The 72,089-nt window shown below is 41.5% G+C and overlaps 3 protein-coding genes across 3 annotated transcripts in view; 1 reads left to right on the top strand and 2 right to left on the bottom strand.

Moving 5' to 3' along the window:
• The first annotated feature begins 22,199 nt into the window (after positions 1 to 22,199).
• TMEM14A (transmembrane protein 14A) lies at positions 22,200 to 35,547 on the top strand. Its single transcript, XM_047102312.1, has 5 exons — positions 22,200 to 22,281; positions 26,292 to 26,383; positions 30,774 to 30,875; positions 33,301 to 33,388; positions 35,349 to 35,547. The coding sequence occupies exons 2-5, from the start codon at positions 26,314 to 26,316 to the stop codon at positions 35,386 to 35,388; spliced, it is 300 nt and encodes a 99-aa protein (XP_046958268.1). The 5' UTR covers positions 22,200 to 22,281; positions 26,292 to 26,313; the 3' UTR covers positions 35,389 to 35,547.
• A 3,800-nt stretch (positions 35,548 to 39,347) lies between these two features.
• On the bottom strand, positions 39,348 to 53,554 carry LOC124529381 (glutathione S-transferase-like). The gene is given in 6 exon segments (XM_047103278.1): positions 39,348 to 39,563; positions 42,255 to 42,396; positions 45,488 to 45,610; positions 46,396 to 46,408; positions 48,077 to 48,128; positions 53,468 to 53,554. Coding segments are annotated over 6 exon segments (567 nt in total). The 3' UTR covers positions 39,348 to 39,413.
• A 16,593-nt stretch (positions 53,555 to 70,147) lies between these two features.
• LOC124528729 (glutathione S-transferase A2) overlaps positions 70,148 to 72,089 on the bottom strand; it is a 6,742-nt gene continuing 4,800 nt past the window's right edge. Inside the window, exons 5-6 of the mRNA XM_047102507.1 lie at positions 71,309 to 71,440; positions 70,148 to 70,448 (exon numbers count right to left, since the gene is read on the bottom strand). Of these exons, the coding sequence (XP_046958463.1) occupies positions 70,323 to 70,448; positions 71,309 to 71,440 (258 nt within the window). The 3' untranslated portion in view covers positions 70,148 to 70,322. The remainder of the gene's footprint in view (positions 70,449 to 71,308; positions 71,441 to 72,089) is intronic.

Raw genomic sequence — 72,089 nt, 5'->3', positions numbered from 1 at the left:
AAAGAATGAAATCTGGCCATTTGTAGCAACGTGGATGGAACTGGAAAGTGTTATGCTAAGTGAAATAGTCAGGCAGAGAAAGACAGATACCACATGTTTTCACTCATATGTGGATCCTGAGAAACTCAACAGAAGACCAGGGGGGAGGGGAAGGGGGGGGAAGTTACAGAGAGGGAAGGAGGCAAATCATAAGAGACTCTTAAATACTGAGAATAAACTGAGGGTTGATGGGGGTGGGAGGGAGGGGAAAGTGGGTGATGGGCATTGAGGAGGGAACCTGTTGGGATGAGCACTGGGTGTTGTATGGAAACCAATTTGACAATAAATTTCGTATTAAAAAAATAAAATAAAACCAGTTGGGTTGATTGCCTGCTGAAACAAAGAATGTCAACATTCCACAGGACCTAAATAAGACCCAGAGTCTAATAAAATAATCTCCAAAATATCTAGGATATAACCCAAAATTATGCAGCATGCCAAGAACTAGGAAAATCTAAGCTCTAATAAGTAGAGTTGCTTACAAGAAGTACACAATCTAGTGCAGGAGACAGAATCATAAATGGATAATGACATAACCTTTAGTACTTATGCTGTAAGAGATATGGATAGGAAAACGTGGGAGCATAGAAGTATATCTAACCCAATCTGAGGAGTGGAGAATCAGGAAGTTGGGATCAGTTTCCTAAGAACAGATATTGTAAAGTCTGAAACATTAAGTATACAAAGAGAAGTTAGGTGAAGAAGTAGAAAGTATTCACACCTAAGTAAGGGGCAGGAAGAACAAAGACAGATGGACAGGTGGGCATGGAGAACTACAAACAGTTCTACTTTGTTGGGGCACTAGCTTCCAGGCATGGGGAGAGAAAAGGATAGTGGAATGTCCAGGACCAGGCCATGGAAGGCTTCAAATACCATCATATATCACATTTAACCCTATCACTCATCCTATCTGTTCTCAGTTCTGTCAACATTAACACATTAACAACATAAACACAGTCGCCATAATGAAATCATGGAAATCATGACCATTACCCTCTGGGTCTTGACTTCTTGTGGTCAAAACTATTGTTGTGCACCAATGATATGTCTGGTCATCCGTTTGCCAGCCTCCCTTAAAATTAGGTTGGCTGGGGGCGCCTGGGTGGCACAGTCGGTTAAGCGTCCGACTTCAGCCAGGTCACGATCTCGCGGTCCGGGAGTTCGAGCCCCGCGTCAGGCTCTGGGCTGATGGCTCAGAGCCTGGAGCCTGTTTCTGATTCTGTGTCTCCCTCTCTCTCTGCCCCTCCCCCGTTCATGCTCTGTCTCTCTCTGTCCCAAAAATAAATAAACGTTGAAAAAAAAATTAAAAAAAAAAATTAGGTTGGCTGTATTACCAATTCTGCTCAATGGATGTAAGTGAAAGTGACACATGAAACACTCAGGGCTGATATCTAAACTATCCAGGTGCCTTTCCTGAACTCTCCCCCCTTTCATGTAGATCTTAGAGGCCATGCGTTTGAGGGCCATGCAACAAGATGGAAGGAACTTGGGTCACTGGGTCATCACTTGGAAGAGAGCCACTTCAGGAACATTCAAGGGAACAATAAGCTTTTCTTGTGTGAAGCCACTGAGATTTCATAGTTTATTAGTGCATCATAGTCCAGCCTCACTAATACAGTTTCTCCATCTCTTTATCAAGAGCATGAGAAACCTCCTTCCAAAGCCTCTCCCAGCTCCATAAATCTAACTTTATCTAGAGAAGGCTCTTGCCCAGTCATCTGGCTGCTTCCTGATGCTTTGGCCAAATTTCTTGGGATTAGTCCTGCCTATGTTCTTCCTCTGTAGGACACTTCTGTATATTACCTTCGAGAAGGGTCATCATGTCAGAGACAGTCAGGATCGGATAGACTCTCAAAGCTCACCTAGAGTAACTTACTTCCTAGTACCTGACTCACCTTTCCAATAGCCCTGCTATGTGGTGGTCTCAGGTCTGGTTGAAAACTTTCAGCCACTGGAATTCACTGCTTTGACTATACAAAAATTCTTCCTCCCTCTACATTTTAAATAAGAAATACACTGCCCATAATTCATAATCCCCTTGGATTGTACTTAATATACTCACTTAATTTTTCAAATGAATGAGTAGTAACTCCATTCAAATGAATGAGCTATAATTCCATTTGGGACATCTGAACCTTTTCCTGACCTCCTCCCATTATGGCAATACATCTTTTTTTTCTCTACACAATGAACTATTTCTTTGGTGAACTTGTATGGCCTGTGTGTGACAGTGCAGAAATTATCCCTATATTCATCAACTCCGTGCACCCACAAGTAGAGAGATCTTTGAGAGGATCTTGTCTGTAATGTCACAGACCAGATCTGATATGCAGTAGCAGTTTTGCAGTTCAAATCTTGGGAAGCTCTAAGTCTAAGTCTACCTATATGTCTATGTGGTATCTCTGAAACCATGAATATCTATTAACAAGTCAACACAACTAAACAAGAAAACAGAAATGAACATCCTCATCCGGCTGGAACATCTCTCTACAGAGTGGGAGAAAACATTTGTAAACCACATATATGAATATATAAGGAATTCTCAAATCACAACAGTAAAAAAATAAATAATACAAGTAGAAAATGGATAAAAGACATGAAAAGACATTTTGCCAAATGGTAGCACATAAGCACATGAAAAGACAGTCAACATCACTCACCTTTAGGGAAATGCAAATTAAAATCACACTGTGACAGCACTATACATCTATCAGAAAGGCTAAAATATAAAAGAGAGACAAGGCACCAATGCTGGGGTGCCTACGTAGCTCAGTTGGTTGAGCGTCCGACTTCGGCTCAGCACGATCTCGCGGTTCATGGGTTCAAGCCCCGTGTCGGGCTCTGTGCTGACAGCTCAAAGCCTGGAGCCCGCTTCGGATTTTGTGTCTCCCTCTCTCTCTACCCCTCCCCCACTTGTGCACTGTCTCTCTCTGTTTCTCAAAAATGAATAAATGTAAAAAAAATTTTTTTTAATTAAAAAAAAAAGAGAGAGAATGCTAAATGCTGGCAAGGATGCAGAGAAATTGGATTGCTCATACACTGCTGGTAGGAATATAAAATGGGATGGCCACTCCAAAAAATAGCTCAGCATTTTTTTAAAAGCCAAACATACACCTATCATACAATCCAACAATTCTACTCCTGGGCGTTTTCCCCAGAGAAGTGACAATATGTGTTCACATAATAATATGTAGATGAAGTCTTATATCAGTTTATTACTAACTTTCAGCCAAAACCTGAAAGCAATCCAGATGGTTGAACAAAGTATGGTACGTCCATACCATGTACTGTCACTCAGGAATACAAAGGAACTAGCTAGGGATACAGGCAACAACCAGGATCAATCTCCAGATAATTACACTGAGTGAAAAAAACTAATCCCCAAAGGTTACATATATATGATTCCATTTATATAATATTCTCAAAATAACAAAAGTATAGAAATGGAGTACAGATTAGTGGCTGCCAGAAGTTACAAGCGGTTAGAGTGGGCAGGGAAGTGGGTGTGATAATAAAAGCCAACATGAGGGAGGGATCCTTGTTGTGATGAATGTTCTGTGCCTTGGCTATATCAATGTCAATACCTGGTTGTGATATTTTATTATAGTTGTGGAAAATGTTACCATAAGCGGAAACTGAGTAAAGAACACAAGGAATCTCTGTATTATTTCTTACAGGTGCATATAAATCTAAAATTATTTATAATTATAAAAAGATTAGATTGAAAAAAAAACATTTCCCATTTCTGGGTTGCAGCCCATACCGGGTAAATTACAATAGCTAGAGATGGGAGCCAGGCATTGGTAATTTTTAAAGATGCCCAGGTGGTTCCCATGGGCAGCATTTTTGAAAACCACTGAATTATACATCTCAGAAGCCTCCAAGGAAATATTTAAGAAAAATGAGGAAAAAACGTTTTCTTGAAGTTCTGTCTGTAGGTACATCTTTGCAAAAGGGAACTACAGAGAAGCATCCTGTAACATTCTGGCCACAGGCCCAGGCAGTATGAGGGAGAGGTCTTGACCATTACTTTTCTTAAGAAAGAGAGTAAGCGGGGGTGAGTTCAGAGAATCTTAAGCAGGCTCCACGTTGAGCACAGAGCCTGATGCAGGGCTCAATCCCACGACCTTGGGATCATGACCTGAGCCAAAATCAGATGCTCAATCAACTGGGCCATCCAGGAGCCCCAGCCTTGGCCATTTCTTATTCATCTGGCAGGCTGCTGGGGCCTTGAAGCTTCACTAATTGAACTTAAGCTTAACAGCCAGCCAACATGATCAACCACTTTGCTCACTGAAATCATTTACCAAAATTTTTTAAAAGTCATTTCATAGGGCACCTGGGTGACTGTTGGTTGAGCATCCAACTCTTGATTTTGGCTCAGGTCATGATCCCACAGTCGTGGGATTGAGCCCCACATCCAGCTCCATGCTCTCTCTCTCTCCCCACCCCACCCCCACTCATGCTCTTTCTGTCTCTCTAAAAAAAATAAAAAGTCATTTCATAAATAATGGAACTTCTTTCTCTCCAACTTCATCCCAATAATCTTCATTAAATCTAACCTGATGGTGAGATACACAAATGCTACTAAGTGTTCCAGAGCCTGCCTAAGGTAATACAGGTGTGTTGTTATTTTTTTAATGTTCATTTATTTCTGAGAGAGAGAGAGAGAGAGAGAGAGAGAGAGAGAGAGAGAGAGAGAATCTCAAGCAGGCTCCAGGCTTTTCAGTTCAGAGCCTGACATGAGGCTGGAACTCACAAACTGTGAGATCATGACCTGAGCCAAAATCAAAAGTTAGATTCTTAACTGACTGAGCCACCCAGGCACCAGGTATGTTGTTATTTTTAAAGTAACATTCTATCCACACCTGATTTTAATTTCAGCTCTTTTAATATTCATTGTCATTCTTTCCAAGAAATTTGTTGGAGATACTACTCTAACCAAACTTGCAATAGCAATTTGCCTCTTAGACTGAACTGTAAGGACAGAGAAAGGGACTGAATCTTTCCTCTCATTAAATTTGGACCCAATTTCACCTTTACAGTCAGCTTCACTGCCCTGCTGAGAGGATTTTTAGAATGCTCCTCAATTGCATGTCTTCAAGTATTATCATGCCCTATTTTTCAGCCTACACCTTCTCTTAGGTCTTTTTCTTTTAAATTAAAAACACTGTTTAAGCAACATTAATGTAATGAGAAAAACTAGCCTTATCAGACAAGATAATCTGCTTTTCCTCAAAGATGCCGTTTTTATTGCATTAAGCGTTGTCTGCTCAAAGAGATCTAAGGAAGCTGAATGGATTAACCCTGTGTGTACATCAAGTCCTCTTTCTCATCAACCCAATTTTCTATTTAGATTTTTACACTTCAAGTATCACAAACAGTAGTAGCTCCATAGGGACTAACAGAATAGGAAAAATTGAGCTATCTTTAATTTTTGCTTTTTTAAAAAATTTATTTCTAAGAAATCTCTTTTGGAGGGGTGCCTGGGTGGCTCAATTGGTTGAGCATCCAACTCTTGATTTCAGCTCAGGTCATGATCCCAGGGTTGTAGGACTGAGCCCCATGTTGGGGTCTGCACTGAGAGTGGGGCCTTTGAGATTCTCTCCCTTTCTTCCTCCGCCCCTCTCTCTCTCTCTAAAGTAAAGAAGGAGAAGGAGGTACAAAATTGGTAAACCCCTAGGCAGTTTGATCAAAAACAAAAAGGAAAGCACCCAAATAAATAAAATCAAGAATGAAGGAGGAGCGGTCACAACCAACACATCAGAAATACAAACAATAACAAGAGAATATTATAAGCAATTATATGCCAATAAAATGGGCAATCTGGAAGAAATGTAAAAATTCCCAGAAACACATAAACTACCAAAATTGAAACAGGAAGAAATAGAAAATTTGAACAGACTCATAACCCATAAAGAAATCGAATTAGTAATCAAAAATCTTCCAAAAAAACAAGAGTCCAGGGCCAGATGGCTTTCCAGGGGAATTCTACCAAACATTTAAGGAAGAGTTAACACCTATTCTCTTGAAGCTGTTCCAAAAAATAGAAATGGAAGGAAAACTTCCAAACTCTTACTAGGAAGCCAGCATTACCTTGATTCCAAAACCAGGCAAAGACACACTAAAAAGGAGAACTATAGACTAATTTCCCTGAAGAACATGGATGCAAAAATCCTCAACAAGATACTAGCCTACCAGATCCAACAATACATTAAAAGAATTATTCACCACGACCAAGTGGAATTTATACCTGGGATGCAGGCCTGGTTCAATATCCACAAAACAATCAATGTGATTCATCACATCAATAAAAGACAGGACAAGAACCACATGATCCTCTCAATAGATGCAGAGAAAGCATCTGACAAAATACAGCATCCTTTCTTGATAAAAACCCTCAAGAAAGTAGGAATAGAAGGATCATGTCTTGAGATCAAAAAAGCCATATATGAAAGACCCATCGCTAATATCATCAATGGAGAAAAACTGAGAGCTTTCCCGCTAAGATCAGGAACAAGACAGGGATGTCCACTCTTGCCACTGTTATTCAACATAGGATTGGAAGCCTTAGCCTCAGCAATCAGACAACATAAAGGCATAAAAGTCATCCAAATCGGCCAGGAGAAGGTCAAACTTTTTTCACTCTTCACAGATGACATGATACTCTATACGGAAAACCCAAAAGATTCCATCAAAAAACTGCTAGAACTGATCCATGAATTCAGCAAAGTCACAGGATATAAAATCAATGCACAGAAATCAGTTGCATTCCTATACACCAACAAGAAGCAACAGAAAGAGAAATCAAGGAATTGATCCCATTTACAATTGCACCAAAACCCATAAAATACCTAGGAATAAATCTAACCAAAGAGGTGAAAAACCTATACACTGAAAACTATAGAAAGCTTATGAAAGAAATTGAAGAAGATACAAAAAAATGGAAAAATATTTCATGCTCCTGGATAGGAAGAACAAATATTGTTAAAACGTCAATACTACCCAAAAGCAATCTATGTATTCAATGCAGTCCCTATCAAAATAACACCAGAATTCTTCACAGAATCTTCACAGAATTCTTCACAATCCTAAAATTTGTATGGAACCAGAAAAGACCCCGAATAGCCAAAGCAATCTTGAAAAAGAAAACCAAAGCTGGAGGCATCACAATCCCGGACTCCAAGCTGTATTACAAAAGCTGTAATCATCAAGACAGTATGATAACTGGCACAAGAACAGACACTCAGATCAATGGAACAGAACGGAGAACCCAGAAATGGACCCACAAACAGATGATCAACTAATCTTTGACAAAGCAGGAAAGACTAATAGAATAAAAGCAGTCTCTCCAGCAAATGTTGCTCCTGGGAAAACTGGAAAGCTTCTGCACAGTGAAGGAAACAATCAGCAAAACTAAAAGGAAACCGATGGAATGGGAGAAGATGTTTGCAAATGACCTATCAGATAAAGGGTTAGTATCCAAAATCTTTAAAGAACTTTTTGAACTCAACACCCAAACAACAAATAATCCAGTGAAGAAATGGGCAAAAGACATGAATAGACACTTCTCCAAAGAAGACATCCAGATGGCCAATGGACACATGAAAAAAATGCTCAACATCACTCATCATCAGGGAAATACAAATCAAAACCACAATGAGATACCACCTCACACCTGTCAGAAGGGCTACAATTACAATTAACAACAGTTGGCCAAGGATACAGAGAAAGAGGATCTCTTTTGCATTGCTGGTGGGAATGCAAACTGGTGCAGCCACTCTGGAAAACAGTATGGAGATTCCTCAAAAAATCAAAAATAGAACTACTCTACGACCCAGGAATTGCACTACTAGGTATTTATCCAAGGGATACAGGTGTGCTGCTTCGAAGGGACACATGCACCCCCATGTTTATAGCAGCACTATCAATAGCCAAAGTATGGAAAGAGCCCAAATGTCTATTGATGGATGAATGGATAAAGATGTAGTATATATATATACAATTGAGTATTACTCGGCAATCAAAAAGAGTGAAATCTTGCCATCTGCAACTACATGGATGGAACTGGAGGGTATTATGCTAAGTGACATTAGTCAGTCAAAGACAAATATCATATGACTTCACTCATATGAGAAATTTAAGATACAAAACAGATGGACACAAGGGAAGGGAACCAAAAATAATATAAAACAGGGAGGGGGACAAAACATAAGAGACTCTTAAATACAGAGAACAAACAGAGGGTTGCTGGAGGGGTTGTGGGAGGGGGGATGGGCTAAATGGGTAAGGGACATTAAGGAATCTACCCCTGAAATCATTGTTGCACCATATGCTAACTAACTTGGATGTAAATTAAAAAATAAATAAATTATTAATAAAAAAGAGGAGGAGGAGGAAGAGAAGGAGAAAGAAGAAGAAAGAAGAAAAAGAAGAAGAAGGGGAAATAAATCTCTTTTGGAAAAATTGCAGTTAGGCACGTATGCTAGTGAATGTATGTAAATCCATTTTGCCATAGAAACAAACATAATTCTTTTACAGTTAAGCAAAACACAAGAGTGAAGAGTCATTTCATTCAAGACAGAGGTTCTGCTGGATTTAAGTATACACAGACAAATAGCATTAAACTTAGTTGAGGACGACCAATGAAAAACAAGCTGTGCACAAAGATTACCTCTCACCCATGAACTAAAGTTTCCACACAGCAACATCTGCAGGCTGCACAGTCCAGATGATTTAAATAGAAGACTCAGAGGCAGGAAACCATACTCCGCCCTGGCTCTTTGTGAACAGAACTTGTTGCAGAACCAATTCACTCTGCTTCAAATTCACAATTCTCCAGGCCCAACTGAGTACCATTCTTTGATTCTCCCAAGGCATGGAGCCCTTTCCCCACCAAGGGTCTTTGCTCAGACCATTCCTGCTGCCCCCAGTGTGGTTCCCCTGACTCCTTGCCGGCTGGCTCCCTCTCAGACTTCATGTTTCAATTAAAATAATATCCCTTCCCATCCCCCTCATTCCAGAGTCAGTTTCTGACTCGGCACCCCGTTTATTTTTGAGTCCTACTCTAGGGCTTGCCCTCTAATAGATAACTATTTGCAAAATTAATAAATGCTTCCTCTGAAAAATTAATAATTAAAGCTTCCTCCTGCTGAAAAAGTAGATATCACAGCATTAAGAGAATTTTAGTGACTAACAAAAAATGACTATGTTTTTTAAACACTCATACACACCCATATGATAATCAAACACAAAGAATGTAATGATTATAGCTCAAGCCATTGAGGATCAGAGACTGGCACATTACTTGGGTAGAATTTTAAGCAGGTGCCACACCCAAGCAGGCTGCGACCCAGATCTGACTACTGTTTCACAATTGTTCCCTCCTCTGAACATTTAATATGCATCTATGAATATGCATTCATCCATTGATAGGTGCAATCTTACCAACCTCTTAAAGTATATTTTAAGCTCTTGGAAACCAAGGACCACTCTTTGAGTAAGAATAGCAAACACTTGAGTATTTCCTGTGTGCTAGTCATAATGTTATGTGCTTTTCTGTATTAATAATATACACGATGGGAGTCATGATTCGAACCCAGGCAGAATGACTGCAGAGCCTACATGCACACTTTCCTTAAACCTGGATCTGACACTGCTCAGCTGTTTACATGACCTTTAGCAAGTTGCCTCAGTTTCCTCCTCTGTACAATGGGGATGATACCGTATTACCTCAGAGGGTTGTTGCGAAGATTAAAGCTGATACCTGTAAAATGCTGGGAAGGTGGCTGGCACACAACAGGAACTAATTAAATATTAGCTGTTGTTATTATTATTGTTTATAGGAAAGTCCCCAATCCTGGGAAACCCCTCAGTCCCTTTTTCACACGGGAAGTCCTGCATCCTTGGCAAAAGTTCAAAATGGGTCCAAATGGCAGGCTTAGGACAGGAAGTTGGCCAGTGCCCTGTGGTCACTCTCCACTGCCCCGGCTCGCTCTCAGAGCCCACCTCAAAACTCCCCCTATGTCCTATAATTGACCTCTCCTCCTCACACACCAACAATATTAAGGCAACTGTACTCCTTAGCCAAAAGACTGTAATGCATTAATCGTATACCTTTCTCGTACGTTTTTCTACGTAACCCATCGTCCTGTTTTCCCCATTTACCGTTCAGTTTCATAACCATCCCTGTTTTCTTAAGAGCAAAACTATTTGATGTTTGAGAACTCTGACCAGGCTAAAACAACCCGCCTACCGGAATGAAACGAGGGCATTTGTGCCCCCTGCTGCCTTTTCATCGGAAAGGCAGTTACATTTTGCTTATCGAGGTCTAAACAGAAACCGGTATACCGAAGTTTGAAATTAGATTCACGTTTTCTTTTATGGAATTCCCACCCTTGAATTTCAGTTGTTTGCTTTGCCGTTGCAAAAGGATTTTTGCTTAATTATACTTTCCTCATGTATCTGCCTTCTTTGAATTGGCCTGTGGATGTTCTGCTTTAGGGATTTGAACCGGTTTTTGTCTTACTCTTGCCTGTTTTCACTCCGGTGAAGCCCTGAGACCGGCGCGCAGGGGCGAAAGGCTACCACTTCAGCCGGTGGAGGGTGCACCCGGGCGCCCCGGCGATTTGGGACACACTTTGGTTCCGTCTCCACCTCGGGGCCCTCTGCGGCAGCGTTTGGACACCACACAGTTTTAGAGCGCGCGCCGTTGAGGCCAATTGGACGCCGGCGCACAGTTGAGTGTCAGGTGGGTTCAGCCAATGAGCATGCAGTGTGGCAGAGGTGGGTCCGCCCTCCCCGCCCGCTATTCCTCGCTCTCCCTTCCCCCCCCCAACCCCACCCTACCCCGAGTCCCGAGTCCCGGGTCCCCGGAACGTGAGCATTAAGTCAAGCGGAGGCTCCGGCAAAGCCACCTTGGTCCGGGCTGGGGCCGGGGCGAGCGAGCGGGCTGCGCGGCGTTCCTGGCGGTTAGGGGAACGGCCGGGTCCGCCCAGTATGTCGGAAGCAGGTGAGGTCGAGCCTCCCATGGGAACCACCTGCCCGGCAGAGAACCAACACGAGGCTGTCCCCCGAAGGTGAGTCTCCAGCCGAGACCAGGAGGCCTCCACTAGGAGCCAGAACGGCGCGAGGCCGACCAGATAATGGCCCCGGGATGAACCAGAGCAAGAACGAAGAGAACAAGAAGTTAGATGGCCGTGGAGTTGGCGGGAGTTGTTGGGTGGACTTTGGTGCCATCACGCAGCCGCCTGGCAGAGAGGGTAGGTGGCCAAGGGTAAGGTGTGCGCTCCGACCCGGGACCAAGCTGTGTCAAGGTCTGGGCCCCTCCACGTGCTGGAGGGGCCGTTCTCCCTCCCACCCTCCTCCGTCTATCCTTCTCTCCATCCTTCTCCATCCTCCCCTCCAAGTGGGAATGGAGTCACTGTCTAGACTCTCTCAGGAAGGCCAAGTTCCTTGAGAGCCATATGGGCACAGGGGAAGACAGAGATAGATGATTGCACTTTGACAAGAGGGTGTTTAAAAGCCAGTCTCACTTCCAGTTGTGATGAGTGCCCAGGGCCTATCCTCTGGCCAGGTTGCCCTTTCTTTCTTCTTCCCAGCCTGGGGTGCTTTGCTCTTAAGTTTTATTAGTGTCAGTGTGGAGTTGAGATCTCAGTAAGGAGGTAGTGTAGATTTGTTAACGTTTGTCAAAGGTAGAATCTTTACAGACAGGATGGGTAGGTGTAGACCTTTCCTGTGGATGGTGGATTTCTTTGTATTCTTTACAATAAAAGCTTTGGGAGGTTCATTTCTTCCTTAACTCATGGATTTCTTGAAGACCTTCAAAACATTCTTCCTTGTAAGACTTCTTGCTGCCATGTGTCTTGCCCTACCATTTCAGAAAATTGTTCGTTGATGGCCTGAGCTGGGACACCAGCACAAAGGACTCAAAAGACGCTTTGGCCAAATTTGGAGAGGTTGTTGACATGCTATAAAAATGGATCCCAACATTGGAAGATCAAGAGGGTTGGGCTGATCCTCTTTCAAGATGCAGCCAGTATGGAGAAGGCAAGCTATGTAGTCCATCAAGGGCCCTTGTGTACGGGATTTGATTTCTGAGAGAATAGCATTCCTGGATCATGATCAGTGTGTCTAAGCTATATATGGCCAAGCCCTCTGAGGGAAGCACAATTTAGGGACTTGTTTCTGTACAGATTTAAGAGGGGAATAAGAGGTACATGGGTTGACGTGGTCCAGGAAGACGATAGTGGATATTTATTATCTGTTTATCTGTTTGTTTGGGACACTGTGCTAAACACTTCACATGTAAGAATTAGAAAAGCATCCAAGGATGCTATAAAATAGATACTATTTAAGTGTCATTTTACAAAGGAAGAGATTAAGGCCCAGAGAAGATTTGGTAACTAAAAGAGATTGCATGTGAGTAGAGGGTTAGCACAGTGAGGATTCTGGGACCAGAAGCCCAGCTACAGCCTGTGCTCTTAAGACCTGCAATTTTACCTCTGGAAAAAACCAGGCTTAAATCGGGACTACCAGGACAGGAAGAGAGCATATAGCATGGACAGAGGCTCTAAGGTACTAAGGTCTGATTTATGTGTGTTTAGGTAAACCTTCTGGATTTCGGGTTTAGAGAAAATTTAGAAGTCAGGCTCAAGGTAGAGTGTGGTGTGTTTGGATGGGATGAACTATTTTGTGTACCAGTGGTGGAGTCTTGTGGCTCAAAGAAAAGGGACTAGCCCAGGGTAATGTTGCTAGGAAATGGCAGTGAGAATTAGAACTGGCATCTGTCTGACCCCTTTTTCAGGAGGTATTGTCCTGGTTTTAGCATTAAAAGCCCCACAGCCCAGGAAACCCGAGTCTCGAGTTTTAGTTAGTCCCTCATCCTGGGAAATCCCTTAGTTCTGGTTTTCACACTGAAAGTCCTGCTTCCCAGAAACCCCTCACTTCTGGTTTTAGCACTGAAAGTCCCCCAAGCCCTTCGTCCTGGACAAGCCTGGACAATTGGTCAATCTGCTCCTCTGCGAAAACAGGTCCTAGACCAGAAGGAGCACAGGCTGGATGGCCATAGCATGAACCCCAAAAGTGCCATGACTGTGAAGAAGGATCATGTGAAGAAAATCTTTGTTGGGGGTCTGAGCCCCAAAGCTGCAGAGGAGAGGATAGGGAGTACTTTGACAAGTTTTAGGAGGTGAGTGCCTCCCAAAAGTGTGGTTTATGCTCTCCATCAATCACCTGTGGTTGATTTTTTCCTTCCTTCCTTGGCTGGCTGGAGTTCTGCTCAGCAGGACTTCTTTCTCCTCCTCTGACATTGGGTGTCTTCCCTCCTATGAATTCCCTTTAGGTTCTGAGTTGGAGGAGGCACCAGCCCTGAGCTTTGTCTGTGTTTCCAGATCAAGGCCATTGAGTTTTCACTGGATCCAGAGTCCAACAAAAGACAGGGCTCTGTTTTCATCACTCTTAAAGAAGAGAAACCTGTGATAAATATTCTAGAAGCAAGGTGTCCAGAGGCTTCCTGCTTCTGAAGAGCTAGTCCTTGGATAATTGGGGACCCAGTGAGGTAATCAGTCATCTCAATTTAACATTGAAAGTATCGTGTCCTGGAAAACTCTTCCCTGAAGTATGATAGGCTTTAGTTTTTGGCAATGAGTGTGGCAGACTGGAGGAAAAGTACCAGGCCCAGTGGCCCAAAAAGAGGGGCTGAAAGCAACACTGTCTTTAGTGTCAAATGGATATGGCAGAGATTTTGCACCTTCTGTAGTTGCTGTTGCCCACTTTCCTTCTGACCACTGGTGTTGTCAACCACAATTTGCAGTTTACAGTAATGGTTTGTCCATGCACTGTTGCACTGAGAGTGACTGCAGTGTGTTGTAATTATGCATATTACAGTCTGTCTTTGACTTTATTGTGACCATGTTTTCTAAGAAGTCAGGTAATGAAAATGAGAACGATTATAGTACCAACAATCCCATCACCAAAAAAGAAGGCTAATCAACTGTGTTGCTTTAATGACAAATGGAAGGAGACATACAACTGGATCAGGGAGGTAAATAACCAAAACAGAGCATACTGCACAATATGCAGAAAAGAATTGGGGATTAGGCATGGTGGAGAAGGGGATGTGAAAACACGTGGAGACTGAATCTCACCAGTTGAGAGTGAGACAGGCGAGTGCCTCTAAACCAATCAAAGTGTTTTTATTCCCCCAAAAGACACCAATGTTCAGTCAAAAATAGCAGCTGCTGAATTAGCTTGGGTATACCACACAAACAAACATTATCATATGGCTCCCTTGATTGCTCTATGAAACTGAGTAAAGTTACTTTTCTTGACTCAGGGGTTGCAACTAAAATATCCTGCAGGCGAACAAAAGGAGAAATTTTTTTTTTTTAATTTTTTTTTTTCAACGTTTATTTATTTTTGGGACAGAGAGAGACACAGCATGAACGGGGGAGGGGCAGAGAGAGAGGCAGACACAGAATCGGAAACAGGCTCCAGGCTCCGAGCCATCGGCCCAGAGCCTGATGCGGGGCTCGAACTCACGGAGCGCGAGATCGTGACCTGGCTGAAGTCGGACGCTTAACCGACTGCGCCACCCAGGCGCCCCCAAAAGGAGAAATTTTGATAACGGAGGTGTTTGCCCCTTACGGTGTAGAGCTGATTTAGTCATTTCTCCCCAACCGTCATGCTTTCTACAGTCTTCAACTTTAAGCAATGCATCAACCCACGGCAACAAAAAATGTTCCCTCTCATTCTTAGGTACTTTGACTTAAAAAAATGGATTTCAAATCATCTTCTTAATTTCTGTCTTTCTTTTTCTTTTTTAAGTAGGCTTCATGCCCAGCGTGGAGCCCAATGTGGGGTTTGAACTCAAGACTTGAGCTGAGATCAGGAATCAGAGGCTTAACCTAATGAGCCACCCAGGTGCCCCATGTCTTCTGGATTTCTATGAGGATTTTAATGAAACTGCTGAAATCATAAAGCTGAAGATTGTTGATATTTTATCCAAATACAAACTAGACATAGCTCATCTATCTGCATATTCATCAAACAGTGCCAATGTAAATTTTGGCAAATCCCATTCAGTCTAGAAGTGTCTCACCAAAGAAAATGAAAAGATCTTACCTGTTCAATGTCTTGCACATCTTGTATACAGCATTGCTAAAAAGGGTTGTGATTTGCTTAAATGTGATATTGAGATTTTCATAATGAAAGTCTGGGTCACTTTTCAGTTTCCTCAAAATGTACAGAAGCTCTCAGGGCACCTGGGTGGCTCAGTCAGTTAAGCATCCGACTTGGCTGAGGTCATTATCTCACAGTTCATGAGTGCAGGCCCCACAGCAGGCTTGCTGGTGTCAGCTCAGAGCCTGCTTTAGATCCTCTGTCTCCCTCTCTCTCTCTGCCCCTCCCATACAAACTCTCTCTCTCAAAAATAAATAAACATTTTTTTAAATTGTGCAAAAGCTCTTAATGATATTTTTTACTTTGTAGAAGTGGAAGGAGAGAGCCTCGTTAGACACGTGACTACAAGATGGATGTCCTTGCTCCAAGCCATAGAAAAGATACTAAACTGTTTGCCTGCCATAAAATCATACTTTCAAAATGTAGGACAAGAAGAATGTCCTTCTTTGATTTGGAAATATATTGAGGATGAGAATGGAGAAACAGGAAACAGACATTTATATGCTGTTTCTCCAAAACTGTTTGATGATCTTTGAAGGGGGAATAAGAAGCTTAGAGAAGGATGAACTGACTGCACCTGAGTGGTTTGATGTTATGTGTAGGTTGAGACAAAAACTCGTATGGTGGAAAAATGATTCATTTTTTAGAAATAAGACTGCTTCAGAACTAAAATTAAAAAACAAAAAAGTCACCAGAAAAGGGCAATCAAGTTAAACGTGACTTTATTTTCTTTACTAAAGCAGCAACTTATTTGGAATCCAACTTCAGTTTTACCAGTTCACATTACCTCTGTGCCTTAAAACCATTTTCCCTGAGAAGGAGATGTTTAACTTATGGTGACATCCAGTGTGCTTCAGAGTGTTTAAAAAGGACAGACATTTTATTTATTTATATTTATTTATTTATTTATTTATTTATTTATTTATTTATTTTTTATTTTTTATTTACTGTTTATTTTTGAGAGAGAGACAGAACATGAGCAGGGGAGGGGTAGAGAGAGAGGGAGACACAGAATCTGAAGCAGGCTCCAGGCTCTGAGCTGTCAGCACAGAGCCTGACATGGGGCTTGAACCCACAAACCATGCTATCATGACTGGGCCAAAGCCAGACACTCAACCAACTGAGCCACGCAGGTGCCCCTAAAAAGGACGGACAGTTTAGACATGGGTAGTCTGTAGGATGAACTTACAGATGCAAAAGACCTGATTAACAAACAGCTGCCTTGTCAAAACAAGCCTGTGGACTATGGACATAAAGTAGGTGGACATTCTTGGAGAAATGGAAACTAATTCCTACAAATTAAAAAACCCACTGTTGCTAGTAAAACCTTAAGTATTCCATGTCCAGACACTTATACTGGGAGATATTCAGCCTAATGTCATCACACTGGACTGATGCAGGGAATCCGTATTATGTGGGCTTGCAGAGAGCCAAGCTGCAAGTCAGAGTGAATTTTACATTTCCTGTATTCAGTTTTTACCCCTACATAAAAGAAAAGGATGTCCTAAAGGCTGCAAGCAGTTTACAAAAGTATTACTCGAAAAGAAGACAGAAAGAATAAAAATAGTCTACTGCACCATGGGACAGAAAGAAATATGTCACTTTTAATTAAAGGTAGGAAATACCTGTTTAATCATATTATATTCATGTTCTCCTTTTAAATTCTTGCATCATGTATCCTATTTTGATTATATATTTGTATTTAAAATATCCACAGCATGGTGGGAATGCAAACTGGTGCAGCCACTCTAGAAAACAGAATGGAGGTTCCTCAAAAAGTTAAAAATAGAACTATCCTATGACCCAGAAATTGCACTACTAGGTATTTATCCAAAGGATACTGGAGTGCTGATTTGAAGGGGCACATGCACCCCAACGTTTATAGCAGCACTAGCTGCTATATAGAAAGAGCCCAAATATCCATTTACTGATGAATGGATAAAGAAGATGTGGTGTATATATATATATATATATACACACATATATATGTATATATATATATATATATATATGTATATATATATACACATACACACACGCACACACACTGGAATATTACTTGGCAATCAAAAATAATGAAATTTTGCCATTTGCAATAACACGGACGGAACTAGAGTGTATTATGCTAAATGAAATAAGTCAGAGAAAGACAAATATATGATTTTTCTCGTAAATGGAGTTTAAGAAACAAAACAGATGAACATAGGGGAAGGGAAGGAAAAATAAGATAAAAACAGAGAGGGAGGCAAACCGTAAGAGACTCTTAAATACAGAAAACAAACTGAGAGTTGCTGAAGAGGGGGTGGGTAGGGGAATGGGCTAAATGGGTGATGGGGATTAAGGAGGGCACTTGTTGGGGTGAGCATATGAGCATACTTATTGTATGTATAAGTGATGAATCACTAAATTCTACTCCTGAAACAATTACTATGCTATATGTTAACTAACTCAGATTTAAATTAAAAATAAAATAAAATATCCACAGCATATTAGCACAGCAGTATATGTCTAATTTAGAAATATACACATATAGGGATGCTTGTTCAAAATTTCTTTTACTCATGAGCAGAGCCCTAAATAATAAGTAACCCTGTGGGATCTGGAGGAAGGGAAGAGTCACGGACCTGAAGCCAGCTTTTAGTTGTTTGCTTAAAAGCCAGTAAGTCCCTTAGGACTTTGGTTTTTATGAATTAATCTTCCAAAGCTAGGGTGCCCATGGAAGAACTGATGCAGACTGAGTTTCAGAACATTTGAAAATGAGGATTAGGCTCAAGATCCACAGAGCACTCACTGAGGGGTAAACATAATATGAGGTCCTGCCTGAGCGGCCAGTCTGTCAGTCAGTCAGACTCAGCTGTGCCCTCCCCTTCTCCAGTTCTCTATATACAACTTATGAAAGCTTGTGTTACTATGGATTGGGAGTTCTGCAAATCCAAAGGGGCCTGAGGATAGAATTCGGGAGATCTGAGAACTTGGATGACAAGAGAAATTTCTACATCCACTAACTTCTAACTAAAGTCTAGTATTTCTTTCATAGTCAACAAACCCCTGTGGGATTAGTACTTGTGGCTCTGTCATCACTAGGAATCACAGACATTCACATGTTACAGATACTTCAAAGTGTTGTTTATGTATAGCACTACTTGGGAATTATGGTAATTATTATACCTATTCTGAAATCCTGTAATTTAAAGCAGCAGCACATCTATTATATCCCAGATATATTTTTAATAATTTGATAACTGTGTTTCAATAAAACTGGCTTTCTTGGCAGTCCTATGTATTTGGTTGTGTATGTTTTTCCAGACTTCCAAAGGGGGTTGATGGCACATTGGAGTGCCATCTGTCTCTACTGCAGATCATGAATAGACAGCTTTACAAATAGGTGGAGACGAATGCTTTGTGGCACCCTCGCCTTGTGTTCTAACCTTACCCTTAGCTGGCGTATGAGTTGAGAGGACGCTGGCCCCTTTGCCTAAGAACCTTCCTGATCCCACATGCCCAACAATATGGAATTCCCATAATAGAGAGTTCCTTTTAGGTTCAGGTGAAAATGCCTTGAGTAGGAATATCATGGGACTGTTTCCAGCTTCTAATACCTCAGTGACAGGGGTGGAAGGGATCTCTGAGAGCACCTAGTCTGAGAAGCATCTTATAAATCCAGGCACTGATGGAAGTTCTAGCATCAGCAATCAGACAACAAAAGGAAATCAAAGGCATCAAAATTGGCAAAGATGAAATCAAGCTTTCGCTTTTTGCAGATGACATGATATTATACATGGAAAATCCGATAGACTCCACCAAAAGTCTGCTAGAACTGATACATGAATTCAGCAAAGTTGCAGGATACAAAATCAATGTACAGAAATCAGTTGCATTCTTATACACTAACAATGAAGCAACAGAAAGACAAATAAAGAAACTGATCCCATTCACAATTGCACCAAGAAGCATAAAATACCTAGGAATAAATCTAACCAAAGATGTAAAGGATCTGTATGCTGAAAACTATAGAAAGCTTATGAAGGTAATTGAAGAAGATTTAAAGAAATGGAAAGACATTCCCTGCTCATGGATTGGAAAAATAAATATTGTCAAAATGTCAATACTACCCAAAGCTATCTACACATTCAATGCAATCCCAATCAAAATTGCACCAGCATTCTTCTCGAAACTAGAACAAGCAATCCTAAAATTCATATGGAACCACAAAAGGCCCCGAATAGCCAAAGGAATTTTGAAGAAGAAGACCAAAGCAGGAGGCATCACAATCCCAGACTTCAGCCTCTACTACAAAGCTGTCATCATCAAGACAGCATGGTATTGGCACAAAAACAGACACACAGACCAATGGAATAGAATAGAAACCCCAGAACTAGACCCACAAACATATGGCCAACTCATCTTTGACAAAGCAGGAAAGAACATCCAATGGAAAAAAGACAGCCTCTTTAACAAATGGTGCTGGGAGAACTGGACAGCAACATGCAGAAGGTTGAAACTAGACCACTTTCTCACACCATTTACAAAAATAAACTCAAAATGGATAAAGGACCTAAATGTGAGACAGGAAACCATCAGAACCTTAGAGGAGAAAGCAGGAAAAGACCTCTCTGACCTCAGCCGTAGCAATCTCTTACTCGACACATCCCCAAAGGCAAGGGAATTAAAAGCAAAAGTGAATTACTGGGACCTTATGAAGATAAAAAGCTTCTGCACAGCAAAGGAAACAACCAACAAAACTAAAAGGCAACCAACGGAATGGGAAAAGATATTTGCAAATGACATATCGGACAAAGGGCTAGTATCCAAAATCTATAAAGAGCTCACCAAACTCCACACCCGAAAAACAAATAACCCAGTGAAGAAATGGGCAGAAAACATGAATAGACACTTCTCTAAAGAAGACATCCAGATGGCCAACAGGCACATGAAAAGATGTTCAGCGTCGCTCCTTATCAGGGAAATACAAATCAAAACCACACTCAGGTATCACCTCACGCCAGTCAGAGTGGCCAAAATGAACAAATCAGGAGACTATAGATGCTGGAGAGGATGTGGAGAAACGGGAACCCTCTTGCACTGTTGGTGGGAATGCAAATTGGTGCAGCCGCTCTGGAAAGCAGTGTGGAGGTTCCTCAGAAAATTAAAAATAGACCTACCCTATGACCCAGCAATAGCACTGCTAGGAATTTACCCAAGGGATACAGGAGTACTGATGCATAGGGGCACTTGTACCCCAATGTTCATAGCAGCACTCTCAACAATAGCCAAATTATGGAAAGAGCCTAAATGTCCATCAACTGATGAATGGATAAAGAAATTGTGGTTTATATACACAATGGAATACTACGTGGCAATGAGAAAAAATGAAATATGGCCTTTTGTAGCAACGTGGATGGAACTGGAGAGTGTGATGCTAAGTGAAATAAGCCATACAGAGAAAGACAGATACCATATGGTTTCACTCTTATGTGGATCCTGAGAAACTTAACAGGAACCCACGGGGGAGGGGAAGGAAAAAAAAAAAAAAAGAAAAGAGGTTAGAGTGGGAGAGAGCCAAAGCATAAGAGACTGTTAAAAACTGAGAACAAACTGAGGGTTGATGGGGGGTGGGAGGGAGGGGAGGGTGGGTGCTGGGTATCGAGGAGGGCACCTGTTGAGATGAGCACTGGGTGTTGTATGGAAACCAATTTGTCAATAAACTTCATATAAAAAAATAATAATAATAAATAAATAAATAAATAAATCCAGGCACTGAAATCCAGGGGCAAGTTATTTACTAAAGGTCATATCAGGTAAAGATAATGAGGCATTCCAAGAGGGTTTTCCATTTTATTATGAATAGGAAAATTGTCCTGGGAATCTGGAGGCAAGGGGGCGTGGGGGGGGGAGGATGGAGGGCTAGGGTAAGGATGGACATAGAAGGGGATGGAAAAGACAGCTGGGACTCAGAGTCAAATTTTAGGTACCACTTCCCCCCTCCTCCATATTCCATTGCCTGTCATAAACTCTCCTGTAAACCTTCAGCAATCATATTAACTCCCTGGGACTTAGACTTCTCATAAGTTAGTTACATTCCTTTCCTGAAGCACTTTTAAGCACAAGGAATAGGTTCAGCAAACAAATTTCACAAGATTTAATGTATATTCTTAGGGTTTTTTTTTTTAATTTTAAGAAACTCTGCTGTCATTCCCAGTCCAGCAACACCCCTAGAGCTGCTTGATGACTCCTAGATGACCGACTTCTGACAATGTATGAAGGGCTGTTCTATATGGAAGAGGGTTGGGTTGGAGCTACTGTATGCGGCTTACCCAGCAAAACGCGTGAGATGAGAAGCTGTTGCCAGGAGGCCGAATTCTAAATCTATTTAAGGTTCATTCCTAGGCAGGGATTATCCTGGGACATGACTTAAAGTGCTTTCCAAGTCTGCCAGTCTATATCTTTCTCTTCATGTACTGAAGCCCAGCAAATCCTGGGCTTGAGGTATAAAATCAGGATCCTGATCTCCCCACATCTACATGACCTTGTAGATAGGGTAGTATAATAGAGGTTGCTCTGGCCTTGAAACCAGATAAACTTGGGACTCTAATCTTTGTACCCCACTTAGGAGCTGACACCGTGGATAACTAAATCATTTCACCTGTCTGAACCTTAGCTCCCCACACTGAAAATGAGGACAATCGAGTTTGTAAAAGGCCGAGGTTGCTGTTGTGAGGTCCCCAAGTGTCCCCTGAGTGATGAATGAGCCTCACAGTTAAAACTCCACCTTCTAGGATCCCTGCTACACCCAAACCACTCTCTGCGGATGCCTCTCCGCCCCGCCCAACCCCTGGCTCAGGGCCAGAGTCGAAAGCCCAGCCCAGCCCAGCCCGGCTGACCAAGCAGGTGACGGGATAGCTGACTGGCCTCCTCTGTTCAGCCCCGCGAGCCTGCGCGGGGCACACGCAGCTGAGAGGGCAGGCCATGGCGCATGCGCGCTGCAGGGAAGGCGCCTCCCGGAACAAGCGGCCCGGGCAGAGTCGGGAGGCGCTGGCAGCGGGGACCGCTTCCGGATACCAGGTACGAAGTTAGCCTGCAGCTGGCCCCTGAGATTTCACTTATGATCCGCGGGGAGGGCTCGGGGCTGATGGGAGCTGTACACCTCGCAGTCGAGAACGTCCTCCCCTGAATTTTCTTGTAAAGGCACTGCTCTAAGCAAAGATGCTGAGGACCTTGGGAGGATTTTGCAGGGGATGGAGGCTGCTTCTTCCAGGGATCGCTTCGCTCCATCTCTTGGGGATTCCCCAGATTTCTTCCTTCCGTGGTCCCGAATCTCCCACCTGTCCTCCTTACTACTTTCCTGGAGCTAGGGAGAGGTGGGGAAGGGATGGGGCTCTCGGACCATTGCAAAAATAGTTTTAACCTTCCCAGTACCACCCAGACTTCAGTCGAAAATGTGTCTTTCGAGCCCCAGCGAGTACAAAGATAGGTAGCTTACGGAAAAATCTCTTAGCGGGTTCCCTAAATTTTGGAGGTTTAGGGGCAAGGCAGGGCCCTGTCATCTGGTTTTGTACGCGGTGCAGTAAATCATTTTGCTGCATTGCACCCAAGATGCTTTCTGGCCTTTCCAAGTGCCCGGCCGGCATAGCGTTTGCGATGGGAGCATGTGATGCACATCGTCTCCCACTTCCATCGCTTTCATGTGTAGTTTTGGGCAGGTCATATGGTCTTGCCATGGAAATGGAGCAAGAGGGGTGATTGCTTTTTGTCTGCATTTTCCCTGTGAGTATAGAGACTTCTTACAAGGATTGGGAATAGATTTGTTTTGCCTCCTCAGAACACTCAGTTCAGTAAAGAGATTAAAGGAACAGGCTGTATCCTGGCAATAGAGCTATCCTGAGGCTCACTTACAGAATGTCTTCCTTCAGGCAGTTGTTCCTTTGGGTCACTCATGCGTTCATTCAAGTATTTCCTAAGCACCTGCCTTGTGCATGGCAGTGAGGTTTGTGCTGTGGGGAGGAGGAAGATGAACTGGACTTGAGCTTAGCCCTGGAGGAGTTTGACTGGCTTGGAGGGAGATACGGAGGGGAGCCCAACCTAACTAACTCTACACCAGGTAGAAAGGGGTGGGGCCCCAGGAGAGAGTCAGAAGAAGAGCTGGGGGCTCAGAGGAGGGAGAAGAATCAGCCTTTTATGCCAGGTGGTTGGCTTAAGGAGAAAATCAGGTCCCCAAATTACTACCTCATGATGAGTGATCTCTCATAAGCTTCAGATCTTTATATAAGTGTGTTTTCCTCGCTGTGTGTCAGGCATCTTAGATTATGTCTCAAATAGGTCCCATCATTCCTGGTGACCTGCCTCCTCCTGCCACCACATGCCTCCTGCTGTTCTAGTGCTCCCTGTCTCAGAATAGCATCAAGGCTCACCTGCCTCCCACCTCTCCTTCCTAGTGGTCCAAGCCAGAGACCTAGAGATGAGTCATCTCTGACTTATCCTCCCACCCCCACCTCTGACACTCTCACATCCAGACTTATTGATTCTATTTCCTGATCCTCTCTCAAATCTGACCCACCCTCGTTGCCATATCTCTAGGCCAGGCTGCCATCATCTCTTGCTTAGCTTATTTTCCTGCCTCACTCCATCCATCTCCCACTACTGCAGCCAGGAAGCACTTGCTGGAATTAAGTCTGGTTGTGAGCCTCCCTTCATTCATCCCTTACCGCCCTTGAGACGGAACCCAGCCTCCCTTTATAGGGTTTACATATGTCCTGGCCCTGTCTTTTTCACCAGCCCCTCACTCTTCACAACCCCCTTGCACGCCCGTCCATTTTGAAAACATGCCATGTTTTCTCGTGCCCCTGGGCTTTTGCACATGTTCTCCCGGCTGCCTAGAACACACCCTTCCTTGCCACCCTTTTCACTTGGCTCACTCCTCTGCCTAAGGTCCCAGCTGGGACCGCACTTGCTCTAGGAATCCTTCCTTAGGCTCCCATGTCTCATTAGGCACCACTGCTTGTTATGGTGCCCATGCCTCTCCTCTTAGGGCTCAAAACATCTGCCTCCTCTGCTGTGCAGCACTGCAAGTCCTGGAAGACCAGAGCCAAGTCCAAGGGCTTTCCATTGCTTCCTACTGCCTTGCACAAAGAAGACACCCAATAGTTGTGAAGTGGAATTCAGTATAAGTTGTAATATTATGGTTTGATTCATTGAATGCCTGAATCATAAATTCACACTAAATCAGTTATTTGTCAGTGTGCTGTTATAGTTATGGCCTTACACATGTCAAACTCCAAAATGAGTGTAAAGGTGAAAGAGAAGAATGATCATGATTAGAACAGCTAATATTTGTTGAGTTCTCAGTATGTGCCAGGCACTGTTCTAAGCACTTTACACTAGTATCTCATTTAATTAACACAACTCTGTGAGGCAGGTAATTTTATTATCCCTATTTTACAGATGGAGACACTGAATTGCAGAGAAATTAGGGAACATGCCTAGTGTTACATAGCTAGTAAGTAGTGGCATCAGGTTTGGAGGCAAGCGTATATTGTGGAATATGATTAACTCTTGGGGGAAGACAGGAGGTAGGACTGACCATGAGAAGCTCACAGGGCTGAAGATGGTAAGTCACCCAATGGAAGGCCACAGCTTTAAGCAGCGAGACCAAACAGAAGTGACTGATCCAGAATTTAAAAACTCTGAAGAACATTAGTTTTATTTGCACATTCACTTTTTTCAAACAGCTAACTCAGTTATCAGAGGTATTATTGCTAGTGGTTAGGAATGAGACTTCTCTGAGTCTGTAATCTTGGTTTTTCTGTGTGGCCTCAGGAGTATTGCTGGCCTTTTCTGTGCCTCAGTCGGCTTATCTGGAAAGCAGGGATAATAATGATAGCACTTCCCTAAGAGGGTTGTAGTAATAATTAAATGTGTTGATGTAAGGCTCTCGAATGGTAATTGCTCCAAAACATCTTCATCCCCATTATTATTATGTGTTCATATCATTCAGTTGACAATGGTTTTTGAACACAGGTCCTTCCTATGTGTTCAATACTGTAGCACCATTTCTTGGACACAGATGAGATCTTCTCTTTTAATTCTGCTTCCCATGGATGTTGAGGATTTTTCACTAGTGCCTCCTCAGTGCCATCATCTCCTGGACCTCAAATTCCCTCCCCGCAGACCCTTCCTCACACTAACTTCTGGCTTCCTCTCTTCTGTTCTTCTGGTTCAGTTTGTTACCAGTTGGTACGGAGGATAAGAGACCAGGTTAACTTAAATGGTGAGCAGTGAAAACACTATAAAACTACAAAGAAATCTCATACGCTATTCCTTGTATGTACAAAGATACTTTCCCCACAGAGGAAATACAGATGTAAAAGCATTAAGATACGTAAAGCACCACTAGGAATCAGAAATTTAAAAGCTGCAAGGAACATCTCGTCTACTCCCCTTGCTTTGGGGCGAGTTGACATCAGGGATAGGTCATAGTCCAAGGGCCAACAACCTGCTAGTGCCAGTACCCATATCTCCAGCCTGTAGCCAGCACACTTTCTCTGACATCTTATAGACTCCTGGGCAGGATTTTAATGGAACTTCTCACCCCTGGATACATGTTTCAACTGCTGCTATGAGGCACGATAAGATATTCTCATAGCTCACTTAATTTTGTGCGAGGTTTCATTAATATTCTTCAGTGATTTACTACTGATTTTTAAAAATTTTTTAAAAATTGTTTATTTTTGAAACAGAGAGAGACAGAGCATGAATGGGGGAGGGGCAGAGAGAGAGGGAGACACAGAATCCAAGCAGATCCCAGGCTCTGAGCTGTCAGCAGAGTGCCTGGCGTGTGGTTGGAACTCATGGACTGCGAGATCATGACCTGAGCCAAAATTGGACACTCAACTGACTGAGCCACCCAGGCGCCCACGATTTACTATTGATTACGTGTGGATGTCTTTGACTGAGCTTTCCTTTTTTTAGTAGATTAGAGAAATTAATCTCTGTAATTCTGTGGAATGCGTATCATTTTTATATAAATATACTGCTCCCAGTTCTTTTTATTTTGTAAAACTTATCCCTTTCCCCAGCTTTAGAATTGCAACCTTGCCAATGGACCTGATTGGTTTTGGTTATGCGGCCCTTGTGACTTTTGGAAGCATTTTGGGATATAAGCGGAGAGGTAAGCCCTAACCATATTTTTCATCAAAGGGACTTGGTGGGAGGTTGGTGATTGTGCTAAGATTATCTGAGGGTTTGTAAGTAAGACAAGAAGCTAAAGATGTCCTAGAGGTGGCTGAGGACCAGCATGTCGTGCATGGAAGGGATCCATAGAGGGAAGTGGGGCTGGGTGTGACAGAGCATTCTAGCCTGGCTTTCTGAGTCTCTCTTCACCCATCATTATCAATTACATAATTAATTGATTTAACTACCTCAGGGCTATGCGCTTATTATCAAAGGAAGATTTTCATTTGTTTACATACTCACAGTATCAAAAACTGACTTATGTTGAGATTATGTTTTGCAGAGGAAAATTTGTTAAATACTTAGGTATCATATCTGAAGTTGTCTCTTCATCTGTATCCAAAAGAAGAAGAAACCCAGTTGATAAATCAAAGGGTTTTCATGGAGAAAAATAAAAGGCCAAGTTTCATATTTTGCTTTGTTTTAAGGTAGAAGTATTTTTAGTCATGGTGTCTCATATTTCTGTTTCTTATATTTTCATGAAATTTTAAAAATGAAGTTATATTTCAAAGAGTGTTATATTTGTGACATTGGTGGACTTCAACTTGAGTGAAAAAGCCAGGTCTACAGAGTTATTAGAGTTACTCCTTATTTAGAGATTGCTAAAAAGTCCAAGGCCAGAAGCACAGGTCTCTGTAGGGACTCAGGGGTGGCAGGTTTAAACAGATTATTTTCTTTTCTTTTTAATGTTTATTTATTCTTGAGAGAGAGAGAGTGTGTGTGTGTGTGAACAAGGGAGGGGTTAGAGAGAGAGAGACACACACACAGAATCCAAAGCAGGCTCCAGGCTCTGAGCTGCCAGCACAGAGCCCGATGCGGGGCTTGAACCCACGAATCCTGAGATCATGACCTGAGCCAAAGTTGGATGCTTAACCAACTGAGCCATCGAGGAGCCCCAAAACATTATTTTCTAAGATTTCCAAGAGCCTGTAAATCACTTAGACTTTTGTTTGTTGTTCTTATTTTCTCTCTCAATACGTGTAGCATCGTGGATATGTATTTGATGAAAAAATCATGGCACTGAAGACCTGTAAACCACTACTCAAAAGTTCATGTTTTATAATCTACTTTAAGGAGGACTGAGTTTAAAATTCTGATAGGATTGTTACTGAAAAACATTTCCCTTGTCAAAGATGTGTCTAAATAACTTCTTGTTACGGAACAAAAGAGCACACCTGGACATTTTTACCTGCCTCTTAGAGGGGTGGGAAGAAGGCTGTGTGTGTGTGTGTGTGTGTGTGTGTGTGTGTGTGTGTGTGTGTGTGTGTGTTGGGGCAGCTAGGGGTGGAGAGGGGCAGAGAGCCAAGGATTACTTTACATTCTAACCCAGATCTCTTCGGGAACAAATGAAATCACATTCGCTGTAAGGTCTCTGAGGGCACGTGCTTGTTGCTCAGCTGCACAATATGGTTGCCTGGCCTCCTACAGGAGCCCCCAAATAAGTGATCTGGGAAGCTCCTGGGGGCATGTGTTCACAAAGAAGCCCACTCTTGTATAATGTAGGTTAAGAGCACACAGGCCACAGAATTAAGCATTCCTAGATTCTCCTCATGACACTACTGCTTACTAGCTCAGATACTTACGTGAATTGTTTTAGCTTTTGGGTTGAATCCCTCATTTGTATATTAATCCATTAGGATGAAATAAGATAATGCATGTAACACATTTCACACAGTGCCTGGCCCAGAAGAAAGGTTTAATACCCTTGTTGTTTCTGTTGTTACTGTCCTGCCAATGGGAGGGTCTATGGGCCAGTGGAGCAAAATACCTTTTCCTAGTTTTGTATTCTGTATTATATTCTAAGCTGCTTGTGGTCTTGATGTCTTAGAACTTTTGTATAAAGTGAGTCGATGCTTTCTGATTTTACTTACGTCTTCCCGAGACATGAATCCTGTGCACTTGGGTCAGGAGACCATTCCAAGGGACAGTTATTAAGAATAATGTTGGGGGTGCCTGGGTGGCTCAGTCGGTTGAGCGTCTGACTTCACCTCAGGTCATGATCTCGCAGTTTGTGAGTTCCAGCCCCGCGTTGGGCTCTGTGCTGATAGCTCAGAGCCTGGAGCCTGCTTCGCATTCTGCGTCTCCCTCTCTCTCTGCCCCTCCCCCACTCATGCTCTGTCTCTCTCTGTCTCTCAAAAATGAATAAGCGTTAAAAAATAAAAATTAAAAAAAAAAAAAGAACAATGTTGGGTAGGTTAATGATGTGATGTCCAAAAGGTGTTTGGTAAGAAGACAAGTATATCTGAATCCTATACTAAACCAGCTGCCTGACATAGTGTGGGTCAAAGTGAGGGACTGAGATTTCTTTTCTTGCTGGGGGCAGAGAAAGTGGAAAGAGGCAGCACAGTGGCAGGATGCTGAGCACTGAGTTCTGGGTTCACCCCTCTCCCATATAAGTCCCCAGAGAAGTGCATAGCCAGGGGGACACTATGATTTTGAGGCTCTTTCTGAGCCAGGTGGCCAGTGCCCAAAGCTAAAGATGGCCAGAAGGCTCACTTGGCCTTCTCCTATACCAGGACTGAACCTGGCTTCACACCTTCCTACTCTAGTTCAAGGTCAGGGCACAGCAGCCCCTCTGGAGGAGGGGAGCAGGAGAGCTGGTGTCCTGCTCTGAGGGAGGGAGGCCCCCATGTGTACCTTTCAGTTCCTTTGAAAACTCCCCTACCAAGGCTGCCCCAACCAGGTCAGCACTGGGAGGAAGGGGATGCAGGGCAGAGCTTGGAACTTCTTTTTTCGTAGCCCCACCATAGACAGTGAGCTTTTTTGCAGGATCTTTCTCCCTTCCACTAGCCATGACTTTGTTATGAGGTAGAGCCCATGGTCCCAGCTCCTTCCTCATGCAGGATGAATTCTCCCAGGAGCCTTCCTGGTTCTCATTCACGTGGGCTGCTAGTGTGCATTCCTGTCCCCACTGTTTGCTGCCTGACATCACCAAGACTTGGGTGCAGATGCCATCACTCCCGCCTCCACATACTTAAGGTTGGGAGGATCTTAGCAGTGCAGAAATCATCAGGAAATACAGAAAAGAGTCATAGATCTCGAGTTGAGAAGACACCTTAATAAAGGTGACCTAGTCAAGTGTTTCAGAAAATACTTAAGTCCCCTTAACTCTTTTCTAATCTGACATCTTCTGCTTAAACATGACCCCTAACAGGGAGTTCCCAGGCATGCGTTTTGTCAGTATTTATCTAGTGCTGCTAAGTAGCCAGCACTATGTCAGGCCCTGGAAAACAGCAGTGAGCAAAAAGAGATAGTGCTCACAAGCAAGTCAGGGGGCTGACCTTAAATATACAGGCAGGTGTACAAATATATGATGACGAATAGTAGGAAACTTTGACGGGGGTCCTCATTCAGAATAGTGAATCACAGAAGACATCTCTGAGGAGCTAACACTTACAAAGACATCTGGAGGTGAGCGGCAGTTGGCGAGGTGAATAGTGCAGGGAAGAGCAGTCCAGGCAAGGAACAGCGTGCCTAGAAGCCATGAGGAATAAAGAGTTTGACATATTCAAGGAAGTGAAAGAAGGCCAAGGCTCCAATAATAGAGCAGACTTGAATTTTTCCCTAAGTGCAGTGGGAAGCATTGAAGGTTTTCAATTAGGGGAGTGACCTCTCCAGATGTATGCTTTTAAGAGATCATGTTGCCGTGTTTGCAAAATAGATTTGCGGGAAGGGAGGAACAATGAAGAATTTAATACCTCCAACTGTAACATTCTAAGCCATTATATATTTGACACAGATGATATTATTAACTCTGTTTTGCAGCTGACAAAACTCAGAGGACTAAGTGACTTAGCCAAAGTCCTGCAGGCAACAAATGGAAGAATTAGGAATAGAACCTAGTGCCTATGGCTTCTCATTAAGGATGCTGCTCTGTATGTGTGTGTGTGTGTGTGTGTGTGTGTTGCATGCGTGTGCTCATTGCTGCAATGGTTTAACCCTGGCTGCAATCTGAATTTCCTATAGATATTTTTAAACTAAAGAAGCCTTGACCCTACCCCAATGGATTCCAATCTGAGATTCTAAATAGAGTGAGCTCCATGACGCAATGACTGTGTATCTTGTTCACAGCATCACTGGCATACAGCCATGACTAACCCTGGCATTGCTGTGTATTCGGGATTCCTCTGCCTTGCATTTCAGGTTCAGCAGGGAACAGTCAAATCTTAGAAACTGTTCATGAGTAGACTGATATTTAATTTGGCTTTGTCTAGTTACAGTGCCAAATGTAGAAATACATTTGAAGGTGCATGTATCATACTTGAAGGAATGGAAGGAATTCCTTTCATTTGGGATTTCTCTTTCTGAGCCCATTTTTTTTTTTCCAGGTGGTGTCCCATCTTTGATCGCTGGTCTTTTTGTTGGATTTTTGGCTGGCTATGGAGCTTACCGAGTCTCAAATGACAAGCGAGATGTAAAACTGTCACTGTGTAAGTAAGGCATTTTTTTCCACTTCTGAAGGGTCAAACCTTGGGAGTGTTTTTTTTGATACCCTATACCAGGTACACTAGAAAACATCCAGTTAGGGGCGCCTGGGTGGCTCAGTCGGTTAAGCAGCCGACTTCGGCTCAGGTCATGATCTTGTGGTCCGTGAGTTCGAGCCCCGCGTCGGGCTCTGTGCTGACAGCTCAGAGCCTGGAGCCTGTTTCAGATTCCGTGTCTCCCTCTCTCTGACCCTCCCCCATTCATGCTCTGTCTCTCTCTGTCTCAAAAATAAATAAACATTAAAAATATATATATAAAAAAAAAAGAAAACATGCAGTTACATGGCAAGTGCATATGCATATGTCAAGACTGAACACAATTCTTGTTCCTTCCTAGACAGACCCAATCAAAAATGAGGATATTGCTACCAAGCTTTCAAACACAGAACATATTTTTGTGAAACTTATTACTCGAAAAATAAAATTACAAAATTAAAGGAATTATGGCTAGGTTTTCTGTTAACTTCCCTAAGTGCATATTAGCATAGTTCTCATGTTGCTATTAAAATACCTAAAAAGGGACAGCCTCACATTATTTAATTCACAAGCAGCTTTTAGATCCTGTTTTTTTTTCCTTAAGACTTAATCTAAAAAACCAAGGCTGACTCTTTTTTAGCTTCTTCCCCTGTTGGGTTTAGTAGGGGAATGTCCACAGTGAAAATGGAAACCCATGTGTAAAGGCCCGGGATGCTTGGATTTCTGTAGTCCAGCTTGAAATACAGTGGAGGTTTGGAAATTGTCTCTATTTAATTGGATCATTATTCAAAGTGCCCTGGTGGGTTATGGAAGAAAATACAAATGAAGACAAACTGTATTAGTTTGGTATTTGAGGGAGAGAAAGAGACTTAGTGTGTTACTTTTTTGTTTGTTTGAAACAGGAGGTAGGGATAGTTAAAAAAATTTTTTTTTAATGTTTATTTTTGAGAGACAGAGAGAGACAGAGAATAGCAGGGGAGGGGCAGAGAAAAAGGGAGACACACAATCTGAAGCAGGCTCCAGGCTCTGGGCTGTCAGCACAGAGCCCGATGCGGGGCTCAAACTCACGAACCGAGAGATCATGACCTGAGCCAAAGTCAGTTGCTTAACTGACTGAGCCGCCCAGGCATCTCTAGGGATAGTTTTTAATAATGAAATTGTATCAAAGGAAGAAACATATCAGCAAGATGTGGATATACTGGGCCTTTTATCCTTGTGTGTTTAAGTACTTCACATATGTTTATCATCATTTTTTTTTTTATATCAGCAAGCAATTGTTCCTTGAAAGCTGTTCTTCTTTATATTTTTTTATAAATTTTTTTTAATGTTCATTTATTTTTGAAGAAGAGAGAGACAGAGCATGAGCAGGGGAGGGGCAGAGAGAGAGTGAGACAAAGACTCTGAAGCAGGCTCCAGGCTCTGAGCTGTCAGCACAGAGCCCAGCACAGGGCTCAAACTCACAAGCTGTGATATCATGACCTGAGCTGAAGTCAGATGCTTAACCGACTGAGCCACTCAGGCACCCTGAAAGCTGTTCTTAAATTGTGACATCAGTGCCCTAATAAAATGGCTTCTCTCTCCATATTGGTTCAGCTCCTAAAAGGCTGGTATGATGCTTCTAAATTTAATATTATTACCTAGATGATTGTTATTTAGTCTCCAGGCATCAATTTCCCAAAATTGAATGCTGCACATTAAAAACAGTCAGCCTTTTTTCCTAGTATTTTTTTTTTATTCATTAAGTCTTACTTTTAAAAAAAGATACCAATTATTTTCTTTACTTTCAGTTAACTAAGCATTTATTCGATTTCCCCTTGTGGATCCAGACATACTGCCAAGTGTTCCTGAGGAAAGTTGAGTAAGACACAGTCCTAGCCTTCCTAGACATTTAAGTTAGACCAAGACTTTTTATTTTGAAGATATTTCAGGAATAGATTTTAACATGCTTATTTACTCAACAACCTTTTCAATAAGCTAATTCATAAAGTCTTTTAATAGAGCACTTTATCTTTTTAAGAAGATAGCAACTCGGGGCGCCTGGGTGGCGCAGTCGGTTAAGCGTCCGACTTCAGCCAGGTCACGATTTCGCGGTCCGTGAGTTCGAGCCCCGCGTCAGGCTCTGGGCTGATGGCTCGGAGCCTGGAGCCTGTTTCCGATTCTGTGTCTCCCTCTCTCTCTGCCCCTCCCCCGTTCATGCTCTGTCTCTCTCTGTCCCAAAAATAAATAAACGTGGAAAAAAAAAAAAAATTAAAAAAAAAAAAAAAAAGAAGATAGCAACTCAGTACTTACACATAGTAGTTCTATTAAAAAGCTGAAATGATATGCATTTTTTTTTCATAAGCAAGCATTGAGAATGTGTTTGAAACTGCAGTTCATGCATTGGTTTGGTTTGTAGTTACAGCTTTCTTCCTGGCCACCATAATGGGCGTGAGGTATAAGAGATCCAAGAAAATCATGCCAGCTGGTCTGGTTGCAGGTTTAAGGTAAGAAAAACTATTTTCATCTGTACTTTCTTCTGCCATAATTTTGAAGTGCTGACTTTTTGGCAGGAGTCAGTTTTAATTTGAAAGGTCAAAGTAATTTTTATGACAGTAAGCGTGACTGTAAAACCTTAAAATATCATGTATTCAGTCAGTCTTTGGTATTGATGTACCGATGAACATTTTTGTGGAGTACACGTAGGGTCGCTATAGTATCGAGCACATATACTCGCCTACCTTTTTCAGAATAAAGAACTAAATTCAGCCTCATTTTTCCTCAAGATTTACTCATCTGAAACAGTAAATGTATTCATTTCAATCTGATACTCAGTCTCTCTTAGAGTGTTATAGTGATAGTCTGCTACACTTATTTTGAGTTTTTAAGGGAAGAAAGTTAATATTTTTTAAAAAGATAACAGGGAACCTCTGGTTTCTCTAATTTTGATCCTAGTAATTCTATCCATGAGATTGAGCATATTACCAAGTAAAAATTTACAGGTAACATTTTTAGTTCTTCCTGGAAGCTGTCTTTATTATGTTGAAAGCCTTCAACATGTGCATTTCCTTTGTTACACATTTTTACTTTTTTACTTTGGAATTTCCAAAGAAATAATGAAATGTATACAAAGACTGATGTTTATTGCAACTTCATTTCTTTATTTCTTTTTCTTTTTTTAAAAAATATTTATTTTTGGGAGAGCGCAAGTGGGGGAGGGTCAGAGAGATGGGGACAGAGGATCTGAAACAGGCTCTACACTGACAGGCTGGCAAGTAGCAAGCCTGTTGTGGGGCTCAAACTCACCAACTGCGAGATTATGACCTGAGCTGAAGTTGGACGCTCAACTGACTGAGCTACCCAAGTGCCCCTGCAACTTTATTTCTAATGGAACACATGATGAATTGAAAAATTAGAAACAACTTGAGGAGTGTCTGGGGGGCTCAGTTGATTAAGCATCTAGCTCTTGATTTAGGCTCAGGTCATGATCTCATGGTTCCCCCCATGTCAGGCTCTGTGCTGGCAACATGGATGGAGCCTGCTTGGGATTCTCTCTTTCCCTCTTTCTGTCCCTCCCTCCCTCTCCCTCTCTGTCTCTTTCAAAATAAATAAACATTTTTAAAAATCTTCGCCAATAAGGAAATGTTTCAATACATGTTTTGTCTACATACTGAAATACTGAGCAGGCATTACATGCACTGTTTTCAAAAACTGTTTAGTGGCATTAGAAAATCTATTTTCTATTAGAAAATTAGAATGATACAATAGGAGATAAAAACAAAATAAACAACCAAATATAGTGTGATCTCAAAAGTTTGTATAAAAAACCAAAATAGGAAGGAAATACTTCACACTGTTAATAGTGTTTATCACTAGGTGGTAATGCAATGACTAATTTTCTCCTTTCTACTTTACTATAGAAATTTCTGGTGTGGCTATGTATAATGTTTATGGCTTGGTTGGGGGTGGGTGTCAGGGAGGAATGTGATTACAAGGACTGCCTTCCAGTGATGGCTATGTTCTAAAAATTATATTTAGTGATAGAAAGAATCAGAAGCACGGTTTTTGGGTCAAGAAGACAAGACCCCAGTCAATGGAAAGTAGCTGAGATTATAATAATAACACCCCAGAATTGCTCCTTGGTTATTTTTTCAAACCACTTGCCTTTACTAGTTTATGAAAGGCGTTTCTTTCCAAACCTTTCTCTTATAAAGGTTCATCCCAGATTTTCAGAACAATGAGTTCTGAGTTTGCTCATGCAGTCAATCAACATTTTTAAGTAGCTAATCCAGCTGGGTCTGGGAAGTTCCAGCACAGGGATAACGAGATCACCCCTGCTCCAAGGAGAAGCAAGAGAGAACCCTGGAAGCCAAAGTTTAGTAATAGTACGGGTTTGGTGAACATACTAACCTGTCTTATGCCACGTAAGCGTGACCTGCTCTTTGCCTTTCTTTTATTTTAATCCAGCCTCATGATGATTCTGAGACTTGTCTTACTGCTGCTCTGAAAATATGGAGGAACTGAAAACTAAATTCATGCGATTCTGCTGTAACGGGCAGAGCACATACTTTGTATTTAAAAGATAAGCTTCAGGGATGCCTGGGTGGCTCAGTCGGGTAAGCGTCCAACTGCAGCTCAGGTTGTGATCTCTCAGTTCGTGAGTTCGAGCACTGCATCAAGTTTTGCAACTGGTGGTGCGGAGCCTGCTTGGGATTCTCTCTCTCTTTCTGCCCCTTCCCCACTTGTTCTCTCTCTCTCTCAAAATAAATAAGTAAACTTAAAAAAAAGATGAACTTCAGCATGGAATGTTATGTGTCTTATTCTACGTTAAAAACAACAGAAACACTCCAATATGAACACTAGTTTGAGTAATTTTTTTTAAACAAAACCTCGACTGTTTTTCTACTTCTCTGATAATGGTTTCATTAAAAATATTTAGTAAATCGTTACATTCTCTTTCATTCACTGCGTCCAGTTTTCATATGTGTGGGGTGTTTTATTTTTTTGATAATTCCAAACAGTTGGATCTGAAGTTGAAATTAAACTGCCAGTTGTCAGATAATGGAGTGCCCAAGGTGAACTTTACAAAATGCTCATGTATCTGTTTGTCATTTGCGTTGTATTAGAAACTATATTTCTTCCATTTTAATCGTACTACTGCCAGTGTTATTTTTTTCTCAGCACACTCTGCGTACTGACGGAATGTATTCGGTATTTAAATGAAATGCTTTCTGTTTTAAACCTGGTTTTCTCATTTTAATGTCCTCTCCATATATACTCAAGTGATTTTTAACATTTATTTTTTTTTTAATTTTTTTTTTTTTTAACATTCATTTTTGAGACAGAGCGAGACAGAGCATGAACGGGGGAAGGTCAGAGAGCGAGGGAGACACAGAATCTGAAACAGGCTCCAGGCTCTGAGCTGTCAGCACAGAGCCTGACGCGGGGCTCGAACTCACGGACCGCGAGATCATGACCTGAGCCGAAGTCGGACGCCCAACCGACTGAGCCACCCAGGCGCCCTGATTTTTAACATTTAAATGCTCAATTATTAATGAAAGTGATTGGAAAGGAGGTTTTTGTTGTTTTTTTTTAAGCCAGAACTCTTCCTTAAGAGCAGATACTCTCTCTCACTGAAACAGTAATAATTCTGAAATAAAAATGATTTTGCCCCCGAGTTACTACTTCATTTTTAGAAATAGTTATGACTTTATGTCCAGGGCACTTACTTTTAGGCCCCAGACGGAACATCAAGAGACCTGAGTTCCAGCCCAGTTCTCCCACTGACTGGTTGCATGTTCTTTGGAAGGTCTTTCCTCTCTCTGGGTCTCAGTTTCTCATCCTTAAGGAGGAATTTGGACTAAATGGTTGACCGGGTCCCTTAAAGCTCTCAAAGTCCGCAAATTTGATCCTGGTGTCTTTACTCAGGGGTGTCAGATTTCAAACCCACTCTTTACATGAGATGGTGAGTGGAGCCCCAGCTGAGAAGAGCAGAGTTGATATGCTTGTGTTCAGTTACCTTTCCCCACTGACTTTCAAGGAAGTTACTAGACTTCCAGTGATAAGTAATTCAGGAAAGGGAGGGAGGGAGGGAGGAAGACAGGAAGGGGCCTACGAGTTTAACCAAATAAAAATATTCTACTTAAAAAAAAAAAAATCCCATTTATCCTAATGGTGCAAAGAGGTTGTTACCACAAGAAGGTTGGAAAAAGTGGTTATCACTGGGGTGCTCTGTGTGTATTTGCTGACTATAGAGATGACTGAGAAGACCCTTCAGATTTGGACTGACAACAGTTTACACTCAAAGTTTAGATTACTAAAGTAGAAACTAAGTGTGAAGTTGATGATAAAAATATATGCTCTATCTGTAAAAGACTCTAGTGGTTGAACGTTTAAGAAACTAATTTGAAGCTATGCTCTGTCCTGGACTTTTCCCAAAAGGATGTGGAAATGCGTGATGGCTGGTATATATGTGGGGCTTTTCCTTTTTTAAAGAAGTCTTCAATACCCATTGGCTTACTCAGGATTGTACTCTTTTGCAATAAGTAGAATGCAGAAGAATCTTTATTTGGATGATTCTGATGGATTGGTGTTTTACTGTTTTATAAAAAACAGAAAAAGTGTTGTCTGATTTACAGGCCAGTATTAGGTAGTTTATTTCCTTTTGCTGATCTTTATCAAAGTGACCTTATGATACCTTTGTGGGTACTGCTACAAATGTGAAGTGAGATGTGCTGAGGCCTTTAGACCTCTTCGTTTGTTAATACTCGGCTACTATAGTACCCATGTTTTTAAGAAACATGCCACGTTCAAATTTAAATATGTTCTTCACGGTCTCAATGGAGCCTTCATCTAGTGGAGGCTTCCTTTGGCTTCCAGGCTGGAGAAATTTGTGAATTGTGGGAATGCAGCTGATTCTGGCCTTGAACTCCTAAAATGCAGAAGTATACTATCCATGAAAAGAGAATAGGGCAAAATAGACAAAATACAAACATTGCACATTTTTGCATCCAAGAGAAAGTGTTTAAAAATTATATTCCTCATGGCTGGTGGAGGTAGAGGATAAAATGGAATTTTCATACATTGTGATGCCTTGTACAAAGCAAGTTGGCAATATTTCTTAAGAACCACAAAAATGTTCATAGGCTGTAACCAACTGACCCCATTTTTCAGATTGCATCCTAATGATATCATCTTAAATATGGAAAAATTTATAACCATGAAGATGCTGTTGCAGCATTGTTTATAAAAGCAAATACTCCAGAGTATCCTGATGTCTAACTAATAAATACAAGTCCTTAATTCATAAGGATTTTCTGTCATAAGCATTTTTCCATGTTGTTATGTCATCTTTGAAAATATGCCTTTAGGTAAGTGCATAAAATTCTACCCAATAGATGTATCTTCATTTATGTAGACATTCCTCAGGTATTGAATATTTAAGTTGTTATGATTTTCACTATTTAAATTAGGTTGTTCTGGGGCACCTGAGTGGCTCAGTTGGTTAAGTGTCCGACTCCTGATTTTGGCTGAGGTCATGATCTTGTGAGACGGAGCCCTGCGTCACCGAGCCCTGCACTGACACTGAGGAGCCAGCTTGGGATTCTCTCTCTCCCTCTCTTTCTCTGCCCACCCCACCCCTGCTTATTCTCTCCCTCTCTTTCTCAAAAATAAATAACAAATAGCAAGTTATTCTGAGCACAGTAAATGTAATATTATATAATCATGAAAATGTTCAAAAATATAATACCATATTGTATAAAAATGAGGCAAACTAAATAAAAATACCAAAACATGCATATAATGTAATGTGAAGTGGGAAATGGAGACTGCAGAATTACCATAACTTGGAATACAACTATTTTCAATACGCATATATTTAAAAGGCTAGAAAGGAATCCACCAACATAGCAAAGTGTCTTAGAACACAGGCCATGGAATCAGTCAGACTGAGGGTTTGTGCACCAGTCCTGTCACCTACTGACAGTGTGACTTGAAAGAAAGTTCTTTGACCTCTTGGAGTCGTTTCCTACCCATTTGAGGATGAAATAAAATCAATGAAGTAATGTGCTTTCAGTGCTTGGTACAATGCTTAGCACACAAGAGTATAGTCAGTGGCTCTGGTTATTGTTAAACAATTGCTGTGTTAGGACGAGAATATCTTAAATGTTTTTCTGTCACCTTATCTAGAGAAAGAAAGCCATTTTATTGAGGTTCTGCTACATTCTGGGCAAAACCTTTGAGACTTGAGTCCTGCCAGAAGTCTGCCCCAGATCCCCATGCTGGCCCACATGACCTTCCTCTACTTTCCCATATCTTACTTTGTTTTTAAATTTACTACCTTATATTGAGGTTATCTGTCTATGTGCTTTTCTCACCCACTAGATGTGTTCTTTGAGGGTATCTTTGTAGCTTGGCACAAGGAAGTTAGTAGGTTCTTAAATGCTAATAAGAATGAGAATAAGAATGAGAATGACTGAATGAAAGAATAAGCAAATGATAAAAATTCATTCTTCCTGCAGTTCTTGGGAGTTATTTGGAGAGCATTGCCTGTAGCAGAGGGAATCCTGTGAGGACACTGGGTTTGCACTCTTCAGCCATTAAGATGACTTCAAGGAGCTGTATATAGGCCCAGCTCAGCTGGTTGCCCACAAGAAAATCTTGCCCGTGGTCTCTTAGTGCCTGCATCATAGTTGAAAAGAATTAGAGGATTTAGGGATTATACCTAGAAAGATAATTTAAAGTAAGTGTGATTGGCAGAAAGTCTTCTAAAAGTTTAGAGACCTAGTTCCCTAATCTTGGCCACTGGCTAGCTGTGTGAGCACAAGTAAATCCCATCTCTGACGGCTTCGGTTTGTTCATCTGAAAGAGGTGGACTAGCCCAAATCCTCCTGAGTATTCTGAACACCAGAAACAGCCTCATCTCACATATACCTTTGTCTTCTTTCCATTATATCCCCTGTACCTTCTCTATGAACCTTTATAGAACAATTTTACCCCTCACAGCCTGGATTGGTGGCTCTCCTGGGTCTGCAATCATAATTCTCTCCTCGCACCATCTCAGGACAGGCTCCTTAGATTTGCTGCTCTTTGTGGGAGAACACAATTCTCAAAGGGACACATGCCTCGTTTCTATAAACAAATTTTCTTTCCTAAAATTTTTATGTTATTTTAGAGAGAGTGTGTGTGCGAGAGAGGGAGAGGGACAGAGGGAAAGAGAGAGAGAATCTCAAACAGGCTCCATGCTTAGTGTAGAGCCTGAGGTGGGGCTTGATCCCATGACCCTTGGATCATGACTTGAGCTGAAATCAAGAGTAGATGCTCAACCGACTGAGTCACCCAAGCACCCTGAAAATTTTCTTCTTTTTTATAATTTTTTTTAACGTTTATTTATTTTTGGGACAGAGAGAGACAGAGCATGAACGGGGGAGGGGCAGAGAGAGAGGGAGACACAGAATTGGAAACAGGCTCCAGGCTCTGAGCCATCAGCCCAGAGCCCGATGCGGGGCTCGAACTCCCGGACCGCGAGATCGTGACCTGGCTGAAGTCGGACGCTTAACCGACTGAGCCACCCAGGCGCCCCGAAAATTTTCTTCTAATAAGGCTCTGACTTATGGGTCACTTTGTGTTAAAATCAACTGAATATAAAAGGTTGGAGTAGAAAGGACACTAAAGTATTTTCTAGCCTTAGACCTCTGTGATTTTGTGTTGCTTGGACATGGGATCAGGAGTTGGAGAGACCTGACTGTAGGCTTCAGTGTTATTAGTTGTATGACACTGGGCAAGTTACTTTGCTTCTTTAAGCTCTGGTTGCCTCATCTGCAAAATGAGGATAACAATGCACATCTTTGATGGAGTTATGAAGATTACATGGAATCATGCATGCAAAATGTATAGAACAGTGATTGGCACAAAGTAAGCACAAAACAAAAATGAGCCATCATAGGATTAGCACCGTTTTGGTGGTGGTGATGTTGTTGATACTATTTTTAACCATCAGAGAAGTCTCTGTTTTTCATAGTATCCCACAACAAACACTTAAGTCCTGGGAATAGCGGTGTTAAACATCGATTCCATTGCCATTATTGGTAAAACTGTAGGATAAAAATCTCTTAAATTATATGCTAATTACACCAGAATAGATTACTTAAAAAATTTTTTTTAACATTTATTTATTTTTGAGAGAGAGACAGAGTGTGAGCTGGGGAGGGGCAGAGAGAGAAGGAGACACAGAATCTGAAGCAGGCTCCAGGCTCCAAGCTGTCAGCACAGGGCCCAATGCAGGACTCGAACTCACAAACCGTGAGATCATGACCTGAGCTGAAGTTGGACACTTAACTGACTGAGCCATCCAGGTGCCCCATAGACTATCTTTTAAATGATTTTGAACAAATGATACTGAGAAAGTCTGAGGTATAGACTATTCAGTTTGATTCATCTTCCATCTTGCACCAAGGGGACTGATAACTCACCTAATGTAATACATGAAAAAGTATAACCTAGGAAGTTAGAGTATCAATCATCTATACAAAATACATAAATATCAAATAAACAATGTACATTATATGATTAAGCTGTAAAATTGTTGATATAAATATATTTCAATGTATGTACTAAATCCTTCAATTACAACCATTGGTACTCAACCCAGAAATGATGGATTAAACCAGCATTGCTGTTAGGTTTGGAAAACTGATCTGTCTCATTTTTACCAAACCCCTAACATTTTTCATGATGCTTGCCTATGTTGACTGATATTATAATGAATGCAGCTGGAGGTCAAGAGCACTGATACTAAAGAAGTCAACCAACCCTTGTGTTAGGACTGGCACTAAGTATTTGCTTAAAGCTCAAGCTTTTCAGACATTATTTTCAGCTGTTAAAAATGTGGGGACAGATGAAAAATAGTGTTATTTTTATAACAATTTGTTTCTTAATTTTAAAATATTGTGTAGAATTCTGATAAGCCTTATAAACTGTCCTGGGCCCTGTACTATCCAGTGTATTTTAGAAGTAATATCCATCCTTTCCACCCCCTCCTCTCTAATTAGTGTGGAATTTTCCCTTTGGAATCCTCTTTATAAGACTCTCTTTTATTCCATAATCAAATCAAGTAACTGAAATTCTGTCAGCACTAGAACTACAAATATTGCTGGAATTATGCATGAAATCCTTAAAAATATATAATGCAGAAGACCAGAGTGAGAGGAAGAAGGGCAGGTTTGTCTTATAACTGTAATTGGGGGAAGAATTTTGCTTTCACAAAGTGTTTTTGGGACCTTTATCCACCAATAACATTCTTTATTTTCAGTTTAGTTGTTTTTTCTCCTCCTTGATCCATGTCATAGAGCAGGGCAGACGTTTGTCACTTACCTTCTCATAGACAGGGAAGAATCTTGTAGTGGCTCTTTCAAGGATGTATTCAAGATTCATCGCCTTCTCTCCAGTCAGAGAGAGTGGAAAGAACATAATCATGTCACTCAGATCCTTCAAGGCCTCTACATACATGTCAATCCTAGAGAAGGGATGATAAATCAAAAGAGTTCCAGGTAAAGGAACCATCATTTCATGAGCCAAAGAAACATGTTAACTAATGCCTCAGTTTAACCTGCCTAGTTAACAGGTATCTCAATGTCTCATGAGTTAAAAGCAAGTATTTCTACTTGCATGTTATTTCTTTGAGATATTAAGATCAATTTGAGAAATAAGGAAAATTCTAGGACTAAAGTATGTGAGCAATTATGTGGGTGTGAATTTCAACCCTGTGACATGAATGCTAATTAAAACACAATGTATTAAAATAGTCCTAAAGTAATAAATTAGGCAAAGATCGTATTTGGCTGCTTAAATGTTATAACAATGAAATTACCCATGTCTATACAAGGTGGGGGGAGGTAACTAGGGACCTCTATGCTGCCAACAACATCTCCATCTGGACTGAAGTTTCTCAAACTTAGTAGAACAATTTAGGAAGGCACAGAACTTACTTGACAGGTTCTCCCTTGCCACTCACATCTCTATGCCAGAATGAACAGAAAAATAGGTACTACGTTAGGCGAGGCACCATGGCATAGTGAAAAGACTACTACTGGTCTGGGCATTGGAAAACCTCTGTCCTGCTCCACAGTGAGTCTCTTAATCTTTTGGAGCCACAGTTCTTTTAGCTTTAACCTAGAATAGCAATGAGTCTCTTGAAATGGTCTCAAATTCTTTGCTACTCCTGCCACTGAGACTAAGTCTCATTTTCCCCTTGAATCTGAATGGGTCCTAGGGGCTTGCCTGACCAGCGCAATGTGGGGAAGTAATGTTCTGAGACTTCTAAGACTAGGTCATAAGAAGCCTTATAGCTTCTACCCGATCCTTTTCCATACCTGCTCTAAGGGAAGTCAGCCACCTCATGGAAGAAAAAGCTCAAGCTGGTCTCAGGGAGAAGTCATGTGGAGGGAGAGAGAGAGACCCTGCCAGGCCCTTTGTTCCAGCTCTCCCAACCCAGGTGCCTGACATATGAGTGAGGACCTGCATGAGAGACTCTTAGTGCCATCCAGCGGATCCCTGTCAACTCACAGAACCGTGAGAGAAAGTGTCTGCAGCAGTAGAGAGCCAGAAGAGTAGCATTCTGAGCATTAGAGTTATTTGGGGATTACGTAGTTGAAAGAGTTTTAAAATATAAAATATGTAACACATACAAGGTTTCATTATAATGATATACCAGTGAAGGCACCTAAAAATTATTAGTTCATTTTCCATTTTAAACATTAGTGAGAAAGATGTACTTAAAAACCACAGCTCCTTCAAGGAATGGCTGAGTCCAGGTCTGGAACAAGAGATGTACAGGATTAATTTGGATCATCATATTATACCAGGTAATAAGGGAGTTATCAGAGACCACTAGAGCAAGGTCAAACATTTCCAGGAGCCACTTGGCTCCCACTGGCCAAAGGTAGGACAATTCGAGCATAACTAAGAATAACAACTAACATGAATTGAAACACATCAAAGGTACTTAAATCGATGAGATCACAGTGATACTAGAACAATAACAAATAATTAATTGTAGGAATCAGGTGAGCCAACTCATTTGGAAAATTGGTAAACAAACGTCTAGCATTTCCTTTGAGAAACTGTACTCCAGGTAACCAGATAGTAAAGGAGAGTTTTTCTTTATAGGAGTATTCTAGATAATAAATGCAGAAGGAATGATAGCACTGAATGCCAATGGCTGTTAAGATCATAAAGAGTAGATGAGCAGACATTTTTTTTTTTTGCTTCCTGATAAGGGAATGCACCAATACCTATGAAATAGCCTTGCAAAAACCACTAGTATTTGAGTCTGATAAAACCTCAATATCTAACAACTAATTGCCAGGAAATACTGAGACAGAAGCATGTGTTAAACTACACTGCAGGGATGTAATCAGCAGAAATTTGGCAGTTAGAATCTGCTAGAAAGCAAGAGAAAACTTATTTTAAGATTTAAAAATACAAGATGCATTTCAAAAATCTTACTGCACTAAAAAGTTTAAAGCTAAGCTTCTGAGGGGCGCCTGGGTGGCTCAGTCGGTTAAGCGTCCGACTTCAGCTCAGGTCACGATCTCACGGTCCGTGAGTTCGAGCCCCGCGTCGGGCTCTGGGCTGATGGCTCAGAGCGTGGAGCCTGCTTCTGATTCTGTGTCTCCCTCTCTCTCTGACCCTCCCCCGTTCATGCTCTGTCTCTCTCTGTCTCAAAAATAAATAAACTTAAGAAAAAAAAATTTTTTTAAATAAAAAATAAAAATAAAAAAAAAGCTAAGCTTCTGAAAATAAATGCATTCTGTGAATAAAACGACGAGAAATTTATTTAAAACACATCACATTTGGTAAAAATGGACTGTTTGTTGTTTACCAACTAATGGTTTTCTAATTCCGTGCAATAATTTACAATTTAGGGTTGCTATTTTAAAATCCAGATAAAAAATTAAAGAAAAGAAAAGAAAAGAAAAGAAAAGAAAAGAAAAGAAAAGAAAAGAAAAGAAAAGAAAAAAGAAAATCCAGATAAAGACAAGTCTGTTGTGCTGGTTTGTAGACCAGGTTGCCCATTGCAAAAGGACTGGTGTGTGTACGTGAGAATTTAGACTGTCTGGGAGACTGGGAAGCTATCTGGTGTGCCGGAGACTAGCGAGGTGGTTTCCAAAAGATACTTCTGGAATCAATTTCACATTCACGCCCCAAATCTGTTCGTTCTTGTGTTTTACCCTGTGCTTTACTCCCACCTAGTGGAGGCAAACAACAGATTTCATGAGAAAGAGTCCCATTTCCCTCACTGGTTCTTGTCCTTGCTTTCGTACTAGATAAAGAATCAGAAAATGAAATAAACTGTGTAATTGGCCATGAATTGATCATTGTTGAAAGTAACCATTGTGTAAATAGGGTTTATTTTACCATTCTCTTTCCTTTGATGTGTGTTAGTTTTCCCATAATATGAAGTTAAAAAATAAGAAAAGAATTTTCAGTTAATCTATCATCTATTATGATTAATCTAGCATCTAGATTATGATTGCTAACATGCCTAAAGGTTAGATATTCTTTTTTTTTTAATTTTGTTTTAAGTAAGAAGTGATTGTTGTTACCAGGCTTGTTCCTGTATGTTCCTTCCATACAAGTCATATTTTGCAGCTAGGAATCTTAGGATAGCTCTGGTCTCTACCAGATTCATTCCATCAATTTCGACCATGGAATTTTGACCAGGGAATCTTTGCATTTAACAACAGCAACTTGAGAGAGCAATGGTTTGATTTAAACCCCACTCTCTGTCCCTATTGTTCATACATCAGAGTTCCACCTTAAAATATACAAAGGGAAGTTGCATTATTTACTGTCCCTGATAGTAGTACTAAATATTCTTTAAACTCTTAAGCTGCTACAAAATGAGAGTAAGTAATCAAATACTACTAAAATATTTTAGAGACTGATATAAAAGAAATATTTATGCATTTATTCACACAAAAATGTGTACAGTGCAAGACTTGAGGTTGTGTAATCTGGGAGATACAACAAAGTACAGACACAGAAACTTTCTTTCTGGCCAGGAATGCCCCTTTCTCATCACTTACTCTCCATTCCTATAGCCACCCCACAAAGTAGACTCTCTTTCCCTCTGAACCATCATAGTAAGGTCCTAGGTGGTAACTCAGCCCTCAGATGGGCCCTCCATTTTTTAAATTAAGGTCTTTTATTTTAATTCCAGCATAACTAACATACAGTGTTCTATTTGTCTCAGGTGTACAATATAGTGACTCAGCAATTCCATACATCACCCAATGGTCATCGTGATAAGTGTACTCTTTAATCTCCATCACCTATTTCCCCTATTCTCCCCTCCCCCACCTCCCAGTTTTTTCTCTATAGTTAAGAGCCTGTTTTGTGGTTTGTCTCTTTTTCCCTTTGTTCATTTGTTTTGTTTCTTGCATTCTATATATGAGTGAAACCATATGGTATTTGTCTTTCTCTGGCTGGCTTATTTTGCTTAGCATTATACTCTCTAGATCCATCTATGTTGTTGTAAATGACAAGATTCTGTTCTTTTTTATGGCTGAGTAATATTCCATTGCATATCTATAGATTTAAATATATATATATATATATATATATATATATATATATATATATACACCACCTCTTCTTCTTTATCCATTCGTCTGTCAGTGGACACTTGGGCTGTTCCCATATCTTGGCTACTGTAAATAATGCTGCAATAAACATAGGAGTGCATGTATTTCTTCAAATTAGTGTTTTTGTATTCCTTGGGTAAATACCCAGTAGGGCAATTACCAGATCACAGGGCCATTCTACTTTTAATTTTTTGAATTAAAAACACTTTTGGTTTCTTGTGTTATTTCTTGTGTTGTTTGATTAAAAAACACCTTTTGTTTCATTCTGACGGGTATGAGGTGATATCTCATTGTGGTTTTGATTTGCATTTGCCTGATGATGAGTAACGTTGATCAGATGGACCCTTCTGACCTACCCCACATGCACTGCCTGATTGTTTTCCTGGAGTCATAACACTCTGTTTAAACCTTTCCATTACTCCTCTTTGCTTATAAGACAGTAACATCTAATCTCAACCTGGAATTCAAAGCACTCCTTGAAATGTGCCTCCATGCACTTTCCACACATTATTGCACACCACTTTCTGTGTGAACCTTCCATCCTTTCCCTCCCTTCTCCCAGTTGGAATCCCGGTGACCTTCCATCTGGGTGATAGCTCTTTGTTTTGGGCTGAATGTTTCAGTCTTCAGGGAATCTTTGCATTTAACAACAACAACTTGAGAGAGCAACGGTTTGATTTAAACCCCAGTCTCTGTCCCTATTCTTCCCTCCCTCTCTGTCCATCTGTCTGACCCTTCCTCAGAAGGGAAACAGCAAAGCTGGCACTTTTCCCACTTAACACCTTAAGTTGAGCTAGTTCTCTGGACTGGATCCATGGCGAGAGCATCCTGGCTTTTCTGCTGCTGCCACCAGGTTTCACTGTAAGGACATTCTCTGCTCCCTAATTACATCAGTTGGGGTCCAGCTGGGAGACAGAATCATACCAGTTACTTTAGTTACTTTAACCATACCTAGTTCCAAAGAAGTTAACTAGGTCCTGGAGAACTGAGAGGCAACAAAGGGGCAATGCAGTGTCATGAAAGTGGCTACTGCAGAAAGTAAGTATCATCCCTATGGCTGAGGAAACAAGGGGATGGGGCTGAAATTGTAACAGTTTAGGAACTTGGAGGCAGGGCTCCTCCCACTTTGAACTCTCATATGCTTGTTGCAAGATCCAAGTGCTGCCTTCTTGACATAGAGATACATCAGATACTGTCTACCTAATTTTCTCTGCTCTTTGTGTGGGGCGCCTGGGTGGCTCAGTCGGTTAAGCATCTGACTCTTGATCTCAGCTCAGGTCATGATCTCAGGGTTGTGAGATCAAGCCCTGGCTTGGGCTCTGTGCTGAGCATGGAGCCTGCTTATGATTCTTTCCCTCTCTCTGCTCCTCTCCCCCCTGATGCATGCTCTCTCTGTCTCTCTCTCTAAAAAAAGAAAGAAAGAATGTGTGTGTGTGTGTGTGTGTGTGTGTGTGTGTGTGTGTGGTGTGCCTCCCACAGAGATAGAGAGACCACCTGTCTCATCCTTGGTCTAATACAGCATCATATGTAACAGGCTTTTTTTCTCACCTTGGATTAATTTCTCAAATTCTCCACGTGTTTCAAAAAGTTCTTCTTCAAACTAAAGAATGAAAGACAGAATATAATAATGGGCTGCGAGCATCATTTTGATCTTTATTATTACTTTTGATATCACAGAAAAATAAGTGAATAGAAGTAAATGGTCTAGCCACCAATTAAACCAATGTTTCAAGTAGTTATTGAACCCATGCTGACCTCTTCTGTGTTCTGTGAACCTAAGGAAATGTTTATATAAAACCAAAGCAAAGGATTTACTGAATTCAATTGATCTTGAGTAACACTGATACCCCCTGTTGTATGGATGGAACCTGCCAGATGGACTTTTCAGATCATAATCTAAATGCAGACTACTCCTTTCATTAGCTCGGACAAGTTACTCTCTTCTGTTTCCTAACGTGGGAAAATGAAGCTAATACCTACTCCTGACAGTCATGACGGTTAAATGAGATCCTACCAAAGAAGACAAACTCTTATGTTTGGCTCAATGTTGATCATTGTTACTCTTTTCCTCAGGACTTTCCCTTGGGTGGTGTTTGTTGTCCCTCATTTCCAGGGCTCAAGAACAAGCAAATGTTTGTTTGATCATTCTATTATTTAGACACAGAGAATTTAAACTGCAGCAAATCTCAGAAACTATGTGGTAACAATCTAACTGAAAAAAATACATCTGTAAATTGGATGCGTGCATTCTGTACAGTATAATTTTAATGTAAAATTTAAACACAATGGGTTTTCTGTATTATTTCTATCATGATTAGAGATGGAAAACACAATGCATAAATGGAAAATAGTATTTTCCCCAAAGATTTTATTCTACCCCCTTTGTAACAAAAAAAAATTAAAAATTTTACATTTACAATTTGGGATGATAAAAAATATTAAGAAAAGGTACTGACAATGTGGTTCCCAGTGTTATTCCTGAATACGTAGAGTTAACATTAAACTGAGGTATTTGATCACCCTCGTTCCTAAACCTTGAAAATGAGCATTAGCTACAACTCTGGGTGCTCTTCTTTTCCAAGCCTTCATTTGATGCATATGAAGCCCAGAGAGGTTAATTGATTTGCCCAAAGTCCCTCAGCTAAAAGGTGGAAGAACCAGGGCTAGAGTCCCTTCTCTCCAAACCCACTACATTTTAGACACTATCACCTTGCTAAATGTGTAATTTGTATTCGAATAATTTTTTAATGTTTATTTTTGAGAGACAGACAGACAGAGCATGAGAGGGGGAGGGGTAGGAGAGAGGGAGACACAGAATCTGAAGAAAGCTCCAGGCCTCTGAGCTTGTCAGCACAGAGTCCTATGGGTGGGGCTTGAACCCACATACCGTGAGATCATGACCTGAGCTGAAGTCAGATGCTTAAGCGACTGAGCCACCCAGGTGCTGCGTGTATTTGAGAAATTTTTATAGGAAGAAGTCATATTCCAAAGTTGACACCAAATATGAGAATACAGTTGGGGAAACCAGAGTATAAAAACAAAGCTTTCCCCAAAGCCCTTTTTTCCTAAATTTAAAGATTACTTTTGGGGGACCTGTTGGCTCAGTGTTGGTTAAGCTTCCAACTTCAGCTCAGGTCATGGTCTCTCGGTTTGTGGGTTCAAGCCCCTCCCATTGGGCTCTGTGCTGACAGCTCAGAGCCTGGAGCCTTCTTTGGATTCTGTGTCTCCCTCTCTCTCTGCCCCTCCCCTGCTCACGCTCAGTCTCTCTCTCTCTTTCAAAAAATAGTGAATAAACATTAAAAAACATTTTAAAGATTACTTTTGACTTTCATGTAGTGTGATGGGGGGAAAAGTACATTTGTTTATGATTTTAATTTCTCCTTAAATTTCTCATGTCAGGAACTCCAGGGTAACTTTACTATTTGCTTTGGCCAGGCTTCAAGATCTCAGAGCGTGAAGCCCAACCTCCAATTCCAACCAGGGCGTTACCAGGTTAATCCATGAGAGCAACTTGGGGAGAGGGCAGCACCTGGGAGCCCATCGTCTGGGTATGGCCATGAAGAGAATGGAATACAGTGAAATTCCTCAGACTGTATACTATCCGAGGAATTTTCTAGTAGGTTTAGATTGAGTTTCACCAGACCACAAAGCAAGGGTTTACCACCTGAACGTTTTTGTTTTTAATGGGGTGTCTTCTTCAATTATATCTTTTGCTTGAACGCTTACTATGTGAGGGGCCCTGTCAAGTTCTGCTCTAAGGATAAACGAAGCACAGCCATTTTAGCAAAGTCATTTGTGCTAGAGCATGATTATTTAACTTTTGAAAATTTGCTATGACTTACATCAAAAAGAAAAGTCAGGCACAGAAGGTAAATATTGACTATAGAATTTTCTTCTAACTCTGACAAACTACAATACCAACCCTGAATATAAGAACTGTGAAGAGTCAGGAGATCCCAGAAAGAGCTTCATGTGGCTCAGAAAGGAGAATTGGCCTTTTATTGTTTTGAAAAAATTAGGTCATTGGAAGAAGAAATGACAAGTTCAAATTGTTTTATTATATACTAAAAAATAGTGCCCTCCCCCATGAAGAAATTGCAGTGTTTTTGACAGGTGGGCTTTGGGCTCACATTGTCTCCCACGTGATTTATCATATTTTATTCAGAGCTAATGCTAAAACAACAATACACAAAAACTGAGATCTAAAAAATAATTAGGGCTGCGTGGGTGGCTCAGTCCATTAAACATCCAACTTCAGCTCAGGTCATGATCTCATGGTTCATGAGTCCAAGCCCCGTGTCAGGCTCTGTGCTGGCAGCTGAGAGCCTGGAGCCTGCTTCAGATTCTGTGTCTCCCTCTCTCTCTGCCCCTCCCTTGCTCATGCTCTGTCTCTGTCTCAAAAATAAATAAAAACATTAAAAAATTTTTTTTATTTTTTAATAAATAAAAAGTAATTATAAAAGAATGACCCTAATTCCTCACCCCCTTCCTTTATTCATCTATCATTTATCCATCTCCATATGAATAGATCTCAAAAACATAATAGTGAATGTAAGGAGGAAAATATAGAATGATGCTCAAAAGGCACCATTTATGTAAATTATTTCAAAAGACACACGAGTGGTTGGTGAGCACACACATGAATGTAAAAATATAAAGGCTGGACTGACTGGATAGAGGTTACTTCAGTAGACATGGGAGTGACCGTCCAACTGAATTTTAGCTTCATCTGTTAATGCTTTATTTCTAAAAGATTATATTAATATATTACCCTTGTGGTTTTATTTTTATGGCTGGAGGCAAATATGATAAAATAATAACTGCTCATTCCACATAGTGGCATCATGTTCATTATAAGCTTTTTTGTACTTCACATATTTTCAAAATTTTAATTTAAAATTTAAAAAATTCATAACAAAGGAATTTTTGACAAAAGTGCTGGTGAAGTTTTCACAGAGATTTTTTGCTTTATTAGAGCAGAAATTCTTTTTTTAAAGTTTATTTATTTTGAGAGAGAGAGAGAGAGAGAGCACAAGTGTGGCAGGGGCAGAGAGAGGGAGAGAGAAAATCCCAAGCAGACTCCACATTGTCAGTGCAGAGCCCAACGTGGGGTTCCATCCCATGAACTGTAACATCATGACCTAAACCAAGATTAAGAGTCAGATGCTTAACTGATTGAGCCACCCAGGTGCCCCTATTACAACAGAAATTCTCTACCTGGGGACCTAGATTCCAGTTATGTATTTCGTGGCTTCTTGGAGCCCCTACAGTACATCAGACTTTTTCCTGGCAAATAGTTTCTTAGGTTTCTTCAGATTTTAGTATAAAACATCTGTTATTGTCACCTAAAATATTTTCAAAACCTCTGTACCACCAGGTAACACAAAATGGGTCTATTTCACAAAATATTTAAATAATAAACAATGTTCTAAGCTGCATTCATATGAGAAATCTACATTCCTAGTGAACAAATTAACTTACATATTCTGTCAGGGCTAAAACAGAATGTAGACCATCCTAACAAATGTCAAGTGAATGGGGTTACTTGCTATTTTCACGTTAAACCACGTGGAGCTGACCGTAAGTGTGAAGAAAACTGCCTGTTCTTTCATCTTTGGATCTAAGAGACCATTTAGGAGCAATTAGAAAAAAAAAAAATGTGTGGTGGCATCTGGGTGGTTCAGTCAGTTGAACGTCCAACATGGGCTCGGGTCATGATCTTGCGTTCGTGAGTTCAAGCCCAACATCGGACTCACTGCTGTCAGCCTGTCAGCACAGAGCCCACTTTGGATCCTGTCACTCTCTCTCTGCCCTAGCCCACTTGCGCTCTCCCAAAAATAAATAAATCTTTTAAAAAAAGTGTGGGGGTGCCTAGGTGGCTCACTCAGTTAAACATCTGACTCAGGTCATGATTTCATGGCTCTTGGGTTTGAGCCCCACATCAGGCTTTATGCTGACAGCTCAGATCCTGGAGCCTGCTTCCATTTCTTTGTCTCCCTCTCTCTCTGCCCCTCCCCCACTTATGGTTGCTCTCTCTCTCTCTCTCAAAAATAAACATTAAAAAAAATTTTTTAATTGTGTGGGTTACAGAAGAGGCTAATGCTTTCTACTCACAATAAATATTTACAGATACAAATATTTATCTTTGAAAGTTCTTTATAAACTTCAGTAACTTAGCTTTTAAGTATGTTGAGAATAGAATTTTTTTAATTCATTAAAGTATAGGATAGTTATAGTTTTGGTAATGAATGATATGTTCTAACATCAGTATCTATTGTATATATTCTTTTATATATATGTGTATATCTATTGTATATATTCTTTTATATATATATAGTATATATATATATATTCTTTTATATATATATTTATTTCGAGAGAGTGAGTGAGCGAGCACCAGAAGGGGAGGGGCAGAGAGAAAGGAGGAGAAAGAATCCCAAGCAGGGTCTGCACTGTCAGTGCAAGCCAAGGCAGGACTTGATCTCACTACCACGAGATCATGACCTGAGCCCAGATCATCACCTAAGCTGAAATCAACAGTCAGATGCTTAACCGACCAAGCCACCCAGGCTTGAGACTAATGTAAGTTAAACATATCCAATACTTGGCTGATAAGAATGAAATGAAAAGAAGCTGTTTGACAGACTGGGTCCCTTCCTTTCTTCCTCGTCTTCTTCCTCCCTCCCTTCTTTGCTCATTAGTCATTATTTGCTTCACCTTGGGTGAGCTCAATGCCAACAACCAGTTTCCACGCTAGTTGGGCACTTTTATTCTTAATAAAAGAGTGCACTGGTTCACTCACAGCCCAGAGTCTAAAGAGCAGGTGGCAAAATTGGCTTTTTGTTCAAGATCCATATAATCATATTTTCTACACCAGCTCCCTAAGTAAGTATTCAATGACCCCAAGACGAAAATAATATGAATAAATCAGCATCTCACCTCTACCCCTGCTGCAGCCAAGAGCTACCGGATGGACTCCATTCTGCCTTGGCCATTGAAGTAGTGAAGCTTGGGCTTCCCCGCCATGCTTAAAGACTCCTGCAAATCAACAGAGAGAGACTGATGAAGACTGTTCTGCACACAGAGCAGGAGAGGAATCCACATGAAGAGAGCAGTGCAAAGTTAACCAGAAAGCTCTGGGCCTGTGCCCAAAATCAGAGCTGCTCCTCAGCTCCAAGGCTTCCTGTGTTCTGTGCTCTTCCTCACAAATGGAGTTTATTGCCACAAATTGATGTTCTCAAAACTTAATTGAATCACTGATACATTTTTTAAAATAGAAAGAGGACAAGTGAGGAAGCCAGACAGATGGAAGGAATTTGAAAATAAGACTCTGACCAGCTCTTCCTCCGGTAGCAGGTGGCGAGGTGTTAGCATTGCAATGTTTTTTTCTTTTTTCTATCCAGGTCCTCCTCCCTCCTCCTACGGCACAGCCCAGACTGGCTAAATGGGGCGAGATTAGGGGAGGCTGATGCTTTTCACTTTCCAAATTAATTTCAGTACTTTAATTCTGGCGACCTCTGAAGCCTGGAGACAGCAATCAAGGGGATTTTCAATGACTCATTAGGATTTAAAGCAAAAGTGCAAAGTTAAGCAAAGTGGGTCTTTTTACACTTTCTTTTTCCTCTGAAAATGGAAATATCTTTCTTAGAAACATAACCTTTGCTCACCTTGAAGAAATTAAAGTATTATAGAAATCAAAAGCCCATCCCGCGCGACCCCAAGATAGCATCTGAGGTTTATGGGACATGGAGGGGTAGACTTGGTGGGGGGACAGTCTTTGGACATTTAAAGGTGGCTTGAGGTACTTGGAAGGGGGTTCCTGGAAGCATCGGGGCCTGTGTGGAGGGGTGGGAGTGGCTTTAGGAGTAGAAATTGTTCATGTCTACATGCTTTCAATGGGAACTGATATATTTTGGAGCATATCACCTGGCTCAATTTTAAAAACAACACTTCTATGGGGCACCTGGGTGGCTGAGTCAGTTAAGCGTCCGACTTCAGCTCGGGTCATGATCTCACAGTTCATGGGTTTGAGCCCCACATCAGGCTCTGTGTTTTTACAGCTCAGAGCCTGGAGCCTGCTTTGGATTCTGTGTCTCTCTCTGTGTGTTCCTCTTCCACTCGTGCTCTCTCTCTAAATAAATAAACATTAAAAAGAAAGAGCACTTTTACCCATTAAAAGCTCAGCAAAATGAATGAAGAAAAAATGATAGTTGAGGATATTATTTTGGAAACCATTTTGAAAATCATGGCTTTTCAGCTTTATGTGATGCCTACTAGAATCACCCTATTAGGGGCTTAAAACACACGCAGGTGCACAAGTGTGCATGCATGTTCTCTCTTTCTCTCTCTCTCTCTCTCTCTCTCTCTCTCTCTCTGCCTGGGCCCCACATTGATTTGGGAAAGGACCCTGCCATCTGTGTCTTTTAGAATCTTTCCAGGTGAGTCTAATGTGCAGTCAGCATTAAGAACCACTGATCTGGACAATGGCTGCTAAAACTACTGATAGAGATCTCTAGCATGGAAAGGTTAGGCTGAGCACTCGAAACATCTATCATCACTAAAAGTAGGACAACCAGACATGACAGGCCTCCTAATACGATACAGTAGAAAGTGTGCGGCACTGCCAGTGAAGAATTCTTGCCAAAACAACTGACCTGGAATTCAGTCAAGCCTCGAGATACCAATTTATGGGAAATACAGGAAACAGATGTGCACTTCAGGGATGCAATTAGCAAAATCAGCAAAATCTACAATGTGGAACTCTACAGGCTTGCTATTCATAGAGTAGTCCCGAGGCTAGCAACATATGGAGCACCTGGGAAGCTGCTAGAAATGCAGGTAGCTTGGTCTCCAGCCTAGACCCTCTGGTAGCTACACTTTAGGATCTCAAGGGCTTTACATGCACATTCAAGTTTGAGAAGCACTGTTCTCCAGGTCAAGAGACTAATACATTCCCAAAGAACTCTCTAGTCTTATATTCCGGTGATACAAAGTTTTTTGTTGTTTTTTTTTTTTTAATGTTTATTTATTTTTGAGACAGAGAGAGACAGAGCATGAACAGGGGAGGGGCAGAGAGAGAGGGAGACACAGAATCTGAAACAGGCTCCAGGCTCTGAGCTGTCAGCACAGAGCCCGACGTGGGGCTCAAAGTCCTGGACTGTGAGATCATGACCTGAACCGAAGTTGGACGCTTAACTGACCGAGCCACCCAGGCGCCCCTAAAAGTTTTTAAAGTTGCATGAAAATCAGAGAGGCAGGAGGAAGCCATAGGTTCAACAGATTTAAGAGTTTCTTTAAACAAATGCAATATATAGAAACTTTTTGTGGTTTCTGATCTTAAGAGAGCAATTATTTTAAAAATATATGACACAATTGGAGGATTTGAACTGTGAACTTTTAAGATAAGGGAATTACTGTTAATTTTTTAGGTATTATAGTGATATTATGGAATGTTCAGAAAGAATCCTTATCTTCAGAGACCCTGAGCAGAGGATCTAATTAACCCAAAGCTGGATTCCTGACCTATAGAAACAGAAACTATGAAATAATAAATGCATGTTATTCTAAGCCAAGAAAATCCATATCTTTCAGACACTCATATCAAAGCATTTATGGATGAAATAGTATGAAATTGGCATTTGCTTCCAATTAACCCAGTTGTGAGGGGGAATGGGTGAGAGTGTAAGTATAACACAAGTGACCTTTTGTTGCTAATTACTGCACCTGGGCGAGGGGTATATGGGTTTCTTATACTTTTCATCCATTTTCCTAAATGTATGAAATTTCCCATCATAAAAACATGTTTTAATTGCTCAGCAAAAGCTGATGTTATTCATAAAGGACTAAAGCTTTAAAGGCCCCGGGGTGACTTCTGAACCACAAGGAGATCTGGAACAGTATTCATTCCAGATTTAGGGATGAATGTGTGGGATAAATGCTCAGCCTAGATTTAGTTTGTGTCCTTGGTGGAATGGGGCTCAAAATAGAAATTACACTCAGTTACAGAAATATTTTTAAAAAATGCACTCTTGAGTTTGTGAACTGATTCAGCTGGATCTCCACCCTGTGGTATCCACTCTGAAAAGTTCTCTCTGAAAAGTCTGAGGCCCAGGGAGCTTGCAAGCTGACCTACCTTCCCATCTGGCCATTTCGGTTAAAATGTTTTGATTCACCGTTACCTTCTCATTGAGTTACATCCCGCGAAGAGTAGTCTCAATTAAAGTTGTTAGTGAGCCCCATCCTTTTTACATCATTACATTATAATTCTTTTTTTTTTTTTACAAGTTTTACAAATCCTCCCAAAGGACAATTAGTTTGTGATTCTCATGTCATCTTGAGGAGCTGGCTAAGAGGGGCTGAGTCCATGGAGCCTGGTGAGGCCCCTGTGAGGACCCAAGGCTGGATATTGTGGTCCCTGGTGTCTGGTTCCATCAGCTCTGGGCTGGTTCCCACAGACTGGAGGCCAGTGGGCAGCCTTGGGTCATGTGATGGGGAGGCACTGATAAGCACAGGTAGGGGCCTGAGCTGGGGAGGACCCGAGCCACCCAGAACTTCACCTGCCATCCATAGGGCTTGTACCCTGACCTCCAGCAAGACTGCCAAGGGTGCCCTGTCCAGACCCTTCTCACCATAAGCACTCACTCTTGGCCGCAGTTCCCAGGAGACCCACCAGCCTGAGGCACAAGTGCTTGTCCCCTCTGCTGTCCCTTGGGTCAGCAAATTTTGGTTTCCCCCAAGTGGGGGCATCCCCAGCATTCTGGACCAGGGATTTCTTGGGTCACCCCCTTCTCCAGCAGGTGACTAGACCAGCACAGGGCTTCACTATTATCCTGCCCCCTCACCTGCCCAACTTTTAGGGGATGTGAAAGGCCTCTGCCCCCAACTCATCTGCCCACTCACCCCCCAAATGGGGACTGTGACATTTATGAGTATTTGACCTAGGAGGCAGCTTGTCTGAGTCTTACTAGAGAAAACTGTACCTTGGAGAAAAAAGAAACCAGAGAAGGGCCAGGGTGACAGGTGGGAGAGCCCCTGTATATGTAACATATAATGGTTAAGTCCCCAGTCCACTTGTTCCAAATTGTACATACTAATGTGAGGTGAGGGAGTAACAAGAGTATTTGGCAAATATAACTAAATCAATATGGTTAATACATTTTAAACCATTCAAATTGTAACCTGGGCTTTCATTAAAGCTACATGTTATTGTCAATAAAAACATTAGATATAGTATTAGTATCTGTGACTTACACATAGAGTAAACACGCTGTAGCATAATTACTGGATTTGAACAACTGAACTGTTTGCTTAAGGGAAAGTATTGAACTTCCTCCTACAAAGGACCCCAAACAGATCTCCCAGCAATAAGTATTAATAGAATACCATCTGCCACCAACTCTTTCCAGCTGTCCTTCCTTTTGTAACTGCTTCCAAATCTGTCCTTTATGGAGGTCAAGGGAAATCATAAGAAAGCTCAGTAGAGTCTAAGAGCACTGATCACAACGTCCCCCCACCTATTTTCAGAAAGGAAAGGGATTAGAAGCAATTATTGCTTTATTTCATTCTAGGTAGAAGAACTTGAGCAGGCAGGTAAACCTGCTAAGTAGATAATTTCATAGCTTTCAAGTGATCATCTGAAATTAAAAAAAAAAGGTAATAATCCATTGTTTAAAGGGTGTAAGAATAAAAGGAATTAAGTAGACCAGGAACTGCATGTCTTTTTCCTTTATTGTAAGCCTAGCCTTCTGGAATTTTATCTCTACTTATCTTGGCATCACGCCCCCATTTTGCTTTGTCTCCTGAAACTGGATTTTAGTAACATTGACTCCTGGCTAATCTATGAGAAAGAGCAATGATGTTCCCCTCTACAAGAGCTAATCTAGAAGCCTAGCACACAGTACATTCTCATGTGTCCTTGGGTATAGAATGCATATTTTCTGGTTTATGGAGAATTTTTGGCCTGCTGATGACATAAAGTAAAGTGAAGTTTGCTCCCATAAAGAGACTGTCCTGACACATATTTCTCTGATTTGGAAAATTCTGTACTTCAGTATTGCTGCCGGAGGATTGCTTGGTTCTTGGAACTGAATTGTTACGATAGGTGGAAAATGAAGCTTTGTAAAATAATCAGACAATAGCTAGGTAAGCAAACAAGTCAACTAATTTACACTATATTGGGAAACATTTAAGCAAAATCAATTCTTCTCACAAATCCCAATGACCTATTATATATTAATCTAATGTTTTTAAACTGTCAAATAATCTTAAAATGTGGAACTTTGCACTTAGGTATAATTCAGCCCATCAGCATTTAGGACATGTTTTCCTCATATATGTATATGTGCATGGAGTATATGTATGACTGTACAAATACAATCTTGTACTATAAGCTTCATTTCAAGAAAGCTTAGCATTAAAATATTAATTTATAAAGTACAATATTAGAAGCAACTATTCCCACTATTCCAGAGTTCCTTTTGTTTTTGAAATGATTTGGTAAGTTTAAGTAGGAATAGATAGATAGGAATTGATAGATTTAAATGATTCTGTTAAAATGTTTTCATTCACTGTTACCTTCTCAGTGAGTTACATCCAGCAAAGAGTAGTCTCAATTAAAGTTGTTAGTGGACTCCATCCTTTTTACATCATTATGTTATAATTCTTTTTTTTTTTTTTACAAGTTTTACAAATCATACCAACATACTTATCCACTAAATTCCAGAAAGGCAATTTAATTTAGTTTGGCAAATCCACACACTACGACTGATTTTCAGTTTTCTTGTCATCCTTTTTTTTTGGGGGGGGGTGCAAAAGCAGATGAGTTTTTCTTCTATAGTTCAAGGTATATTTTCAAATATCTAGAATGTGAAATTATACCTCCCCAAATACTGTATCATCTGGGCAAAATCTTACAGAAGAAGCCAGACATTGGATTCCCATTTCATCTAGAATAAAAGGACAGGACTGGTAGTAGTGTGTCATTTGGCATCTCCACCCCATCTCAGGCCACACTCCTATCCCCCACTCTCCAGCCCAGCCTCCTCTGGTTTGGGGTCCACAAAACACTGCGGGCTTTCCCACTCAAAGCCTATGAGGATGCTGGTTCCTTGGTCTGGAGCCTTCTTGCCTGTCTCCTTGCCTGCCTGGTTTCTTTTCACTTCGTATGTCTCATGTTAAAGGTCATTTCCCCAGAGTGGCGTTCCCTCACCATCCATCTAAAGTAGAGCTCTTGCTGGTAAAAGAGGATAAGCTTTCATCTATAAGATGAACAGTGTGAGGATCCAATGTTATAACATGGTGACTATAGCTGACAACACTACTGCATGATTGAAACTTGCTAAGAAAGTAGAACTTACATGTTCTCACCAAAACAAAACAAAACAAAAAATAAAACAAAGACAGGTAACTATGTGAGCTGTTGGATGTGTTAATTAACTCAGTGGAGGAAATCCTCTCCCAATGTTTACGAATTTCAAACATCATGTTGTACGCTTAAAATATCTTATAATTTTATTTATCAATTATACCTCCATAATACTGGGAAAAAATAAAGTAGAGCTCTCCCCTCACCTGCCCCCCAACTACTCTCTGTTGTAGTCCTTGTGTAATTTTCTTCATATCTCTATCACAAGCTATGACTGCAGTATTTATTTGTTTCTTTGTGGTCTATCTCTTCTTACTAAAATGTAAATTCCTTGAGGTCAAAGGCCTTTGTCCATCTTGCTCAGCCCAGTATCTCTGCACCCTTGCAACATCTCAGGCTAGATTCAAAAGGTATTTCCTGAATCAATGAGTAACTGAGAGAGACTTTGGTCTGAGTCAGGAGATCTGGCCTCTAGGCTGCTCCTACCACTGACCAGCCCTCTGACCCTAGACAAACCCCAACCTCTCTGGACCCCTGCCATTATTCATCTAAACTAGGGAGATTAGGGGCGCCTGGGTGGCTCAGTCGGTTGAGCGTCCGATTTCGGCTCAGGTCATGATCTCGCGGTCCGCGAGTTCGAGCCCCACGTCGGGCTCTGGGCTGATGGCTTAGAGCCTGGAGCCTGCTTTGGATTCTGTGTCTCCCTCTCTCTCTGCCCCTCCCCCGTTCATGCTCTGTCTCTCTCTGTCTCAAAAATAAATAAACGTTAAAAAAATAAATAAAATAAATTAGATGTATTGAGGGTAAGACGGCTGCCAAGTTTTGATGCTTGAATCTTCCTTCCTCATTTTCTCACAATAACATGGGAAGAGCCAGTATTTAGGGCAACCTCAGAAAAAGTATGGGTAGGTTTTGAGGTAGAACAATAGGGTCAGGATGGTATAACAAGAGAATTTTATGGGAATGAAAGCTGGTGCAGCCACTCTGGAAAACAGTATGGAGGTTCCTCAAAAAACTAAAAATAGAACTACCCTACAACCCAGCAATTGCACTACTAGGCATTTATCCAAGGGATACAGATGTGCTATTTCGAAGGGACACATGCACCCCCATGTTTATAGCAGCACTATCGACAATAGCCAAAGTATGGAAAGAGCCCAAATGTCCATTGATGGGTGAATGAATAAAGAAGATGTGGTATATATATACAATGGATTATTACTTGGGAATCAAAAAGAATGGAATCTTGCCATTTGCAACTACATGGATAGAACTGGAGGGTATTATGCTAAGTGAAATTAGTCAGAGAAAGACAAAAATTGGATGAATTCACTCATATGAGGACTTTAAGAGACAAAACAGATGAACATAAGGGAAGGGAAACAAAAATAATATAAAAACAGGGAGGGGGACGAAACAGAAGGGACTCATAAATAGGAGAACAAACTGAGGGTTGCTGGAGGGGTTGTGGGATGGGGGATGGACTAAATGGGTAAGGGGCACTAAGGAATCTACTCCTGAAATCATTGTTGCACTATATGCTAACTAATTTGGATGTAAATTTAAAAAAATAAAAAACAAAACAAGTTAAAAAATAATAATAATTATTATTATAATTATAGCTAATAATATTGATGATTTACCAAGTACCAGGAACTTTTCTAAGTAGTTTATGTGTATTAACCCGCTTAATCTTCATAACCCAATGTGGTAAATTCTGTTAATATTATCCCCATTTACTCGTGAGGAAACTGTGGCAAAAGAGTCAAGAAACTTGTTCAAGATCATACATTGTGTATGAAGCAAAACTGGAATTTGAAAGGCTAGAAATCCAAGCTCTTAATTACTATGCCAGTCTGCCCCTCCAGTAAATTGAAAATCATTGCTACAGTGCACCCCACTTCCCTCCTGTACTAATCTTGGTAGTGAGGCATGGAAATTCACCAGCAAGTATGAAATCTTGAAATCTGAGCAGTTAATAGGCACAAAGGATAACATCATCCAGAGGTTCACACTGTGTCTGGAGCCTGTATCATAGCTGACACCAGACAAAATTCAGGACTACTTTTGAATTTGGGTCACTTTTAGCCATTTTGGGGGACTTCTGTGGGATCTTATAAACACATATCCCCACAGTAAGGAGGTCATCCACCCCCACATCTGGTAGGTAGGTAGGTAGATGGGTAGGTGGGTGAGAACTATGTAGAGAAAACTTGGAGGTTAATATGCCAGTGAAACGTTTTATGGGCAATAGTACTGCAATTTTTGTTCTGCTGTAATGTACATAGAAGAAAGGAAAATAAATATTAAATAAAGGATATTTGATTCTGTTGATCAAAAAAAAAGAGAGAATTTTAATCAGCTTCCATGCATCCCCATCTCTGGTGCATGGGGCCCAGCTTTCACCTACCATGCCTAATAGCCACCTTCCTACTGAGTAGGAATTGTATAAACACTACTGATTACCACCACTCCCTTGCATATCTTCCCCAGGGCTAGGCTGAGGATACTATAACCTAAGGACATGAAAACAGAATGGGAGGGGAGCCTGGGTGGCTCAGTCTGTTGCACATCCCACTATTGATTTTGGCTCAGGTCATGACTCCAAGGTCGTGGGATCAAGCCCCGCATTGGGCTCTGCACTGAGCCTGCTTAGGATTCTCTCTCTCTCTCTCTCTCTCTCTCTCTCTCTGTCTCTGTCTCTCTCCCTTTGTCCCTCTCCCCTTCTCGTGCTCTCTCTCCAAAATAAATTTAAGGGACACACCTGGGTGGCTCAGTTGGTTAAGGGCCCAACTTCAGCTCAGGTCATGATCTCGTGGTTCGAGAATTCGAGCCCCACATCAGGCTCTGCACACATGGCTAAAGCCTGCCTGGGATTCTCTCTCTCTCTCGTCTTTGCATTCTCTGTCTGTCTGTCCATCTCTCTCTCTCAAAAATAAATAAAAACTTAAAATAAAATAAAATATAAAATAAAATTAAAAAATTTGAACACACACACACTCACACACAGAATGGAAAGAAACTTCATATCTAGGAGCGCTTGTGGGAATGCCCAGTATTATTGAGTCAATCAGTGAAGGTGTCTCGATGGAAAAGGCACTGATAGAGTGGCAGACAGCAGTGGAGAGAACATTTCAAGATAAGAAGGAAAGGAGCTTAGGGAGTGTGGGATAGTGGTCATGTCATTCTTGAGGCTCATCCAAGTTGCCCTCTCAAATGCTGCATTTGATGCCCAGTGTCAGACTCTGGAAGGTTTTCCTAACATTCTTCATAAGCCCGAGCTCTGGACAGGGGAGGGCTGTCACTGATAACTTATTATTCATTTTGTGAAAATTCTGTCCTTTTGAAAAGAAGCAGGATTGGGTGCAATGAGTGTGACAGCATGTTGGCAAGAAAGGCATATAAATCACTAAACTAAGAAAAGGGAGCTCCAGGATTATGGGAGCACTAGAGTTTGGTGGAAGGTGGGGGGCAGGGAGGCCCTGGCAGAAAGTTGCTGATGGAAAGGGAAGGTGGGCTTAGATTTGCAATAAAGGGGTCAAACAACATAGAACTGAGAAGACACCTTTGAACTGATAGGACTAAGATGGGGATTAGTTCATTGGTCATGAAACAAAAGTTCACGACTCTGGCCTTTGGCAAGAGGAAATATAGCCAGAATGTAGACTCCTGGAGCCTTGGAAGTGAGAAGAAAGAGGGAAGGAAATAGCCAAAGGGGAGACCAGCCAGGGATAAAGAAGGACTGTTTTGATTTATTTTGCAGGGTTTGTTGTTTTGTTTTTGTTTTTGTTTTTGTTTTGAGGGGTGGAGATGTAAGTGGCTAAGGGGTTATGACAGGAGAGATCTCAGTCAGTTTGTAATTAGAAGGTGACATGTCAGAGGCAAGGGTGGCAGGCAAGGCAGAATGGTTAGCAGACAAATTGTCTAGAACGACTATCTACAGGGTAGATTTGTGGGGCTATTTGCCTCCATTAGTATTATTACTATGTTTGGGGCATAACTGACCTATGGTAAAGTACCTGTAATTTAAGTGTACAATTGGATAAGTTCTGACATATGTATACACCAGTGGAAGCCTCACCACAATCAGTATAGCAAACACATTATGTCCGATGCCCTGTTGGAATCCCTTCCTCCTGCTCCTCCCCATACTAACCGTCTGCTTCTTATCATGATAAATTAGTTGGTGTTTTCTAGAATTTCATATGAATGGGAGCATACAATAAGTGCTCTGATCTTTCTGGTTTCTTCCACTCAGCATCGTTATTTGGAGATTCATCTATGTTGTGATGTGTATTCATTCTTGTTTATCAAAAAGTAGATGGACTTGTTTCCTGTGGCCACTGCAACAAATTACTACAAACTGGGCAGCTTACACAATAGAAATTTATTCTCGCACAGTTCTGGAGGCCAGAGGTTTGAAATCAAGGTGTCAACAAGGGTGGTTTCTTCTGAGAGTGGTGAGGGAGAATCTGTTCCATGCCCCTCCCCTAGCTGCTGGCGGTTGCATGGCGATCTCTGGCTTGTGGGAGCATCAGTCCAATCTATATTATAGATTGTAGACAATGGAAAAGGACACTTAATAGGGGTCTGATGGATGAAGATAAAGAGATGAAGAAGTAAGAAATAAAGAGGAATGATCTGGAAGGTGTTGAGGGGAAGCATGGAGAACTTTCCAACTCAGCTTTTCAGTCAGAAATGTTGAGTTTCTCTTTTGGCTCTTCTCCAATGTAGATTTAAGATTTGTAACAAAAAGCAATTTCTCTGTTCCAGCAAACAGATTGCTGTGAACCAAAGAGGCCCAACCTACTCTTAAGAAGTTAGCATGACTCTGACGCCATGGCTGAGCACTAGATGGCACACTTTCCAGAGCAACAGGACCTTTCTGGTACCAACAACTTAAGTGCCTTTAGGAATCTGTGACTGTAGTACACAGCCTTGCTGTTCGTAGGTAACTTCCCACAATTGCAAGTGAAACTGAGCCCAACCTATTTAACATTCCCTTTCTTTTTTTAGATCTCAGAGAAAGTCTACTGTCCCACTCATCGGCCTTTTCTTAGAGCAAAACTTCTCAAAAGTGTGGTCAGTGTCTGCTGTCTCTACTCCTCACTTCCCATTTCCTCCTTAACCCACTCTGGTCGGCCTTCTGTCCCACGCTTGGCTGCTCTCATCAAGGCCAGCAGTGGCCTCCTGTCCCCAACTTCAGTGTTCACTCTCCAGTCCTCATGCTCCTCTCCTTCATGACGCCACACTTTCCCGGCTCTTCCCTGCTTCATAGACACCACCTCCTCAGATTTCTTGCCTGGCTCCCACTCTACTTGCCTTCTCCTCTCCAACTGCTTCCTCATCCTAGGTGGGTCTCTAGTCTGTCACTGTCATCAGAAGTGTGACCTCAGAAAATGGATCATAAGGGACATTGCTGTTTCTGCTTTGCTCTCCTTTGGATTGCTTGCGCTATGGTAAGTTAGCTGATCCGTCACGAAAATATTGAAGCAGCCCCTACAGAGAAGCAGACCTAACAAGGATTTGAGGTCCATTGCCAACAGCCATGTGAGTGAACCATCTTGGAAATGGATCACCTATCCTCAATCAAGCTTTCAGATGATGACAGCCCTGGCTGATGGCTTGACTACAACCTCCTGAGAGATCCTGATCCAGAACACCTACCTAAGTTTCTCCCAAGCTTCTGACCCTCAGAAATTGTGTTAGATAGTAAATGTTTGTTGCTTTAAGTCACTAAACTTTGGGCTGATTAATTAGGTATCAATAGATAACTGATACACCCATGTCTACCTCTCTGACCTCATCTTCCAGTACTTTCTCATCATGTTCCCACAACATCTGCCTGACTACTGTGCCTGAAACATACCAAAGTTGTTTATGACCAAGAGCTGGTCCTCACTGATACCTCTGGCTAATATCCTGTTACCTTGGATCTTCTCATGCCTGGCTTCTTCCTGTCATTTAGAACTCAGTCTTCTATGATTACTCATTTTAAGTTAACCACTTCTCCATTGCCATCCTAAAAAGTCTCCATCACCTCACCCTGTTTTATTTTCCTTACAGCATTTATCACTAACCATAATAAATTTTTCATTGATTTCTTTATTTATTTACTCGTCATCTGAGCAGGAAAATGTTCTTATATGTACCATAGCATCCTCTGTGCCTAGAAAAATGCAGGGTACAAAATAGGTGCTCAATGAACATTTACTGAATGAAACAAAAATAAACTATTTAAATATTATTTCCTTGAGAATAATATCTTCCTTGAGAAGATTTCATCAATTTCTGAGATCAGAGTCTAAATATTTTTTTTTCTACTAGGTATCCTTGGCTGGCCTGTTGACTTAGAATGTCACAATTATGTTCAAAGTTTCAAAGGACAAATATTTCAAACATAGCTATTGAGTGCAGAGAAGAGGTAAGCAAAGATTGTGAGAGAAAGGTAGGAGGAAAAAATAGATCAAAGACAATACAGATAAAAGTTGTGCGGACCTCTGGACACCTGGGTGGCTCAGTCAGTTAAGCGTCCAACTCTTGGTTTCAGCTCAGGTCATGATCTCACAATTCGTGACTTTGAGTCCCAAATCAGGCTCTCTGCTGACAGTGTGGACCCTGCTTGGGATTCTCTCTCTCCCCTGTCTCTCTGTCCCTATCCCGCTCATGCTCTCTCTCTCTCTCTCTCAAAATAAACTTAAAAAAAATTTTTTTTTAATAATACTTGTGCTGACTCATGGATGCCTTGTCCAACCAGCTCTGGTTGGCAAAATGTTTCTAATACGTATTTGTTCTTCAAGAAGATTTTGGAAAATTGGCAAGTTACCATGTATAATACCTCAAATCTTGACCCAATTTCCCCAGTATAGTCAGAGAAATTAATATCTATTTTCATTTCAATTATATCTATATAATCCCTCCAAGAAAATGGTGGGTGGTATAAGGGTCATATACCAAATGTAAATTATTTTGTAACAAACATCTTTATCCTTTTATGTCACAGATTACCCAGGAGTGATATTCAAAACACTTGACATCTGTATAGTAAATATGAATTAATATGTAAGGCAGGATATATACTGAAAATTAACAATATTTCTTTTTAGGGTGGCTCAGTTAAGCATCTGACTCTTGATTTTGGTTCAGATCATGATCTCAGAGTTCATGAGATCAAGCCCCATGTCAGGCTTTACACCGACAGCATGGAGTCTGGTTGGGATTCTCTCTCTCCCTCTCTCTCTCAGTCGCTCCCCCACTCATGCTCTCTTTCTCTCAAATAGATAAACATTAAAAAAAAACAATATTTCCTTTTGTTTTCTAACCAAACTATGTATGGCAAAATATTGGATAAAGCTATAGTGCAAACCAGTCAGAAATCATGATGATAATTTCCAGTCATTTGTGATGTTTATTAATTGTCACTGTGTCCTTGGTAGTTTGGGTTGCCAGTAAGTGCCTTCCTCTGTAAAGGCCATCTACTCTGTCAGGGTGGCCCTTTCCTGTACCTGCAACTCGGTTCCTGTACTGCTTTCTGCCCTTGTCCCATCAAGAGTAGGAGAGGTAGAGGCCTCCCTTTGTGGCTAGCCCCAAGTGTATCACCACCCCTTGAGGTATCTTAATGCTACCCCAGCTTTGTAAGTAGGCATTTCACTAACCTCTCTTCAGTCACCCTTTTTGAGGTGAGATGGTATCTTACTCTTCCTATACTCAGAGCACCAGCCATAATGAGGTAAATGTTATGGAGTTCACCTCAGGATAATAAGAAAGGATTATAAAATATGTTAGAAACTGGGGAAGGCTAGATGTGATGAGGTTGAGAAGCTCTGTCCTGGAGCAAAATATAAGAATATATTGTAGGAAGAATAGATAACAAACTCCTCATAAACAACTTGAGGAGTCCAGGGCTGGACAGAGATCAGGTCCATGCGAAGGGAACTGGGAGCCTCCTAGGAAGACAGCTTGGCACATCTTGCTTGGGCTGAACTGACCTAACCCTGGGTAGGCATAAAGGACACAGGCCATGCGTCCTGTGTACATGTCTGTCCCATCCTATGCAGCTGTGGGGAAGTTCACACTATGAAAATGGCCAGTTGGGGCTAGGGCCCTGGGCTCAGCCCCATAGATCCTGCATTTCTTGGGGGAGCTCAAATTTCAGGCTCAGTAGAGAACTGAGGCTGGACATCACTCTAGTCCAGCCTCTCCTGCACAGCGACAGGCCGGGGGGTAAAGGACTATATATCTCCATGTACAGTTTGAGATCCCAGGCTTGAGTGACAGCAAGGAGGGACACCTCCACTTCCTTCCCTCTGAAGCTATAGAGAAAGAGGATACTGCTGCCCAGGTGGATGAACGGTGGCCAGTTTTGACCAAACCTTCTCAGACCAGAGAGGGTCTTCCCCAGAGGGATTCTGGGAGTTTTGGTCAGTCTTGGGTCTACTGGACTCCTTGAGTGGAGTGAGCCCCTAGGTTGCTGGATGTACCATTGCAAAAGAGACTGCTTTTGGGAATGAACGTTCCTACTGGTCTAGGATGTGTGCTTGAGTGACTAAAAATGAATATTGAAAAGATGTGATTTTATTATATGTACATCAGGCTCATAGAGCAGGGTGTATGGCTGCACTTCAGTGGCTCCCTATTTTCCTTGGAACAAAATCCAAACTTCTTGCCATGGCCTTCAAAGTCCTTAGACTCTAGGCCTTGTTCCCTGATCTCACCTCATCATTGCCCTTCCCCACCTGTGCTGTCATGCTACACCCAGACCTAATGACTTCTGTTTCCTCCAATACAAATAGTCTCTCTCTTGCATGGTCAGTGATCCTGCTGACCTCCTGCCTGGATTCCATCCTTACTGCCCAACCTAAGCTCCCCCGACCTTACCTGCTGCAACTTGGCTCCTCAGATCTCACATCAGCTATGACTGCCCTTCATAACAGACCATGAAGGACTCATAGATTAAGGCAAAGGTGTCCTGATTAGGTTCATGCTCAGCATTATCTTGTGCCCCAGCATGAGGTTGTAGATTAAATTATGTCCCCCGGAAAGGATAGGTTGAAGTCTTAACCCTGGGTACCTGTGAATGTGACTTTCTCTGGAAATAGGGTCTTTGGAGTTGCAGTCAATTTAAGATGAGGTTATACTGGATTAGGATGGGCCCAAATTTGATTACTGGTGTTCTTATAAGAAGAGGAAAATCTGGATAGACACACACACAAATGTGTATGCCATGTGACAATAGAGGCAGAAATTGGAGTTATGCATCTACAAGCCAAGAAATGTCAAAGACTGCCAGCAGCCACCAGAAGCTAAAGAGGCATGGAAGGATCCTTCCCTAAGCCTTCAGAGACAGCATGGACAGCTCATACCTTCATGTCACACAAAGAACTTCAAAAGTGTGAGGGAATACACTTTATGGTTCTTAACCACTAAATTTGTAGTCATTTGTTACAACAGCCCTAGGAACATGATATACAAGGTATGTATGATTTTGGGTTAGAATTACCTATTTTTTTTTGTTTCTATCACTATAGTAACCTCCCATAGGCCAAAGACTATATCTGGCTTTTTTATCATTAATAACCCAGCTCCTGGAACACAGAATGTTCTATATTAAAGATAAAATAAATACATGCTCCATAACTAAACAGGAAAAAAGATTCATCAACTGAGGGAAAATGGTTCAGTACAGGAAAGAAAGAAAGAAAGAAAGAAAGAAAGAAAGAAAGAAAGAAAGAGAGAGAGAGAAGGAGGGAAAGAAGGAAAAAGGCAGGCAGGAAGGAAGGAGGGTGAAGGGAGGAGGAATCTCTTAGGCTGCATCACAAAAACAGCAAATACAGGGGTACCTGGGTGGTTCAGTCGGTTGAGTATCCAACTTCCCCACAGGTCATGATCTCACACTTCATGACATTGAGCCCCATATCAGGCCCACATCAGGCTCTGTGCTGATAGCTCAGAGCCTGGAACCTGCTTTTTTGGATTCTGTGTCTCCCTCTCTATGCCCCTACTCTGCTGGCATTCTGTCTCTCTCTTAAAAACAAATAAACATTAAAAAAAAACTTTTTTAAAGAAATACAGCAAATACAAAGAAAAAAAAGAGTATTTTTTGTGTTACTAAATATAGGTCACATGAAACTTTCTACTTCAATCTTTTTGACAAGGTATATGATAGCTGTTATGACAATTTTTTAATACATCAAAGAATCCATTAAATTTTTTTCTCCCTTTATTTATTTTTAAGTCCAAGAGATGTCCTAGGGGCTGATCATGATTTGATATTTGGTAAAAACAAAATAAATTGCTTTGCAAATCTTCGTGTAGATGAAATTATATACTTTTGAAAACTTTACTAGCCTCACAATCATCAGCATCTTACATCAGGTAACGCACGTCATTGTTGGAAGCCCCAGATGCAAGTGCTGGCCATCCATGCCTGCTTCATTTAATCCTGAAAATCTTCCTTGCTTTTTCTAAATCTTCCTCACTGATAGGAGGCTTCCTCTGGCTGCCAGGCTGCAGAAACTTCTTCACGGGAGGGAGATTGCTGATTCTGGTCTTCAGGGCCTGCAATACACAAGGGCACAGCCTCAGACGGAGCCAGGGCCAGCCCCATCCCTGGCACAAGCCAGAGACCGTCCTAGACAAGGACCAGCTGAGTGCCCTCCATCAGCACCAGTGTGAGGCTGGGAAATGCACAGCCAGTGAGACAGGAAGACGGGAGGAAGAAAAGACAGCTCGATCCCATTTTCCCCAAAGATGTCTTTCAGGCTCTATTCAGTTTCTATTCAGTTTCTTCTTCCCTACACGAAAATCCTGTAGCTTCATGGCTTTTGTGCAATACAGGGAAGAGGATTGTGTCTGTCAGAATCCACACACATCAAGTCTCCAAACAGACAATGAAAATGTAGGAAAATTGCCCTGGACGAGAGACAGAAAATATAGAAAGCTGAACCATGAGACTGGTCAAAACCAGGCATCCCACTGAGCGAGGGACCGAGAGAGGGAGACTCTGCCCAGGGAAACATGATGTCTGCTCTTAGGAGCAGGTGCGGAGGGAAGAAATCAGAAGGCAGGAAACCTGCTCAGACAGGCACAAGAAGGAAAGAGAAGGACACAGGTGGATAAGGGAAATCCCAGAGAAACCAAGGACAAAAGCCACAGAGCAATGGGGATGGGGAGACTGATGCCGAGCCCTGGGTCCTTCTCATGGTAAAGACAAAGTGTTCTTCTTGGGGAAGCATCCACCTCAGATGTTCTGGGCATGACAAGATTCTCTGCATGCCTCGACGAGCACCCAGGAGGTAATTACTGCTGGAGACGTGAGGACAGCCAAGTCCTGGGCAACGATGGGACCCGAATGTAAATGTTAGATTCTGGAGGGGGAGATGCGAGCCTTCCCTCCTGAAGGCTGTGAGAGAGATTACCTTCAGCAGAGGGAAGTTGGCCATAAGGCTGGGGTCAAGCTCTTCCACATAGTACAGAAGTTCAACCAGGTGAATGTCAGCCCTGCTCAGCCTGTTGCCAACAAGGTAGTCTTGTCCGTGGCTCTTTAACACCTGGCAGGTTTGAGGAATTACATCATGAGCACAGGCATGGTCAGGCTGGGTCCCTCTGCCCCTCCCCACACTCTCCAACCCAACCTCCCCACCTCTGCTGCCTCACTGAGGGGTGTTGGCTGCAGACCCTCTTCACTGCACTCTGACTCAGTGTGACAGCAGGTCTCTGCTGTTCTGTCCCTGCTCCTCAGCTGAAGCCCCAGCTACCGTTTCCCTGAAACGTGTGCTCCTGTGTATCCCTTTCAACTATTCTGATGTATGCAACTTTTCCTAATAAAATGTTGGGGAAATTCACAGAATTTATTAAAACATCCCAATAATATGCAAATGATAACGTGAAGAGAAAACCCCACGGCATCACCAGCTTAAGGCAATTTGCGTAAACATCCTTTCACACTATGTACACATATAGAAACATGGATAATTGTTATGCAAAGAATATAAGACCACTTTAAATGCCATATGGTAACATATGTTTTGCATTTAACTTACCATAGGGCGCTTTGATTTCAAAGTATAGGCTTGCTCAAGTGGAATGACTGTTCAGGTCTTTGTCATGTGAATGCGCCCCAACTCTCAGCACCACAAAGGTCAGGAAAGAGAGTTTTTTTTTTTTTTTAAGTTTATTTACTTACTTTGAGAGAGAGAG

The sequence above is a fragment of the Lynx rufus genome, unplaced genomic scaffold (genome assembly GCF_022079265.1).
Source record: "Lynx rufus isolate CCGP_SWC_20201006 ecotype Redwood Valley unplaced genomic scaffold, mLynRuf1.p SCAF_6, whole genome shotgun sequence".
Lineage (NCBI taxonomy): Eukaryota > Metazoa > Chordata > Mammalia > Carnivora > Felidae > Lynx > Lynx rufus.
The sequence above is the reverse complement of the archived record's forward strand: the minus strand, read 5'-3'. Positions and strand labels throughout refer to the sequence as shown.

Excerpts from the sequence above, each read along its gene's own strand:
- TMEM14A (XM_047102312.1), top strand. The coding sequence starts at position 26,314 with ATGGACCTGATTGGTTTTGGTTATGCGGCCCTTGTGACTTTTGGAAGC. Across the intron at positions 26,384-30,773 it reads TTTGGGATATAAGCGGAGAG|GTGGTGTCCCATCTTTGATC; the intron begins GTAAGCCCTAAC and ends TTTTTTTTCCAG. Across the intron at positions 30,876-33,300 it reads AGATGTAAAACTGTCACTGT|TTACAGCTTTCTTCCTGGCC; the intron begins GTAAGTAAGGCA and ends TTTGGTTTGTAG.